The 57,868-nt window shown below is 31.8% G+C and overlaps 6 protein-coding genes across 7 annotated transcripts; 3 read left to right on the top strand and 3 right to left on the bottom strand.

Moving 5' to 3' along the window:
• Window positions 1–2,972: 2,972 nt before the first annotated feature.
• LOC112712306 (UPF0725 protein At1g23960) lies at window positions 2,973–5,272 on the top strand. 2 transcript variants are annotated; one of them, XM_025765157.2, is made up of 4 exons: window positions 2,973–3,297; window positions 3,412–3,540; window positions 3,657–3,842; window positions 4,983–5,272. In XM_025765157.2, the coding sequence occupies exons 1-3, from the start codon at window positions 3,100–3,102 to the stop codon at window positions 3,831–3,833; spliced, it is 504 nt and encodes a 167-aa protein (XP_025620942.1). In that variant the 5' UTR covers window positions 2,973–3,099; the 3' UTR covers window positions 3,834–3,842; window positions 4,983–5,272. The 2 variants fall into 2 exon arrangements, with proteins under 2 accessions (XP_025620942.1, XP_025620941.1); XM_025765156.2 differs by lacking the exon at window positions 4,983–5,272 and having other exon boundaries at window positions 2,977–3,297; window positions 3,657–4,218.
• A 6,555-nt stretch (window positions 5,273–11,827) lies between these two features.
• On the bottom strand, window positions 11,828–13,232 carry LOC112709575 (uncharacterized). The gene is made up of 4 exons (XM_025761460.1): window positions 13,088–13,232; window positions 12,558–12,921; window positions 12,276–12,394; window positions 11,828–12,195 (listed from the first exon to the last, which is right to left on the bottom strand). Exons 1-4 carry the CDS (start codon window positions 13,230–13,232, stop codon window positions 11,828–11,830), a joined length of 996 nt encoding a protein of 331 aa, XP_025617245.1.
• A 22,520-nt stretch (window positions 13,233–35,752) lies between these two features.
• LOC112713105 (uncharacterized) lies at window positions 35,753–38,990 on the bottom strand. Its single transcript, XM_025765853.3, has 2 exons — window positions 36,119–38,990; window positions 35,753–36,032 (listed from the first exon to the last, which is right to left on the bottom strand). The coding sequence occupies exons 1-2, from the start codon at window positions 36,869–36,871 to the stop codon at window positions 35,967–35,969; spliced, it is 819 nt and encodes a 272-aa protein (XP_025621638.1). The 5' UTR covers window positions 36,872–38,990; the 3' UTR covers window positions 35,753–35,966.
• Window positions 38,991–39,885: 895 nt separating this feature from the next.
• On the bottom strand, window positions 39,886–41,861 carry LOC112712308 (prefoldin subunit 5). The gene is made up of 4 exons (XM_025765159.3): window positions 41,413–41,861; window positions 40,459–40,536; window positions 40,135–40,229; window positions 39,886–40,012 (listed from the first exon to the last, which is right to left on the bottom strand). Exons 1-3 carry the CDS (start codon window positions 41,716–41,718, stop codon window positions 40,143–40,145), a joined length of 471 nt encoding a protein of 156 aa, XP_025620944.1. The 5' UTR covers window positions 41,719–41,861; the 3' UTR covers window positions 39,886–40,012; window positions 40,135–40,142.
• A 4,275-nt stretch (window positions 41,862–46,136) lies between these two features.
• On the top strand, window positions 46,137–46,998 carry LOC112709576 (uncharacterized). Its single transcript, XM_025761462.1, has 2 exons — window positions 46,137–46,772; window positions 46,933–46,998. Exons 1-2 carry the CDS (start codon window positions 46,137–46,139, stop codon window positions 46,996–46,998), a joined length of 702 nt encoding a protein of 233 aa, XP_025617247.1.
• Window positions 46,999–56,726: 9,728 nt separating this feature from the next.
• On the top strand, window positions 56,727–57,536 carry LOC140175241 (uncharacterized). Its single transcript, XM_072202198.1, has 2 exons — window positions 56,727–57,386; window positions 57,468–57,536. Exons 1-2 carry the CDS (start codon window positions 56,727–56,729, stop codon window positions 57,534–57,536), a joined length of 729 nt encoding a protein of 242 aa, XP_072058299.1.
• The last annotated feature ends 332 nt before the right edge of the window (window positions 57,537–57,868 follow it).

A 57,868-nucleotide genomic window follows, 5' to 3' on the forward strand; every position in this document is an offset into this window, starting at 1 on the left:
TATTAGATATTTATATGAACTTTATGCAATTTTTCTTCTAATTTTAGGACTCATTTAATATTAAATTAATTTAAAATTAGAGTATATTTTTATATTCATTTGTACATGTGGCACAACATATTTTACTTCTTTGACTGCCAAAATGATCATGCCACCCTCCACACAAATAAATCTCGGATTAATAATCAAATTTGTTTTTTAAAAGATAATTTATTTTTTAAATTAGTTCTCAAATAATTCTTTAGTCATATTAATCCTTAAAAGATAAAATATAAATCAAATTAGTTTTTCCGTTAGTTAGACGATGATATGGGAAGTTAATGTCACATGTCACAAGATGATTAGTTGACGTGTCAGGTCAGTGATACCTAGCACACCACGTATCAATTGACATATAAAAAAGTTATTTATAATCAAAATAGTTTCTGAAAGTAATTTTAATATTACTTTTTAGACTTTAATAAATAAAATTATCTTTATATAAAATAATAAAAATAATTAAATTATTTTAAAGTTATTTTATTATTTATATTTTAAAATTTTGTATTCTCAAATTGTAATTTTTTATAGTAAAATTTTTCTATTTAAACAAGTTTCAAATTATTATTGATTATATATTTAAAAATTTAATATTTATTCTAAATGATTTTTTTATATGTCAAATGACATGTGGCGTGTTATGTGTTACTAACCTGACACGTCAACTAATTATCTTGTGACATGTGATATATATTAACCTACTATGTCAGTATCTAACTAACGAAAGAACTAATTTGATTTATGTTTTATCTTATAAAGACTAATATGACTAAAGAATTATTTAAAGACTAATTTAAGGAATGAATGATATTTCAAAAATGAATTTGATTATTAATCCAAAATTTATTTGTGTGGATAGTTAATCTCATCACTGAAAGCTATATCCGATAAATAGCTAAAGTTCTTTATACGGCCTCCTGTGCCACAATTATAAAATTATTTAATCTCATAATACATTTTTTAAGTATATTTTATTTTTTATATTTTTAATACTAACATACCAATAATAACATTTTAAATAAAAAGAGAGAAAAAGATTTATTCACCAAAAATAATTTTTTTCTCAAAAAATTAAAATCCTTCAAGTACAAAAAAGTTTAATATTACAAAAATAATTATAACAAAATAAAATTAAAATAACAATCTAAATAAAAATATTAAAATAAATAAATTTAAATTTATAGAATAAAATCTTAAAATAATATAAATAAATAAATTTATATCAAAGTTAATATTAAAATTTCTAAATTTTGTTTTACTCATCTAATATGTGTAAGTGTTTATATTTAAAAAAACTAATTACAACTTAAAAATAACACCAACAAAAATTGTACTAAACTATATACATATATATTTTATATTTTAAATTTTAAAAATTAACAAATTTATAAAATTTGAAAAAAAATTATAAATTATTTTTTATTGAATAAATAGTTACGATTAAAAAAATAATAATTAATTAATTATTTTAATTTTATAAAGATCAAACAACGTAAAGAATTATTTTAAAGTATGTTTATTTTTTTATATTTTTAATATTAACATATCAATAATAATATTTTAAATAAAAAAGATAGAAAAAAATATTTATTTTCAACAAAAATAATTTTTTTAACAAATTAAAATCTTTCAAGTACAAAAAAAATATTATAAAATTTTTTGTAACAAAATAAAATTAAAATAACAATTTAAATACAAAATACTAAAACAAATAAATTCGAATATATAGAATGAAATATTGAAATAAATTCAAATAAATAAACTTACATTGAAGTTAATATTAAAATTCCTAAATTTTATTTTACTCATCTATTATATGTAAGTGTTGATATTTAAAAAATAATAATTGATTATCCGTCATTGACTTCTCTTAGCAAATTCATAGATCGAGACACAAGAGTCCTCTTAGCACATTCTACTTTCTCCCCTTTAATGATTGAAAATGCTTTTGAAGTTGGAAGCAAATCACCAGTGTAGTCAACATCCTAAAATTATAATTAATTATTTATTATTATTTATAAATTAGATACTACTAATGACTAATGAAGCAAAAAATAAATTATTTTTTAATAAAAAGTACACTTATAAATATTGGTTGGAACTTACCAATAGAAGTGGATCAAGTATCTCTACTTCCTTCTCTTAGCAAATTCATGAATCGAGACCCAGAAGTTCTCTTAATTGAGGAGCGTGTATTATTCCTCCCTATAGTTGATAAAAAAATTAAAAAATAATTAAATGGGGATAAACAAACAAATTTAAAATATAAATAATATAAATTTAAAATAATATAAAAAATTAGTAAAAAACTCACGTCTTCGTCGAACCAAACCATCTCAATTGAGTATGACAATTGAGAATTTTCGTAACTTGGTAGTGTTTATAACCGTATCAGTTGTATACGTATACACAAATTGTCAATGGTAGGATTGGTCTCTGCAATTTTGTGAATATCAGCCATTAGAATAAGTAGAGTAATTTTAGATTTTGGATATATGTAAAGAAAGCGATCGATGTACTTTGAATTGTGGTGTTATATATGTCTCATAACTTATATTTTTATAGTTGACTCATGACTAAATTTTTTTAAATTTAATTGACTTTAATTTAAATTTGAATTAAATTTGCAGATAAAGTAAAATAATTTAAAATTTAAAAAATAATGACTTTAGTAAAATAATTTAAAATTTAAAAATAACAATTTAAGTGAAACAACTCAAACAAATAATTTTGAATTTGAAAATAACAACTTAAGTAAATAATTATTTATAATTTATAAATATAATTTTAAAAATGTCTAGTGATGACACTTAAGCAAATAAACTCATATATGAGCTTCTCATTTTTATACTACAAAGAAAACTATAAAGATAAAGATAAAGATAAAGATATTCTGATTTTTTTTATTTATTTTTGTTTTTTGGTGAGTATATATTCTGATTATTGCGATTGGAAAATGTATGAGTAGAAAAGGGAAATCAGTTGGATTTGGATGATCGTATCGTGTAATTAGAGAAAGAGAATCAAGAGACTACGGAGCAGCACGCCAAACGGCCTTGTATGAGAGGCAGTACCTCCTCCAAAGAAGAAGAAGAAGAGAAAGTTGTTGAGGATACGGCTGCCTCTGACAAAGAAGAAGAAATGGTGGAAGAGACAAAAGATGATACTGATCCCGATGAATATGTACTGGTTGAGCCTAGACGCTTCATGACTGATGAAGAAATTCTTGAACATCGGAGGCAGGTTATTGAAAGCGACGTACGCCTCTGATCTCTCACAAGACATTTAGTGATTTAACTATTTTCTCCTTTTGTTCTCGTGTTCTGTGATATAATGATCTTGTTAGTTAGGGTTTGAATTTTTGCTTTACAGGGATTCGATGTTGAGCAGTTTGAAGGCAGGCTACCTGGTTCAATTAAGCCATATAACTTGACCGAACCAAGATGCCGTCTCTTGATAGGTTATTCCAAGCTAGCTTTGGAAGTCTACAATGAGAACAACGTAAATTGCTTCTATAATGGTTTTGATTCTAAGTTTAATCTATGTATGGTGATATTGTGTGCTTTAAATATTCTTCTAATTATATTATGCATGTGGATGTTTGCACTCTTATGCAGGAAACAAAATTTGAATTTTATGAGCTTAAGAAAGCAAATTCTCAAGGTGTTGCTGGTGTAATGTTCTACATTACTTTTGAGGCGATATCTGGCAATACAATTGGAACCTTCCGTGCTAGGGTATGGAAAAAGATAATGAAAGGTTTGCAGGTTATGTCTTGTGAGAGGCATTTGTGAGTTTGTCAGGTATAAATATTACGTGAGCTTTTTTGTTATGGTTTTGTTTGTTTAGACTAGTTAGATTAAACTAGTGAGATATAGCACATAATCCCAATCACCTTTGGATCTTAATTTGTGCCTAATGGTTTTGCCTTTTAAATATTCTGCCCAAAGTAGACATTGACTAATTCTCTATCTATCATCCATATATTGGTGAATGTTCACATCTATTGACAGAACGTGTTTAGTTTGTATGCCATTAAGATCTATAAATTAATTTTTAGTTGATGTTCCTTGATAATGTATGATTGTTGATAAATGACAAATTAGAGATGTAATGAATTCAAATATTTCATATTCTTGTTGTCCGTGTTGAATTTAAGCATTTGTCATTTGTTCCCAACTTCTGATGTTCTTATGGCACTTATTTGAATTGTAATAAAGAATATCGAGGCAACAAGCATCTCCTTTAGTTTAATTTAATTTGATTATTCCGATTTGTATTTGTTGTGCTTCTCTTCTGATGTTTTGTTTATTTTGGTTTAGCTAGATATACACACAACCCTTCAATCTTTAGTTTTTATGTCTAATCCTTAATTATTTTTCCTTCTAAGTGTTGTTGCAAGATAATTTCCAATTGTATGTCATCTATAATTCTATATATGATATATGATATATGAGCTGTGACACCTATTTGCAGATTCTATATTTTGATAATATGAAAATGAGGTTTTCTATGTCATTGCATTATTGCTTAATAACAAGGCTTTTATATTTTGATTGTGATTCCGAATAACTATTTTTACGATTGTTAAGTCACTTGCATAATTATATTACTCATATCACCTTTTGTCTTTTTTTAACCATGAAAGTTATTGCTTTTTTGCTTTACCTATTATGCTTAGATTTCACTGTAGCTTCCTGTGAGGTTCATAAGTTCATTTCTTGTCTCATTAAGATATCTTCTTCTAGTGTTATTTGATGTTCTTGTTTATAAGAATGTTGACAAATGAAAAATTATAAACATAATTATTTCAAATGTCTCATCCTTGTGGTTTGTATTAGATTTTGACTTTTGAGGTGGTTCTTGTTATTCTGCATTTCAAAATACTGAGAATTTTAAGGTTTCTAGGCTTCTCTTCTAATTTAATCTTATGTTGGTTTCAGGAAGCTTGTCCAAGTCAGTTATGTTGCATGCTGAGCAACTCAATCTAGTTATGTAAATGTTTGGTCAATTCCTATACTAAAACAAGAATAACATGTGTTGTTACTATGTTGCTCTGTAATATTTAAAATTGACATGGTTAAGCCGTCTTAAAGTTTTTGAAGGACTTTTTAAAGGCATGAGTTCCAATTCTAAAACATTAGAACTTTAGTGATAAGACAATGCGGAACTCGAAACACATTGTTTGAACGTTACATTTTCTTATCAGAGAATTTGAACTATCTTTTGTAAAGCATATTTCGTCAAATATGATATTTTCTTGCAAGGATAACTTGTATTATGGTTTCTTTTCTGTGTGGTGGTTTTGGGTATGCATTCTAGTTTAAACACTTTTTAAAATAAAGGCATGACTATTATCTTAGCTATTCCTACACTAAGCTTGACTACTTGGACACTCTAAAAGTAGTGCACATTTTTATAACAATTTCAAACTTACAAATCGAAGATTCAGCTTGAATTTAGTATTTCGAGGTGTTTATGTCCATAGTATACTGGTGGATTTTTTACTGTTCTGGCTATATAGTAATTGTCTGACATTGTTTCATTTTGGAGTAAATAGTCATTTTGGCACAGATCTTAATATTTGTTTTTGACAAAATGACTCCTGGAAAATATATTCTGTTTTGGTCATAGAGAATCTAAACAATGTGACTAATGGGTTAAAAATTTGATCTAATGAAGTTAAAAAAAAAAAACACTCTGTTTGAATTATCCAACCAAAAAATCTCATTCAGTAATTCAAAAATTTTAACCATTCATTATACCCTAATTTACCAAAACACCAGCTTCTCCAAATCCTCTGTTGTCGCCGTCGTTGCTTGGTCGTTAACCAGCTCCCATTGTTGCCATTGGGATTCTTCTCATCGTCGCTCGTTCGTCAACAAGGACCCTTATTGGCACTTAAGGATAAAAATAATCATCTGTATGCCTAGTGAATTGAACAACCAACATATTTTAATCATATCTAACTAAACCATCCACGTTATGGCTTTCCTTTAAATAAAGAATATAGGAATGAAATTTCACATGTAAGGTTCAAGAGGCATGCAACTCATGAGATCTTGCTATGAGCCACTGGGCAAGTTGTTGCGTTGCCAAGAATGGATGAACCGGCATCACAAGAAGCTTTGCTTGCCCGGGGCCAAATCCAGGCATCGCCAAGTTTGGCAGAAGAGGTTGATTAGCAGAGCTGTGAATTATGATGGGAGAGGTGGTACGGTGGTCGGGCAACGCTGCTGCGAATTGTGAGATGGAGGTCGCTGCGGTGGTCGGGGGCGTAGCTGCCAACGCGAGGAAGAGGGGCTACGGTGGTTGTCTTTGCTGCTGTAAATTGCGGAGTGGAAAAGGATTGCAATGGTCGGGCGACACTACTACGAATCGCGAAGTGAGGTGGGGCTGTGCGTTTGGTGGCGGCTACGATGCGCGAGGAGGAAGCCGCGATAGTGGACGGCGTTCGGCGGCACTGCACTTTGCGGCGGTTGAAGCTACGGCGCCGTTTTCGTTGTGGCATGGTAGGAGGAGGAAACGTGAGTTGGAGGAGGGGGAGGGTTGAGATGGAATGGAAACATCAAAATAGGGTGAACACCAACTTTTCGTTACCCTCAAAATAAGTGGTCTATAAATAAACTCTAATTAAGCAGCATATATAGAAGACTAAAATTACAATTTACAAGTACAATATCACCATGGAATATAATTTAACTAACGTACTCGTTCAATCTTGATTTATTGTATGTGCTTAAATCAAAATGCTTAAGTAGTGAGGTGGCTTTGCATGCACGATTGAAATCATTAGTTTAATTGTGAAGAAAGGAAGCCAGATAATAAGAAATAAACTCGAGATTAAAAAATGAAAAGAAAAAAGACGACGACTTATTAATAAATAAATAGAAGACAAAATTAAAAACGAATTGACAAGGCGGAGATATAATAGAGTTCATCAAATTAAACCTGAAGAAGCTGCATGAAAAATATGCAAACAAGTTCTAAAACAAAGAATGCAGTCTTAACGTTAAATTTAAGCAAACCCAACAAAACATATAGTCATATCCATCTCATAGTAGAAGTTAAACTATTAATTATTTAAACGCTTAAGATGGCAGAAGCATCAAGCTAAGAAAACGCTCGTGAGAACGATCTGGGACTCCATGGATGCCTTGAGTAGCTTTAAGTCCTGTAACACATACTTTAAAGGTTAATATAAAAAAGTTGGAAGAAATTTGAAATGGGATGAAAGTAAGAGAGATACCTCATTCTTGCCAAGTTTAACGATGGTTTCTTTCAAGACACCAACATCCTTGATATTGAAGTGGTACTACAAGAAAACAAAAGCGTGGCGAAAATTTGAAAAAAGCATAGCAATAGCTTTTCGTCACGCTTTTGAAAGGGTCATATCTACTAGCGTGTCGGTTGCTCTAACGCCACGCTTTTGCGAATTGCCACGCTTAAAAAGCATGACGATAGTAACAGATATGGTCATGCTTTTAAAGCGTGGCGATAATAAGAGATACAGCCACACTTTTAAAGCGTAGCGATAGTCTTATCAAATTAAAAAAAAAAATTCCATTTTTCTGACTTTACCTTTATTACTGTACAATATAAATTTTCAGTGCTTTTTTATTACAAAACCTATAAATATAGTATGCAATTTTTATTGCAAGACAAATCAAACAGTAATTAGCAACATATAATTTTTGCTACAATTATTTTATACATTAATACTCAAGTATAAAATAAATTTCGAGTTCAAAACTTTGATTTAATTTTCATAACCCTCATGCATTATTTTCTTCGACGTCTCTATTTTCGCCACCTTCGATAGCCACAACAGCCATCAGCTCATTAAAGTTTGCAGTCTTCCCAACTCCCAAGTAATGTTTCAATCTAAAACACCATTATCACAGGTAGCAGCCAGAAATCAATGCAGCAGATCATAAGAATTAAGACAACAAACATAATCTAAAATTAGCAAGCATAAAACAGGCACATAATTCAACTCAAATAAATCACTAAAGAAATCATGCATATATTTCTCATTAATTTTGAAATGTAATTCTCCTATCCCAGGAAAAAATGTTTTGTAGTTCAAAAACAGTAAAACAACTCTGCAAATATTGCATTTCCAAACACAATGCTATCTAATACTTCAATTAGCTTACCAACACAATGTTGTCCGTATTGAATTTAAGCACTTGTCATTTGTTCCCAACTTCTGATGTTCTTATGGCACTTATTTGAATTGTAATAAAGAATACCGAGATAACAAGCATCTCCTTTAGTTTAATTTAATTTAATATCCCGATTTGTATTTGTTGTGCTTCTCTTCTGATGTTCTGTTTATTTTGGGTCAGCTAGATATACACACAACCCTTCAATCTTTAGTTTTTATGTCTAATCCTTTGTTATTTTTCCTTCTAATTGTTGTTGCAAGATAATTACCAATATTATGTTTTATATATATATATATATATATATATATATATATATATATATATATGACGTTTTCTATGTCATTGCATTATTGCTTAATAACAAGGTTTTTATATTTTGATTGTGATTCCGAATAACTATTTATACGGTTGTTAAGTCATTTGCATAATTATATCACTCACATTACCTTTGTCATTTTTTAACCATGAAAGTTATTGCTTTTTCAGTATTTTGCTTTACCCATTATGCTTAGATTTCATTGTAGCTTCCCGTGAGGTTCATAAGTTCATTTATTGTCTCCTTAAGATATCTTTTTCTAGTGTTATTTGATGTTCTTGTTTATAAGAATGTTGACAAATGAAAAATTATAAACATAATTATTTCAAATGTCTCATCCTTGTGGTTTGTATTAGATTTTGACTTTAGAGGTGGTTCTTGTTATTCTGCATTTCAAAATAACGAAAGGAGGCTACATTTAATTAGTGTATTTTAGGGTTTAGATGTGTGCATGTGAGTGAGTATTGGGCTCTTGGGGCACACACAATTTAATCTAACTTACCCGTTGGAAGGGTGAAATATGAATCTTAATTCAGGAAGTAATAGCAGCGAGTATAAAACAGTATCAGAGGATAATATCCTCAATGTAACAGTAGCAAAAATAGAATCAGTAAAGTAAAGAAGGAGCACTACTAGAGTGTGGACATTTATTAACACTTTTTGAAATGTTAGTTATACTAATACTAATAAACTTATACTTTTAACAAAATTTGTAAAATAAATGTTAGAAAATATAATTTTTTAAAAGAAGAAAAATAAACATCAGATACAAACCTTACCAAATCACGCCTCTGAAATGGAACTACTTTCAAGTTTCAACACATCTCCTTTCAAGTTACCACTGCCTCACTTATCTAGAAAATCCCTCATAAACGACGACGTATCACTCCCTTCTAAACCCATACCTGCTAGCTACCTATAATCTAGATATATATGTGTGCTTTCTTCTCCTTGCCTCGCTTCTGTCTCTTACTTTGTTTTCTGTTCGCTAACAGCACCTCGCCACCACCCTTTATAGCCTCATTTCTTTTCAACTTTGTGAAATTATCCTTATGCCCTTCACTCCCCGCTAACATGGAAAATAACTATATCATTTTGGTCGTTAATAAATCAATGCCAAAGCCCACCATGGGCTATATTCGTCTTGTCCTACTCCACTCGTCATTACATATTCATATGCTAACCTTAATTGATTAACGTTTGACTTCCAGAAAATGAGAAGCTACATTAATACTTGCTTAGCTTATATAGTAAAATTAACTTAATTACCATTTTCTTCCCATAGTATATCCTATATTATATTCATTTATTTGATAAGCAAGTAATCCGATCCTATATAGGCTCTATCTGTAATTTGCTGGCATCAAGATGGGGAAATTATGTAAGCCAATTTGTGTCATGTTCGCAACATATACCAGATAAGTGTAAATAATAATTGTTGATGGCTGAAACCTAGTTAATATATATAAAGTGGCAGGTATATGAAAAGAATGGAAGATGAGTTTATATATATATGTGTACCGTGGCGATGCTAGCTAGATGTCATATATATCGTCTCAAAAAACTAGTTGAGCTATATATAGATAACATACATATTCTTCATGTTTATATTTGCACTGAATGCTAGACTTGCTGCTGCTGAGAGCATGGCCCATGATGTAAAGTTGGATATGACCTCTTATGTGGTAAGCTCAAATACTTCAAAGCCATTTTTATTGGCTATACTCTGTTATTTCACACTATATTAGTATATTATTGTGACAAATAAAATCTAGTCATCTTTGAATAAATAAGGAACATTATGGAGTGTTTGGGGTGTTTGCCAATTTTGCTCGGTGTTTAAGGTTTTATAATGGGTTGGTGTGTGAGTGGACATGTTGCAGTTCATCCTGGTCTTTTATCTTTAATGTGAAGCCTTTTAGTTGTTTTCTATAAAGTTTGGTAAGCTGTGTGAAACCAGCTTCTCTTTTTGTCTTTGCTGTTTTGGTTGATGGAACTATTGTAGAGTTTTTTCGCCTTTATTTCACAGGGTTAGTTATGCTTTCAATTTTTGTCTTGTACTTTATGGTTGTCTTTTGCATGTGTGTGTGCGCACGCGCCTTTATATCTTGAAGTCCTTTTCTCTTCCTTTTGAACATATAGTAGTTATTTAGGCCTTCAAACATGTATATATATATATCTATAGGGTTTAGTTTCTGATTTAATTTGAATGACTTCTGTTGTTCTTCTCCAACTGCAGTTACTAATCTTATAATTTAAGCACTTTGGACATTGAGTTTTATTGATTTTTGTATGCAGTATTCTGATTTTGTGCATTTCCCCGTTAAAATTTGTTGTTGACTGCTTATGAGAACAGAGTTAGGTGTTAAAGATTTGGCGTATTGAACATTGTGGGGTTCGAATCTTGTGAAATATTCTTGAGATTAGAGAAGCTTGAAGAGTAAATGCATGGATCGTGGGGACCAAATGGCGTTGTCTGGTTATTATATGCAGAGAGGAATGCCTGGTTCTGGATTAACCTGATTTGCACAATTCACTTAGTCGCATCCATTGTCGAATCCTAACCTCCCAATTTGAGTATTAAGTTATTTAAGTAGTTGTTTCTGGTTTTTTTGTATATCCTAGCATCTAAAAGATATTGTATTCAATGCATAGTTTTTTATTGCGGATGGCGGCTCATGGCGGTGAGTCAAAAATCCGCCATAAAGTTATAGCGGATGGCGTTGCAGAAAATGGCGAAAATGGCGAATTACCTAAAAAATACACATATGTACAAAAAAACATGCAGAAAAATTACAAATATAATAAACTATAAAATCTATCTATATAAGCAACTTTCTAGCCATAAAATATCCAATTAATATAGCAAATATAGCAGCAAATTTAGCAAATAAACATAACATCAAGTTCAAATCATAATTCAAAAGTCATAAGTAAGCTATAAAATAGAAGACACAACACATAAAAACTATAGACCATCTAGATTCTAGTTCTCATCAAATTCATCCAAATTAACACCATTATTATCATGTCTCTATGTCCCTCATCATCCTCTGTTTTGGTATCATTGAATTAAATCTCCTTTTCTTATTCTTCTTCATTTTCAGAATCTCTTCATCTTCAAATTCTGGTTCTTCTTCCACAATTACTGTCTTTCCTTTTCCTTTTTTTGAAGTCTTAGACTCACTTGGTCCACCCTCTGTCCAATCTCTTGCAGTTGAGGTTCTTTTCTTTTTCTATTTTGTTGTCTTCTAGTATTTGTTGTAGGCTCATGTCCTCCCATTGCTTCAAAAACAAGGTTTTAACTCAAAGTATTGTCATCTTGATCTTGATGAACCAAATCAGCATCATCATCCACACTATCATCTCGAAAGGTGGTAGTCCTAATTTCTCCCACTAACCACTCATTACACTCATCAATATCATTGAGTGCAATAGGATTAACTTCATCTTTAAGGTTGTACCTCTCGATGAGTTGTTGGTTATACTTTATGAAGACCAAAATCTCCATCCTTTCATGATCAAGCCTATTTCTTTTCTTAGTATGAATGTGCTCAAATATACTCCAATTGTGCTCACATCTAGAAGCACTACAAGTCAAGCTCAAAATCTTGATAGCAAGGTCTTGCATGTTTGGAGCTTCATGCCCATATGTTCGCCACCAAAATGCTATAAAATTAAAATAAATTTGTCTAAACTTTTAATCGAACTAAATTTATAAAGTTTTGTAAAATTTATAACAATCTTACCGAGTGAAATCTTTTTCTTTTGAGATTTTGCAAAATCTGATCCAAAAAGTCCATAGCCGGCCTTGTATAGTGCTTGCTCCTCCAATATCTTCTGTTGCACAGCTTGACTTGGCACCAATCTAGTGATGCACTCAAACAACCCCCTTTGTAACTTCTAAATCCAGCTCAATCCGAGGGTTGTCATAAAACAACTCGGGATTTAGAAAATGACCGGCTGCATGCAACGGACGATGAAGTTGGCAATTCCATCTGTTGTCAATGATTTTAAAAACATCATTGTACTTGCTCTCATCATTAAGAAATGTTTTCACGACACATTCCTTTGCCTTCTCCATTGCTTCATAAATATATCTCATTGGTGGCTTCTTCTCTCCATCAACAAGTCTAAGTACCCGAACAAGAGGGCCGATGATCTTAAGGGTGTACTTGACATGATTCCAAAAAGAGGGCATGATAACAATCGTTGTTGCCTCCCTCCCCTTCGCCTCATTTGACAACTTATTCTTTGCCCATTCATCTGAGGTGAACATTCTCCTCAAATTTTCTTTCTCCTCATAAAGCCTTTTCAAAGAGAGAAATGAAGTGGCAAATCGGGTGACTACATGCCTTACCAACTCCTTGCCATTTGTGAAGTGTCTCAACATTGCTAACGTGCTAGAGTGACTATAAATGAAGTTAACCATCAAGATGGCCCTTTTTTATGGTTTTTTGAATTAATGGTAATTTTCCAATGTCCTCAAGCATCAAATCCAAACAGTGGGTAGCACTAGGAGTCCAAAACAAATTTGGCCTTTTTTCCATCAGTAACTTACCGGCAAGAACATAATTACTCCAATTATCAGTTACAACTTGAACAACGTTGTGCTCACCAATTTTCTCGACAACATCATCAAGAAGCTCAAATAATTTCTCACTAGTCTTCACATAATCAGAAGCATCAATAGACTTCAAAAACATTGTCCCAACTGGAGAGTTTACAAGAAAATTAATAATGCTCCTTTGCCTTTTATCCCTCCAAGCATTTGACATAATAGAGCAACCATATTTTTCTCATTGTTCTTTATGACCCTTCAACAATCCTTTGGTGTAATCCAACTCCTCATTAAGCAGCGGAATCCTTAGAGCATGATAACTAGGAGCGGGTAAATTGGGACCAAAGCTTCCAACAGCCCACAACATTTCTTGAAAACTCTTTAACTTTACCAGGTTCAATGGAATCTCAGCTTGGTAGAACCATCGTACTATGTATCGATGAACTCTACGAATTGCTTCCTTATTACATGCTTCCTTGATGTTCTGCTGCCTCAATTTCTCTCTTTTGTTTCTTGCAATGGCAGTTTCAAGTTTTCTAACAAATAAGTCCATTGGACCTCTCATGCTAGTTGCACCCCCTCTAGCACTACTTGCACCCCCTCTAGTTGCTGCCATTGGAGCTTAATTATGAGGTTCATCAATCCCTTGAGCATCTTCCTCCGACAATCCAAACCCCAAACTCTCTAGGTTAAGTTCCTTAGCATTGACACTCTGTTCTTCGGTGCTTTCTGGGGTGGCACTTTGTCTTCCTCGTTTTTTTTTTCTGATGGTAATACTCCCATAATTCAATAATAACATCTTTTGGAATCATTTTACATCCAACAACGTTTCCAGGCTTGATCATTAAGTGCTCTTTTGCCCGTGTGATGCCTCTTTTCATAAATTTTCCACAAAAAGTACATACGGTGTCATTGGTATTTCCTTCTTCTACGGTACTAATATATTTCCAGCCTGGGTCAACTCTATTAGAACGGACAGGAGCAGTGGGAGCGGGACCAACAGGGGTAGCACCAACAGTAGGACCAGCAGAGGCAAGGGTAGGAGCATTAGAATCAAGGACTTGTTTAGAAGTGGACATTGTATACTGAATGGGAAAAAATGGAGGATGAGAAGTTTAACACTATTACTGATTATTGAGAAAGTATGGGCAGAGAAAGAATGGGCAGCAGGAAAGAGAGGAAAGAAAAAGATAGGAGCAAAGAAGAAGGGGCACGAACCAGCATTGTGAAAAGGTGATGAGCAGGCAGAGCAGCAGTGTTGAGAGAATAGAGACGGGCGGCGCGTTGGGTGGCGCATTGGGTGGCGCGACGGGCAGCTAGATGAGCGGCGGCGATGGATGGTAGCGTGGTGAAGGAATCTGGTTTGCAGAGATGAGAAAACAAAGACGAAGAGGGTTTTTTTTTTGAACAAGAGGCAGAGAGGGAGTTATGAATGAGGGGCTGAAAATTAGGGGTTAGTGGTTAGTGTGATCTGACTTAGATTTATTAAATTACCCAAACTATCCTCAATTTTTTTTTGGAAAGCCTGAAACACCCCGATATTTCCGCCATATGTATTGCGTCTCGCGATGGCGCCACCGCAATTGCGGCCGCTATGGCACCCCCCGTTATAACTCCATAGCGGCACCCAGTAAATGGCAGCAGGGTCAAAACCCACCACGCCATACCGTTATGACGCTGCCATAACCGTCATTTAAAAACACTGATTCAATGCTTGAATAAATCGTCTCTTGTTATGGATAATTAAGTGCCTCAATCATTTATATATCACGTTTTCGTTTTGTGATTCTGTTTAATAGGTTTTTTAATTGCAGTCAGATATGCTTATGTATATAAAAACTATCCAAGTTATATCTTGGTTTAATTTGTACGGAGAATATTTTGTGGATTTAAGTTAATGGTAATATTTTCTTAATGTTGTTAATAAATTTTTTTTGTAACATTTATTAGAATATTGTTTTAGAAGATCTATCAATATCTTTTGAAGTGTTAGTAGAAAAATTTATTGTAACATTTTTTAAGTGTTACATAAAATATCTATTGTAATATTTTTGAAGTATTATAAAAAATAATCTATGATAATATTTTTGTAAGTGTTATAAAAAATATTTATTATAATATTTTTTTAAATGTTACTATAAATAATCTATCATAATATTTTTTATAATATTGTTATAGAATATTTTTTGTAATACTTATACTAAATATTATTAAATATTTAGAAGAATGTTAATAAAAATTGTTAATAACATAGAGTATATTTAATGTTTATTAAAATATTATTAATATACATATATAATATTTTAGGTAAATTTTACCGTATCTTTTTTGAAATGACATGTAAATTATCTTCTGTAATGTGTCATTTTATAATTGAATACTATTTTAACTATAGTTAGATCATTTTATAATTAAAAAATTATTTAAAAAAAATAAATATATAATTTAATAAAATATTAAAAACTGCACCTCTACCTATTTCAATTCAGAATTATATTTTTCACATAAAAAAAACAAGTGTAATTGAGATTAAACCAAATACTACTCTTTCTGCTCCACACAGCATCAACTTCAAATTCTATGAATGTTTGAACAAATTTAAGTGCCAGCAAAAATGTCTGCTAATGCTAATATGACCACACTGCCACATCCATTATTAAAGTAATCGGCTAGAAGCTTTTGAAAATGGTTTAATTTTCTTCTTCTTCATGATCAGAGTCTTCGGAGGAGCCACATGCTTCTGCTTCGCCATGGAAACTCGGAGAAGGAGGAAAGATGTGAATCTACTCTTATTAAGTTAAATTAACTCAAGTTAAAAATAAGCATCCAATTATAATGTGTCACATCATGAAGGATAATTTACATATTATTCTAGGGAGGGTTGAGTAAATTTCACTAATATTTTAATATAATTTGATAAAAATTTTAAATGTTATTAGATGTCAAGTATATAGTATTAGAGTACAATCCATCGACTCTCTCTTTCAATAACCTGTGAAAGAAGAGAGAAAGAGAAGTGGAGGAGAATAAAAAGAAGAGGGAAAGAGAAGAGAAAGAGAAAGGAAAGTCAACGGAATTTTCATGATAGTCTTGGTTATGGGTAGTTTGTCATCTGTTCTTGCAAGGACGGATCTAAAAATATTATCACAGAAGGGTTAATAATATTTATATATAATATTAAGAGTAAACTATTATTTTTATCCACTAAAGTTAAAAATGCTAACATATCTACTTATAAAAAAAAGAAACTACCATTTATACCTATAAAACATGAGTTTTATATAACAAAATTATCTAAACATTAAAAAATCACATAAAAATCTCAAATTTGCATTTCATTTGTGTTTTCTGTGGCAGTTCTGTTTGCGTTTTTTTCGACAGTTCCGTCTACACTTTCTTCTGACCGTGGCAGTTTCGTGTCAGATTAGCGATAGTTCTATATGCGCTTCCTTCATACAAGCTGCAGTTCTATCTGCGTTTTCTTCCACCAGTTTTGTCTCTGCCAGTTTCGTTTGCACCCGTTTTATCAGTTTATGCAGTTTTTTTTTCTCTTTATTTCATTGTTTTAAATAAGTTTCAAACTGAAGTTGTCATTTGAGTTTGAGGGGATGTTAGAATATAATTAGGATCAATTAGTATTATTTAGTTTATCTGAATATTTATTAAAGAGATTATTTATTATTACGATTTTCTTAATATCTATAAATACCTTTATATATGGTATCATTCCAGACAATTTGAATAGATTACTTAAATACACTCAATAATACACAAATTCATTTTCAGTTTAGTCTCTTATTTTTAACACGTATGATTAAAATAATTCAATTACGGTTTCGCTACGTTACCAACAACTTCTGCCAACTCTTATTTATAATTGTGTTTCATGGAAGTGTGTTCATGGATGTGTCTAATAAAAATGTCTTTTTTATAACTGTGTTTAATAGAAGTGTCTTTATAGATATATTTTTTGAATGTGTCTCTTTATATATGTATTTAAAATATATTAATTATTAGACATATCTACGAACACACTTCCATGAAACACAAATATAAATAAGAATTGGCAGAAGTTGGCAGATAATATATTGGTACCCTATACTTTTCCATTCAATTAAGGTAACTAGAGTAAAACTAACTAAGTTTAAAATGTTGACTAACTTGCTTATTAATACATTAATTGTTAATTAATTTATTATTCAAAGAACATTATTGAATATAATATCAAGATATAAATATGTTATACAATAATATTTTATTTTTGAATGTAGGATTTTGTTGGATCACATAAAGAGGACGGAAAAAATGGGATGTGGCTTTTTCTTCAAGACTTACTAGACAATGTTGTTTAGATTATTTTTTATTAGTTTAATATTAATATTAATTAATTATAATAAAAATATTTAAAATTAATTATAAAATATATTTTTTAATTTTTAATTTTTATTTATTTAAAATTTTTAAAATAAGAGAAACTAATTTTTTAAATTGATTCTTTTTATTTTAAAAATTTTAAATAAATAAAAAAAATTAAAAAAATATTTTGTGATTAACTTTATGTACTTTTGACGTACTCCTATTATAATTAATTATTATCAATATTAAACTAATAAAAAATAACATGAATAACCGATAATCTTCTCACCCTACAAGAACTTGCAAAAAAGAAGTGTGATTGATTTGTTGGATATACAAAATCCATGCAGAAAGTCTTAACTTGGATTCAAGAAAACGGAGAGGAGGATTATCTCTTTATTTGAAGCAGACAAGCACATAATTTAATAGACAGGTATCAATTTAAAAGATTTTTTGGATTTTAAATTTTAAAACTTATACTTTAATTTCCTTATGACATTTAATAAATTTAACTTAATTATTCTATTGATGAAAAATTATTAAGCAGCTATTAACTATATATCCATACTTTCTATTGTAAATGTCCTGTGATAGCTATTAGGAGGATTTTGTTAATGAGAATAATTAAATTTCTTTTGCCGAGGGTAAGTATAATTTTGAAACAATTCAACTTGAAAAGAGTTAAAAGAATAACCTATCATTTGAGAGTTTACAGGTGGTATGAACATTTTATCTTTAGAGTACTTAAATTTTTTAGATATAAAAAAATATTTTATCATATTTTCTGTGCTTTATATTTTTGTAAGGTGAAATTTATTATAGTACAAAGAATTTAAAATTTTCGATTTAGAGTTTGAGGAAGGTCATTTTGTACTTATAATTGGAAGTGGAAGACAATTATCTGATAAAAAGTGGAGAATTATTGGATCATAAAAAATTCTTGGGGTAAATCATAGGCTAACGAAGGTTATGGTAAAATTGGCCATAAACCTTGTCTGTATTAAATTATTGTAGATGAAAATTCGATTAAACAAAGGATGTATTTATTTTTCTAAGTTTTTTTTTCTGTACTTTATAGAGTATTTGAAAGGAGAGTAAAATGATTTTGGAGTAATTATTATAAAACTTTTTTATTTTTTATTTTTTTATTCGTTATCACATAAAAGACTATTCCAAAGATTGGATGTAGCTTTTCCTTTAAGATTTACTAGATAATATTATTTAAATTATTTTTTATTAGTTTAATATTGATAGTAATTAATTATAATAAGAGTACATAAAAAGTACTTTAGGTTAACCATAAAATATATATTTTTTTATTTTTATTTATTTAAAATTTTTAAAATGAGAAGAACTAATTTCAAATGAGATTCATTTTAAAAATTTTAAATGAATAAAAACAAAAAATTTAAAAAATATTTTGTGCTTAAATTTAATTAACATACTCAGTTCATTAATATTGATAATTTATTGTATCAAAATAAAGCCAGATAATATAAATAAATAAATAAACAAAAAATTATAAATTGAAAAGGAACTGATAAAAAAAGAAAACAACAAATAATATTTCATAGAGTTCAAACTTCAAACTCTAAAAGACAAGAGTGTCCTAAAACTAGAAACATAGTCTTAACATTTTTAGCAAAACTAACAAGAAACATAAATATTTCACAACTACTACAGCAAATAAAGCTAATAAAGTAGAAATTAAAACTACTACAAATATAACTGCTTAAGATCCGAAATTATATTCATGAATCTAAGAAAATCCTTGTGAGAACCATGTCGGACTCTTCCATACAAGTCTTGAGTATCTTTAAGACCTGTAACAGACAGATACAGATAATTATGACTTATGAGGATAATTAATTAAAGGATAGAGAATAGAGATACCTCATTTGATGCCGAGTTGAACAACAGTGTCTTTCAATATCCCAACATTCTTGACATTGAACTGCTTATTAAGCATGTTGATGCTGGATATGGCGGACATGGGTTGAATGAGAAGATCATCCATGATCACATAAGTTGTTACTTCTTCACAAACCCATTATTGTTGTTATTACTCTGACTGGCCGCCGTGGCCGCCCTACCCTTGAAATAGGTGGTCATTTCCTTCGACATATAATAGGTCGTACAAGTGGGACAACGAGAGTAACACACATCTGATATAGTGTTGCAATTGCTATTGTTGCACCCGTACAGCTTTGGCGTTATCATTCCAGAAGCTGAAGGGAGGAGGCCGGAGATGGAAGGTGTAGAGCCAAGAATGGTTGGATTAAGGAGAAGATGCTTAGATAGGTTTGGTTGCATGTAAATATGGTTGAGGTTTTCAACGCTAGAGTAGAGATTGCCTAAGCAACCAACGGCATCTTCCTTGGTTAAAAGTTTGACGACGGTAGCAAGTGGCAACTGAAGCAAGGTAAAGAGGAAATCCACCACTTGCTTAGAAGCTTCTGCAAACAGCACCTTCTTACGCTTTGTGTCTATCAGAAGCTTCATACTCAAATTAGTTTTAGTGGATGTCCTAGTCGTCATGCCTCAAAGACAGACATAAATCTGAATGTTGAACAGTTGAAAGGATATATATAGAGATGGAGGGAAGTTGGAAAGGGTTTGATGCATGCTTGCATGCGCCTCGAGAGTCCACATACACCACTTACCTTTCCAATACCACTAGTACTTATCTCAACTCTTACAAAATATCTTCATGAATTGTTGTGTAATTTAATTCTACATATTTCAAAATACATACCTATATTATTAAAATTATAAAATAAAAAAGTTTTTATTAAAAATATAAAAAATTTAAGTTTTAATAAATTTATTTTATATTCATTAAATAAAAATATTTAAATTTTTTTTACTAATAATAAATTTATTATCAGAAAAGTATGAGGAGACAATGGAATACTTGTACAATGTGTACAATGGAGGTTTATGGAGTATTAGAGATATGTGATATCATGACATGATATTAGAACACTAAATTCGAAAGGTGAAGAGTTCGATCCTTGGTGAATTCCAAAATCAGTTTAATATTTTGGGAAGATGTTTATTATCCTTATTACTCAAATGGTTATTCTAGATAGTATGAGAAATCATTGTACAAATAGTCCATTGTCTCTCTAATGGAATCCTTTATTATCTATCCCAAAGGCACATGTTAGTTAAACCTAAACATAGTCATAAATACATACATATCCATATCCTTAAACATGAAACATTAATGAATATATATCTTTTATGTCTCCATATTCCACAGGAACACGCTTGTCAACACCATCCTTGACTGCAGAGAGGCCTTCAGTAGCCTTAAGCCCTGTTTAACAAAAATACTTTGGTTTAAAAAGAATACACAACAATAACCATATGAAAGAATCTTAATATGATTGAGCTAATGCATGCAAAAGTATTAGACACAGTACAACAACGATGATAAAATGAGTATGAAGAATTTATTGAATGATTATCAATTGATGAATAGAGAATGAATGAAAAACCCATTGTTTTACAATGCAGATACCTTTTACATAGTACACTTAGTTGCATTAATTAAAAGAGAGAACTAACTCACTCTAATAAATTCTGTTTTCAACACAATAACAGAATTTTTATTTATTAGCTAACTTCCTTTTCACTATTTATTTCTTTAACTCTATTATTCCCTCCCCAAAAAAATTGAATGGGACTTTAGAAGTCACTTTAAGTTTGAACTTGCATCTATATATTAAAGGGATTAATTGAATGAAAGAGCTTTGGTAAAAATATGTGTTGCTTAAATCAGTGCTAGAATAAAATATCAACACTAGATTCAATTCAAAACCTTAAAGTAATAAATCAATGAATCTTTCATCTTATAAACTCCTCATTCTTCTTTATTTTCCTTAATATGGGACTAATTTTATACAGTCTCACACTTGCAACATTAACACTGTACAGGATGGGATTGTCGAACAAATCATTGCCATGTTTAGATATTTTAACACTAGTAATCATTGGAGTAGGAACTCCTTTAGAATCAATCATGCCAACCATTTTAAGAAGGTCACTAATATATTTAGATTGAAAGAGCTGATAAGCACCAGAAGGCATCTTCTTGGCTTCAATGCCTAAGAAAAAATTTAATTCACCCAAGTCTTTTAAGTGCAAAATGTGGTGTAATTGAGTTACAATATTCTGGACGGCAATTGAATCGGTTCCAGTTATCAAAATGTCATCTACATAACCAAAATATATATACATAGTAACAGCAACATTATGTTTAACAAATAAAGAATAATTTAACCTTGTTTTCTTGAAACCAAAAGTAGCTAGAGTAGAGGACAATTTATCAAACTATGCACGTGGAGCTTGTCTTAATCCATGCAAGGATTTGTGCATTTGGCAAACCTAATCATTGTTACCTTATTGAAAATCTGGGAGCTGCTTCATAAACATCAATTCATTAAGATCACCGTTCAAGAACGCATTATTAAAGTCGAATTGGTGAATTTGCCAACCAAATTTCAAAGCAATAGTTATAACAATTCTAATTGTGGAGTGTTTGATCACAGGTGCAAAAACCTGGTCAATAGTTATAACAATTCTCAATTCTTCTTGCATAGCACTATGCGGGGTGATTGTAAGGCTTGGTTAATATTTTTAGGGATATTCCGAGTTAAATCAATGGTAGGTACAGCATTGGCAGCAAGAACACGTGGTTTAGAGATGCCAACTTTGGCTCTTGTTTGCATACAGGAGTAGGTGGAGCACTGCCAAATTGAATTTCAAGACCAGATATAGGTATATTAACCGGATGTAAAGTAGAAGGAGGCTGAGATGTATTAACAGTGTTTAGAGGAATAGGTCTTTTGAGTGAAGTGTGTGGGTAAAGAACAGATTCAATATTAATTGAAGGAGATATATCAGTGGTGATGGGAGTAAAAGGATAAGTCATAAGTAGGGGCTTGTGTAGAGGGTGTAGTTGATGGGGTTTGAGGTAATTTAACATTGCAGGGTAGAATAGTATTGAGAAAAAGAATTGTAAGATTGGTGTGAGGGAATTGTGGGGAAGGGGTGTTAGGAGGAGCATTAGCAAAAAGAGTGGAATAAGGGAATTTGGTCTCATCAAATTTAACATGATGATTTTTTCTGAGTTAGTGAGACATTTGTAGCCTTTGTGATTGGATGCATATACCCAAGAAATACTGATAATTCTGATTTAAAATCAAACTTGTTTTGAGAATAAGGCTTGAGACATGGGTAGCAAGCACAACCAAATACTTTTAGAAAGGAGTAATCTGGTTTGTGGTGATGCAGTCTTTCATATAGAGAGATGTTTTCAGTAGTAATAGAGGGCAAACGATTAATGATGAAGGTGGCTGAGAGGAAGGTATCATTCCAATGAACTAAGGGAAGAGAAGCCTTAGCTAACATAGCAAGATCAGTTTCAGTAACATGGCGATGCTTTCTTTCAACACGACCGTTTTGTTGATGCGTGTATGGACATAAAAATCTATGAGTAATTTCATGCTCAATAAGATATTGGGTGAAGGGCTTTGAAAGAAACTCCCTTCCATGATCAGTTTGGAAGGTTTTGATCTTGAAACCTGTATGCTTTTCAATCATTGCTTTAAACTGTAAGAAGGCATTAAAGATTTGAAATTTAGAATGTAAAAGATAAATGCATGTATAACGGGTATAGCCATCTACAAAAGAGACATAGTAGTTAAATCCATTATATAATGTAATAGGGGCTGGTCCCCATAAATAAGAATACATCATGTCAAGAGGAGCATGAAAGATAAATGAATCAAGATTAAAAGGCAAATAGTGCATCTTAGCCATGCAACAGAATTCACAAACACTTTTTTTATTGATAGTAGATGGTAAATTGACATTATATGTTTTCAATACAGAATGAACAATTTTGGGTGTACAATGCCCAAGTCTATTGTACCATAAAGTGTAAGAATCAAGAGAGGCAATAAAAACTTTAGGTTGTACATGAAGGAAATTTAAAACAAATTGATCTTTGTGTCTAGGTAATCTTGAGACAGCAACTCTATTAAACTCATATATGCCTTTCTTAGGAGTTCCTTGAAGAAGAATCTCCTTGGTAGCCTGGGTTTTGACAAAGCAAATGTTAGCATAGAATTCAAAGAAACAGTTATTGTCAGCACAAAATTTTTGAACACTTTTTAAATTTTGAGCAATGTCATGAGAATGTAAAAGCTGATCGAGAAGAAATTTTTGTTGAGTATCAAGATTCACCAAATAAGATTAACCAGAATGTGCTATAGAAGTACCTATACCATTACCTAGCATGATCTATTCAGCCCGTTATATTCAGAGGCAGCAATGAAGTTGCTTGGATCAGAAATCAATCATGGAGTGGCAAGGTAAGCTCTAGGTGTGTCAGGGAGCCAAATTGCCATTGTGTTGTGATTGAAGCATGTTAGTGGAAGGTTGCTGGAAATTTTGATCGAATATATGAAAGCAATTAAAAACAATATGGCCTGTCCTTCCACAGAGTTGGCAAACTGGTCTTGAATTCATATTATTAAATCTTCCACCTCTATAGAACCTTCCCCCTCTACCTCTTTTCCATTAGAATTTGTTCTTGATGATGCACGACCAAATTGTGATTGAGCTTGAGTGAAATTTGCTTGACACGATCCAAAATCTGGTTTTCTAAATTTTTCAAACATGTCCTCATGAGTCAGCAAGAGTGCTTCTGCCTCAATTAGTGTAATAGTGTCTGATTTGGTCATGACAGAAGCGATGTGATAGCATATTCTTCAGAAAGTCCATCAGTTATGGCAGTGATGTGGTTTTCTAAAGACAAAGTGTAACCTATTGCAGCTAAAGAATCTACAACCTTTCTGATTTTGTTCAGTACTCAGCAGCAGATGTACCTTTCTTCTTGATGGATTTGAGTTGTGCCTTCAATTATTGAACTTTGATCTTGGAGATTTTAGAGAAATAATCTTGAATCTTGAACCAAACTTATTGTGCAAAACTACAATCTAGCATAAGGTTATTAGGTGAGTTCTACTCAATCCTCTCTAAATCAACATGTAAATTATCCTCTATGACGTGGCACATTTTAATTGGATGTTTAATTTTAATTTGAGTTAATTTAACCCAATAAGAGTTAACATCTTAATTAAAGTAGGGTCATTTTATAATTAAATATTTTTTTAAGGTGGATGAGTGAAGAACATTTCTTCCTTTCTACTGTTCCTTCCTACTCAAATTCGTTCATGCTAAGCATCGGTTTCGCCTTTTTAATTTTTTTCATTTTAGTTATTTTAGAAAATTTATACATGTATTTGAGTGGGACGCAATTTATGCATCTTCAATGATAGATTTTCGGTTAAACAAATTTTATAGGACAGAACTAGATATTTGGGCTCTATAGGATGTAAAGACTCGCATCTTTTTAGAAGACTTTTCTACTTAGATATATTGTGAGATCGAAAGGTTATAATTCACTAGTTGCTTTTTTTTTTCTCTTTGTTTTTTTCCTTTTGTAAGACTATATTAATGATACATTTCTTTCCAAGTCTGATATAATTTCTTATTATGGTAGTTTTGGAACGGTGTGAACATGCATGACCAAACGAACAAAAAAAAGATAAAATTGAATTTTTTAAAATTTTTTTTGTGTGACTAAATTGTTTTTTAATTGTGATTGCATGTATATAGTCGGTGGAATTAATATTCGAAATGACTTTTAAAATTTATTTTAAAATTTAAATTAGCTTTTAAAAATTTTAATTATCTTAATTTAATTAATTTAAATTTTGAATTTTTAACTCATTTTAGCTCCACAAAATTTTAAATTAGAAAATGGTTGTTAATATTATATATATATATATATATATATATATATATATATATATATATATATATTGCAATTAATTGAAATTTGTGTATTCAAATAATGTATGCTTATATTATAGATAATTTTGCCAACTAATATATAAAAGTAAAAGGTTTGATGCTTTAAGGTGTGGCACCACTTCATAATGCAAGGCACTGTAATTAGTAATTAGAGAATCTTGATGTGCGTTATTAATATTAAGAACTATTAATAATAGACCTTTTCTATTATTATTATTATTATTATTATTATTATTATTATTATTATTATTATTATCTAATTGACATCAAATTAATTGGATCATTATTAATATGTGCACTAATTATTTATTAATAAAATTATTGCATATGAATAAAAATTAGAATGATATGAATGAAAATTAGAATGATATCAATTAATATAATTAGAATGATTAAAAATATTTATGATTAATAATTAATTTAATAATATATTAAATATTAATTTTATATAATTACAATAAAATATTTTTTTTAAATTAATATAATTATATATTATTTATTAAATATTAATTATAATATAATTATAATAAATTCATTTGGGAAGAAAAAAGAGTGAACTAGAAATTGATGTTTGTTGGATGTTATGTGAACTCAGTCCAATAGTAAGATTTATTGGATTTATTACTTTGGCCGCAAAACAACTTTGCTAAGTATGGGATATGGCTGAGGCATGGGATGTAGTGATAAAGATGTTTATCTCAACCCCGTTTAAATACCAAAAAAAAAAAAGATGTTTATCTCAAATGAAGCCACAACAAGTTTAAATCCTAGTGTAATTGCTAGCATAGTATGTGTTACGGTGGGTAACCGGAGATTGACTGAATGGATGGCGTTGGCTGGCCCAAATGTGTGAAGGAGGAGGTTGCCGAATGAATGTGCAATTCGGGAGGCTCCGTCCGACTTGTTTTCGTGAGTGAATGGGGGGTGGTACCTGCAAAGACACTCCGATGCCTAAGTTAGCAAAGGTGTTGGCAGGTCTAGAGAGTATTGGGCTTAGAGATACCTGAGAAGTGTCAGTGTATTTATAGTGGTGAGCCAATAACCACCGTTGGAGTAGTGCCATATCTTTAGGGTGTTAACCGTCCCATTATCTTAGGGAGGTTAAGATATGGCTTTATGAAGCGGTTAGAGAGATTTTAGGAGCGGTTACTCATTTGGATGAGTGTTTATCTGCCAGCTAATCTCATGTCCGACTTCTTTAGGGTAAGTCGTAGTGGACACCGACTTCTTATGTGAAGGTCGGTGCCTAGCTAGGCTTAATCCATCGGATTAGGCCTTTTAGTTGGACCTGGGCCCTTATCATTGGGCCAGGGTATGAACAGTGCCCCTACTTGAGCCCAAGATCTCTTTAGGGCTTGGGTTCAAGTATTTAACTCGGGTTCGTAGCCGACTTTCACGGGTTTTGAAACCGACGTGATTATCGCGACCTTTTGTTTCTGACAGTTACGTCTATTCAAGCGTCGTGTCCGTTAGGGGTGCACTTAGGGATTGATGGCTTTGGTAACGGTGCACTCTCATTAATGACTGCTTCGTTTTTACCGTTATGCCCCTTAGCATGTTTATAAATACTTTCCCTCTCTTTCCTTTTTCCGTTTCTGCAATCTTTCAAACTTCTTCTTTCTTTGTTCGTGCTGTATTTACTCATACTATATTCTCGTGCTCCGGAGACTTTTGCTTCTTCCTACCTTCATTTCCAGAAAGAGGTTAGTTTCTTTCTCCTTCTTCGCACTTTTCGTATGACTTTACTTTGTAGAGAAATAGGTTTGTAGACTTTTGCTCGGTTCCTTTTTCTCCTCTCTAGAGACCTTTGTTTTTGATTTTTCCTTTTCTTTTTTCCCTTTGTAGGTTTCCTCATTTTTAAAGAAAGAAAATGGCCTCCGTAGATTGGGTTGACGTTACTGTTCTGGGGGAGGAGCCGTTGGTTGATGCGGAGTTTATTACTCATCTTCGCACCCACCACCGGCTCTGTACCTCGGATGAGGATGAGCCTAAATATGAGTTGCTTGTTCCCGGTTCAGAGGACCGAGTTTGTCATGGGAGAGCCAACGAAACGGCTCCCCATTTCTTCTTTATGTATGAGTGCATGATCACCCGTCTGGGTGTCTTTCTGCCTTTTTCCGATTTTGAGATGTCTGTTTTGCAGCATTGTCGGGTTGCCCCTACCCAGCTTCATCCCAACTCCTGGGGTTTCTTGAAAATTTACCAATTTGTTAGCCATGCTCTGGATTTCCCGACTTCTCTGAAAATCTTTTTTCATCTTTTTCATATGACCAAGCCTTTTAGTGGGCTGAATAATAAACAACAATGGGTTTCCTTCCGAGCTATACAAGGTCGGAGGATTTTTACCCTTTTTGATGAATCTTTTCACGACTTTAAGAATTTCTTTTTCAAAGTGCAAGCTGTAGAGGGTCATCACCCCTTTTTTCTGGATGATAATTCTTTTCCACGCTTTCCTTTATACTGGCTGGAGGCCTCCCCTTGCGAAAAATATGGTCTGGATGACCTAGATGAAGTAGAGGTCGCCATCGTGGGGTTCCTCTGAGAAGTGTGGGGGAGGGCCCCATATTTGGACACTAAAAAATTTCTCCAAGGATCTCCGACCTTTGTCCAATCACAGCTAGGTAGTTTTTCTGTTAAATTTCCGACTTGTTAACTGATCATTCCGACTTGTTTGATTCTTTAGCTATTGTTTTCTTTTTCAGAAATGGCAAAGACAAATGCTCAAGAATATTTTCAGAGGGTCCAGGAGGCTAAAGCTAAGTCTCGCGCTCGTTCTGGTGGGGCCAGGGTTATCTCTTCTCCTCCTCCTCCTCGGAACGTTGGGACCCTTTCCAATCCCATGGTGATTTCCTCTTCAACTCCCTCTCAGCCGCCCTCCGTCGCCCGACCCTCTCCTGATCCCAAGAAACGCAAGACCTTAGAGTCTAGCTCTTCTGGGGAGGTTAAGGCGGATGCTCTTGCATTCGTCCGAAAGAATATCTATCCTTATGCTCGTATAGGCATGGATGATATGTCTGTTCGGGGCCACCTTACCACTATGATCGAGGAGAGCCTCAAAGTGGCGGGGGTCTGTGGCAAGCTCTTGGATATCTTTGATAGGGCTCCTCTCAGCTCTTTAGGGGCGACCTCGAGGGTCGAGGAGCTGGAAGGGAGGCTTCGTGCATATCAAGAGCATGAGGAAGAGTTGAGGAAGAAAATTGCCAAGCTAAGGGAGGAGAGAGATACCCTCCGGGAGAAAGGGAAGGCTTTGCAGGCCCAATGCAACATGGAGATGGAACTGAGGAAAACGGCACAGGCCAGCTATCAAAGCCTATTCAAGGATCTTGTGTCTGTGAAAACTGACCTGTTGAATTCTCGAAAAGCATATGAGGAGTTAGAGGACTCCATTGCCGATGGTGCCGAGGAGTCTTGGAGGATCTTCCTGGAGCAGGTCAGAGTTATTGCTCCTGACTTGGATCTTTCTCCTTTACATCCTGACAAAGTTGTCATTGATGGTGCCATCGTAGATCCTCCTGTCCCCGTAATTGTTTCTGAATCAGAGTTCAAGACTCGGGGGCAGAGGATTATTGAGTCTCCTCCTCGCTCTAAAGATGCTCCGAGTACTTCAGTTATTCCTCCGACTTCCTCTTCATCTCCTGTGGGTGCTTTTTTTCTTGGTCCCGGTGGCGCTCCTCCTGATTCTGGTGGTGGTGACCCGTCTGCTTCTGCTGTGAAAAAATGATCTTTGGCTATTTTGGGGGTCCGGCCTGTGGGCCCCCCATTTTTAAACTCTTTATTTATTTTGTTCTTGGTTGTGCAGTTTGAACAATTTCTTTTGGCCTTTTAAGGCCGTAAACAAAATATTTCCGCAAGTGCCCTTTTTGAATAAGGGTTTAAATTAACAAAATACATACCCTTTTTTGGATAAGGGTTTAAGTCACCTTATGTGTGTATGCTTTTCTAATTTTGATTTTACAAAATCCTCTTGATCTTTTTCCGAAAACCTTTCCTATTGGTTCGTCTGTTTTTCCGAGCCTTTTTGTTTAAGGACTTTTAGGCAGCCTTTAAACTTTTTCCTAGGTTTTTCGATCTCTTTTTGTTATTCCTTACGCCCAACCACGTTTTATTGGGTTTTTATGACTTAGGTTATTTTTGCGATGCGTTTTTCTCTTGCTCGGTTCTTCATTCCGACTTTTGAGTCGAAGTGTTTTCGAGCTTTTCTACTCGGAGTTTCGTTCTGACCTATGAGTCAGATTATTCCCGAGTTTTTCACGATCAACTCATATAACCTCTTTACACCGACTTGTACCTTGTCGTTTTATCCTGACGACCATCTAGGTCGGTTCTTGGGATTTTTACGTTTTGTCGAGCTTAAGTCGGCGCGTTTCGTAGAAAGACTTGGAAAAATAAAAAAGGATTTTATAAGAGATATTGTAGATGAAAAAAGATCTTCATTAATTGAGGAGGTACCTTCTTGCTGCTAAGGGTCTTAATAGCCTATTTTCCCTTAGCCTCTACTATGATGCCTCGTTAAAAATCCTTCTCCAGAAAAAACCCTTTTGGGAAAAAATCATGAAGTTGGGAAAATAGTACATCAGGGAGTAGAGTTCGCTTTTAACTGTAGTACCTTTTCATATTACAAGCATGCCACGACCTTGGTAACTCAGCGCTGTTCAGGTCGGTTACTTTATAATAACCTTTTCCTAAAACTTCATTGACTTTGTATGGTCCCTTCCAATTTGCGGCGAGCTTTCCTTCTCCTGATTTGTTGACTCCAATGTCGTTTCTGATTAAGACCAAGTCATCCGGGGCAAATGTTCTTCGAATGACTTTCTTGTTGTACCTGGTAGTCATCCTTTGTTTCAACGCCGCTTCTCTTATCTGGGCACCTTCTCGGACTTCGGGGAGCAAGTCGAGCTCCTCTTTGTGTCCCCGTACATTTCCGACCTCGTCATGGAGAATTACCCTTGGGCTTTGCTCATTGATTTCTATTGGAATCATGGCTTCTACACCATAGACTAGTCGGAAAGGTGTTTCTCCCGTGGCGGATTGGGGGGTTGTCCTATAAGCCCATAGCACCTGAGGGAGCTCTTCAGCCCAAGCTCCTTTTGCTTCCTGTAGTCTCTTTTTTAGTCCTGCCAGTATGACTTTGTTGGCTGCCTCGGCTTGCCCATTGGCTTGTGGGTGCTCTACCGAGGTGAACTGATGTTTGATTTTCATACTGGCTACTAAGCTTCTGAAGGTAGCGTCGGTGAATTGGGTTCCATTATCCGTAGTAATGGAATAAGGTATCCCATATCTTGTGATGATATTTTTGTAGAGGAATCTGCGACTTCTTTGAGCGGTGATAGTGGCTAATGGTTCTGCTTCTTTGACTTGTCCTGGCGCTTGGGGAAAAGGACCTAACAAATTCATTCCCCATTTTGCAAAAGGCCATGGAGAAGTGATACTAATGAGCTCTTCTGGTGGAGCCACGTGGAAATTTGCATGCATCTGACACGGTTGACATTTTTTCACAAATTCTGAGGCATCTTTCTGCAAGGTCGGCCAGTAGAATCCAGCTCGGATTACTTTTCTGGCTAGTGACCTTGCTCCGAGATGATTTCCGCAGATCCCACTATGTACTTCCTCCAATACCTCGACGGTTCTTGAGGTCGGTACGCATTTTAATAATGGTGTCGATATCCCCCTTCTGTAGAGGATATTTCTCACCAAGGTGTAATGTTGTGCTTCCCTTCAGATCTTTTTGGCTTCTTTTTCCTCTTTAGGGAGGATGTCAAATTTCATGTATTCGACTAAGGGATTCATCCATCCGAGGTTTAGACCGGTTACCTCAAGTACTTCTTGTTTATCTTCTGTTTTTGCTACCGAGGGCTCTTGGAGGGTTTCTTGAATCAGGCTTCTGTTGTTTCCTCCTGGTTTGGTACTTGCTAACTTGGATAGGGCATCCGCTCTGCTGTTTAGATCCCGAGTTATGTGTTTGACCTCGGTTTCTGCAAAGCGCCCAAGGTGCTCCAAAGTTTTTTCCAAGTACCTCTTCATATTAGGGTCCTTTGCCTGATATTCTCCACTTATTTGGGAGGTCACCACCTGTGAGTCGCTGTATATCATCACCTTTGTCGCACCGACTTCTTCTGCCAACTTTAGTCCGGCGATCAAGGCTTCATATTCTGCTTGATTATTTGAAGCCGGAAATTCAAATTTTAAGGAAACCTCTATTTGGGTTCCTCTTTCATCCACCAATATTATGCCTGCACCGCTCCCTGTTTTGTTGGAGGATCCGTCTACATAGAGTTCCCATGTAGTCGGCTTTTCCTCTTGTTCCCCTGCGTATTCTGCCACGAAATCGGCGAGGCACTGGGCTTTAATTGCTGTCCGAGTTTCGTATCTCAAATCGAACTCGGAGAGCTCTATTGCCCATTGAACCATTCTCCCTGCAACATCCGTCTTTTGGAGGATTTGCTTCATGGGTTGGTTTGTACGGACTCTTATTGTGTGTGCTTGAAAGTAAGGTCGTAGCCTTCGTGAGGCTATTACCAAGGAGTAGGCAAACTTTTCTAGTTTGTGGTATCTTAGTTCAGGGCCTTGTAGGACCTTACTGATGAAGTAGACTGGGTGTTGTCCGACCTCGTCTTCTTTTATTAGGGCTGACGAGACAGCCCTGTTTGCTACGGATAAGTACAGAACGAGGTCTTTCCCTGGTACTGGTCGGGTTAAGATAGGAGGTTGGCTTAAAAACTTTTTGAACTCTTGGAACGCCTCCTCGCATTCCGGAGTCCATTCGAATTGGCATCCCTTTCTTAAAAAGGAAAATAGTGGAAGGGATTTTAGTGCCGATCCTGCCAAAAATCTGGAGAGGGCTGCAAGTCGGCCATTGAGCTGCTGGACTTCTCTCAAACAAGTCAGACTTTTCATTTCTAGGATGGCTCTACATTTATCGAGATTGGCCTCAATCCCTCTTTGTGTTAGCATAAATCCTAGAAATTTTCCTGCCTCCACCGCGAAGGTGCATTTTGCGGGATTTAGTCTCATCCCATGCAGCCTTATGGTGTCAAAGACTTGTGAGAGGTCGGATAAGAGGTCGACTTCCTTCTTGGTTTTCACTAGCATGTCGTCGACGTATACTTCCATTAGGCTCCCCAAGTGAGGGGAAAACACTTTATTCATCAACCTTTGATATGTGGCTCCTGCATTCTTCAATCTGAATGGCATGACCACGTAGCAATAGTTAGCCCTGGGTGTGATGAATAATGTTTTCTCCTGGTCGGGCTCATACATCGGGATTTGATTATATCCCGAGTAGGCGTCCATGAATGACAAGTATTGGTACCCCGAGCCGGAGTCCACTAGGGTATCAATACTCGGTAGGGGATAAGGGTCCTTGGGACATGCCTTATTTAGGTCGGTATAGTCGACACACATTCTCCATTTACCATTCTGTTTTTTGACTAGCACTACATTGGCTAGCCATGTTGGGTACTTGACCTCTCTAATAAAGTCGGCTTCCAGGAGCGCCTGTACTTTCTCTTCTACTATTAGGGCTCGTTCTGTGCCGAGCTTGCGTCTTCTTTGTTGTACAGGTCGGGACCCTGGATAAACCGAGAGTTTGTGGGACATGAGCTCGGGGTCAATCCCTGGCATGTCAGAGGCCTTCCAGGCGAAGAGGTCGGAATTATCTCTTAGGAGCTCAGCCAGCCCTTGTTTTAGAGTTTCCCCTAGGTTGGTTCCTATATAAGTGTTTTTTCCTTCCTCTTTACCGATCTGTATCTCCTCGGTTTTTCCTCCCGGTTGTGGTCGCAGCTCTTCTCTGGCCCTTGTGCCGCCGAGCTCTATTGTGTGAACTTCTTTGCCCTTTCCTCTCAGATTTAGGCTTTCATTGTAGCATTTCCTTGCCAACTTTTGATCTCCCCTTACCGTTGCTATTCCCGCTGAGGTCGGGAACTTCATGCAGAGGTGGGGAGTGGATACCACCGCTCCGAGTCGATTAAGGGTAGCTCTGCCGATCAAAGCATTGTATGCTGACCCTACATCTATGACTATGAAGTCTATGCTCAGAGTCTTTGATTTTTCCCCTTTTCCAAAAGTGGTGTGGAGGGGCAAAAATCTCAGTGGTTTTATTGGCGTGTCCCCTAATCCATATAGGGTGTCGGGGTAGGCTCTTAATTCTTTCTCATCTAATCCTAGCTTGTCGAAAGCAGGCTTGAAGAGAATGTCCGCCGAGCTTCCTTGGTCTACTAGGGTTCTGTGGAGATGGACATTTGCTAGGATCATAGTTATTACCACTGGATCATCATGTCCAGGGATTATTCCTTGTCCATCTTCTTTTGTGAATGAAATGGTAGGAAGGTCGGGTGACTCTTCCCCGACCTGGTAGACTCTTTTGAGATGTCTTTTGCGAGAGGATTTGGTGAGTCCCCCTCCCGCAAATCCTCCTGAGATCATGTGGATATGTCTCTCTGGGGTCTGCGGTGGTGGGTCTCTTCTATCTATATCATCTCGCTTTCTCTTTCCGTGACTGTCCGACCTTTCTATGAGATATCTATCAAGCCGACCTTCTCTAGCCAGCTTTTCTATCACATTCTTGAGGTCGTAACAGTCGTTAGTGGAGTGACCATATATTTTATGGTACTCGCAGTAATCGCTGCGGCTCCCTCCTTTTTTATTTTTAATGGGTCTAGGGGTGGCAGTCTTTCAGTGTTGCAAATCTCTCTGTATACATCCACTATAGAAACTTTCAGGGGAGTATAAGAGTGATATTTCCTTGGCCTCTCGAGACCGAGTTCTTCCTTTTTCTTGGCTTCCCTTTCCCTCTCTTTAGTTGAGGGAGAGGGTCCAGGTCGCCAACTCAGGTCTCTTAACTTGGCGTTTCTTCCATATTGATGTACTTTTCAGCTCTTTCTTGTACATCACTTAGAGAAACGGGGTGCCTTTTAGATATGGATTGTGAGAAAGGACCTTCTCTGAGCCCATTGACTAACCCCATTATGACTGCCTCTGTGGGCAGGTCTTGGATCTCCAAACAAGCTTTGTTGAACCTTTCCATATAAGCTCGTAAAGATTCTCCGACCTCCTGTTTTACTCCCAGGAGGCTCGGTGCATGTTTCACCTTGTCTTTCTGAATTGAGAACCTCATCAAAAACTTCCTTGAGAGGTCTTCAAAGCTAGTGATCGATCTCGGGGAAAGGCTATCGAACCATTTCATCGCTGCTTTCGATAAAGTGGTCGGGAAAGCTTTGCATCGCGTAGCGTCGGAAGCATTAGCTAGGTACATCCGACTTTTGAAGTTGCTTAGGTGATGCTTTGGATCCGTGGTTCCGTCGTAGAGGTCCATATCCGGGCTTTTGAAGTTTCTCGGAACTTTTGCCCGCATTATGTCCTCGCTGAAAGGATCCTCTTCACCCAAGAGTGGCTCTTCTTGTTCGTCGCGGGAGTTGTGACTCTTGAGGGAAGATTCCAGCTTTAAGAGTTTCCTTTCTAACTCTTTTTGCCGTTCTATCTCCTCTTTTAGGTACTTTTCAGTTTCCTTTTGCCGCTCCCGCTCTTGTTCTAGATGTTCCAGGCGGCTGTGGACTAACCCCATGAGTTCAGTTACATGGGATGGTCCTTCTTTTTCTGATGCGCGCCCATCTGAGGAATTTACCTTCGGGTTTTTTTACCCCGGAGGTGGCCTCTCTATGCTGATTGTTAACTTCCTGGTGTAGGGCTAGGTCCACATCGTTATTGCCCGTGTCCAGATTCTCTTGTTCAGAATCCGTTTCCACATGACCTTCTTCGTGGGATCTGTCCGCCATCAATGGATGATCTCTCGGGTCCCCGACAACGGCGCCAATGTTACGGTGGGTAACCGGAGATTGACTGAATGGATGGCGTTGGCTGGCCCAAATGTGTGAAGGAGGAGGTTGCCGAATGAATGTGCAACTCGGGAGGCTCCGTCCGACTTGTTTTCGTGAGTGAATGGGGGGTGGTACCTGCAAAGACACTCCGATGCCTAAGTTAGCAAAGGTGTTGGCAGGTCTAGAGAGTATTGGGTTTAGAGATACCTGAGAAGTGTCAGTGTATTTATAGTGGTGAGCCAATAACCACCGTTGGAGTAGTGCCATATCTTTAGGGTGTTAACCGTCCCATTATCTTAGGGAGGTTAAGATATGGCTTTATGAAGCGGTTAGAGAGATTTTAGGGGCGGTTACTCATTTGGATGAGTGTTTATCTGCCAGCTAATCTCATGTCCGACTTCATTAGGGTAAGTCGTAGTGGACACCGACTTCTTATGTGAAGGTCGGTGCCTAGCTAGGCTTAATCCATCGGATTAGGCCTTTTAGTTGGACTTGGGCCCTTATCATTGGGCCAGGGTATGAACAGTATGTATGTGTATGACCAAGAAAAAATCATGGGTTATGCTTTCATATTTTCAGAGTTTTGGGTCAATACACTAATTATTCAAAATAAATATGATTATAAAGTATAAAGGGGAACTACAAAAGATCTCATCACCCACTCAAAATTCATGAAATTAAACGTAAAGATGCATAAATAATAAAAGACAAACACATACATCCTAAAACAAAGAACCGCAGTCTTAACATTAATTTTAAGCAAAGCCAACAAAAATCAAAGGAAATTATATATTAATTTATATGCTTAAGATCCGAATGCATCAAGCTAAGAAAACGGTTGTGAGAACCATCTCGGACTCTATGGATGCCTTGAGTAGCTTTAAGCCCTGTAACATAAAGAAAAAGAATAGATATATAGCAGTATAATTTAAAGTTGGAATAGGTTGAAATGAGATGAGTGTAAGAGAGATACCTCTTCCATGCCAAGTTGAACAACGGTTTCTTTCAAGACACCAACATCCTTGACATTGAACTGATTAAGCATGGTGATGCCAGATATGGTTGACATGGGCTGAATGAGAAGATTATCCATGATCATGTAAGTTATTACTTCTTTCACAAACCCATTATTGCTGTCATTAGATGCCGCCGTGGCCGTGGAATTCACTTCCCTCGTCATAGGCCAACCGCACGTGGCACACCTAGAATTGTACGCACTTGTTACAGTGATGCTACTGCAATTATAACCGGAACTCCTCGCGCACCTGTAGAGCGTTGGAGTTATCTCGGAGTGGTTTATAGCAGCTGATGAAGGGAGGAGGCCGGAGATAGCAGGTGCATTGATAAGAATGGTTGGATTAAGGATAAGATCCTTAGATAGGTTTGGTTGCCAGTAAACATGGTTGAGATTTTCAACGCTGGAATAAAGATTTCCCAAGGAACCAACGGCGGCTTGCTTGGTTAAAAGTTTGATGACGGTAGCAAGTGGCAACTGAAGCAAGGTGAAGAGGAAGTCCACCATATCTTTAGAGGCTTCTGCAAACAGCACTTTCTTATTCTTTGTGTCTATCAGAAGCTTCATACTCAAATTACTTGTATTAGTGGTGGGATTCGTCGTCATTCTGAGGATGAATATGAATGTGAATGATAAGGGAAACCAAGGGTTATATATATAAGAGAGATTTCTTGGTTGACGAGTGGAATGATGAAAATTGATTTCTTTCATTCTCGAAGAAAGTTAGATGAAGGTTAGTAAAGATGAGAACCAGGATTAAGAATAGTAGAGAGTTATTTCATTCTTTGTATGTAATTAGCATATTTTTAATTAATTGACTATAATTGATTATATCTTAAGTTGGTTTTTTAGTGTAATCTTATAAAAATTTACATTGATGCTTTTCATACTTATCTTTTTTCATGTGCAAGCATTATTAATGATGATTAATTTACTAGTAACTGATATTTTTTATTTAGATAATAAATTAATTTCCGTTGTTAATATTCTATATAAAAAAATTAGACAGTAATCAAAATTTATTATATTTTTATTATTATTTAATTATTAATTTAATTTTTTTAATCTGATAATTTAATAATATATTTTATATTATATTTTTAAATATTAATGATAAATTAATAATAAAAAATAATAAATTCTGTGACTTACGCTTATGCTGAATCCGATATTTCTCGATATCCGTGCAGGTGTGAATGTTGCCCCGTGCACTCTCTTAGAAGCACTAAGAACAACCCGTAATGGGTTTGTGGAAGAAGCGGTGAGTTATTTGGTGATGGATGACTTGATCATTCACCCAATTTCTACCATATCCAGTATCACCTTGCTTAATCGGTTTTTTAATTGCAGTCAGATATGCTTATGTATATAAAAACTATCCAAGTTATATCTTGGTTTAATTTGTACGGAGAATATTTTGTGGATTTAAATTAATGGTAATATTTTCTTAATGTTGTTAATAAATTTTTTTTGTAACATTTATTAGAATATTGTTTTAGAAGATCTATCAATATCTTTTGAAGTGTTAGTAAAAAAATTTATTGTAACATTTTTTAAGTGTTACATAAAATATCTATTGTAATATTTTTGAAGTATTATAAAAGATAATCTATGATAATATTTTTGTAAGTGTTATAAAAAATATTTATTATAATATTTTTTTAAATGTTACTATAAATAATCTATCATAATATTTTTTATAATATTGTTATAGAATATTTTTTTGTAATACTTATACTAAATATTATTATTAAATATTTAGAAGAATGTTAATAAAAATTGTTAATAACATAGAGTATATTTAATGTTTATTAAAATATTATTAATATACATATATAATATTTTAGATAAATTTTACCATATCTTTTTTGAAATGACATGTAAATTACCTTCTGTAATATGTCATTTTATAATTGGATACTATTTTAATTATAGTTAGATTATTTTATAATTAAAAAATTATTTAAAAAATAAATATATAATTTAATAAAATATTAAAAACTGCACCTCTACCTATTTCAATTCAGAATTATATTCTTCACATAAGAAAAAACAAGTGTAATTGAGATTAAACCAAATACTACTCTTTCTGCTCCACACAGCATCAATTTCAAATTCTATGAATGTTTGAACAAATTTAAGTACCAGCAAAAATGTCTGCTAATGCTAATATGACCACACTGCCACATGCTTCTGCTTCGCCATGGATACTCGGAGATTCAGGAGGAAAGATGTGAATCTACTCTTATTAAGTTAAATTAACTCAAGTTAAAAATAAGCATCCAATTATAATGTGTCACATCATGAAGGATAATTTACATATTATTCTAGGAGGGTTGGGTAAATTTCACCAATATTTTAATATAATTTGATAAAAATTTTAAATGTTATTAGATGTCAAGTATATAGTATTAGAGTACAATCCATCGACTCTCTCTTCCAATAACCTTTTACGTTTTACAACTAACACATAAAACCATTGTAAATTAAAGAGATCAGTTTGGACATAAATCGTGTAACTTCCCATGGTTTTTGAGTACCTATATCTATACATAATTCCACAATACATAACCTAGTTGGCTGCAACATATGAAAGACAAAAGCACTTCTGACACTCATTAAATTTTAAAAATACAAGATTCATGTACTCCTAATCATATTTACAATATTAATATGATTAAATATAATTTTTAAAAAAATAGTATAAACATAAAATTTGAGCTTATATATTTTTTATTCATAATTGAAAATTCACATTTATCATTTTTCATCTTTGTTTTAAATTTTCTCTAATAATAATAATAATAAGGAAAAGTCTAGGGGGCCAGCAGTTTTATTGAATTTTGGCCAGCATGTAACCAGCAGAGGAAGGTGAGCCATTGGATAAAATCTCACACTAATCTCACACCATCAAATCATTATTGATGGCTAGTTAATGGCTAACAATCACCAAAATTGCTGGCCCCCTAGCATTGCTCTAATAATAATAGACAAACAAATCAATATAATAAACGTACTAATAGCTCCCATCTTTTAATAGTAATAGTCTGATTCTTCAAATACCAATCACTTCTTGGTCACATTATCCTCTTATTTACTTTTATTTGATATTCCTAAAGATACGACAAACATGTAGTTCTATATTGTTTTAAGTGAAGATAGTACAACTAAGGAAGATATACAACATGCACAGAACTTTGACACATATCGAGCATCCAATGCAAAAATATTGATACGACCAAGATAGTATAACTAACCTTTTAGTCGATGTATATATATAGGTACTCAAAATCCATGGAAGGTTACCACTGTTGGTCGATATACATATATATATAGCTATTCAAAATCCGTGGAAGGTTATCACTATTTATACCCAAACTGATCTCTTCATAAACCGTGGGAGGTTACCACGGTTACGCCTCCCAATGGTCACTTCATAATCTGTGGAAGGTTATCACGGTTTATGTTTATGATGCTTCTTTCATAAACTATTGGAGCTTACCACGGTTTATGTGTTAGTTGTAAAACGTGGAAGGTTACCACGGATTATATAAAAATGAATCAGGACATGCAAGTAACTAATTCTCAATTGTTGTAATTGAGTAAACTTTTTCTCCATTTATTTTAAATAGGTAAATTGCCCACAATTTTATGTTACTACAAGACTGAGGAATGACGGAATGATAAATTGATAACAGAGCAGAGTCATTTCCTAAGCAAAGCGCTTAATAAAAAACCATTGCTAAATCCATCAATACTCTCAAAATTCCAAATTCCAATAGTAATCGTTTGACTTGATTTTCCAAACACAGTTCCGAATTCCAATCTTTCCAAGATAAATTTTGGAGGTATCTAACAAAAAGAGGAGTAATTTAATAAAAGGTTCAAACAACATATAACATCACTGACTCTAAAACCACTGATTTTGGTTTGCTATGGTACAATGACATGGAAGAAGTAATTGAAGTCTATACCTACTACTTTAGGATGATGTAGATGCTAATTGCTTCATCTTTGCCTGTAAAATAACCGCCATTTCGTCTGCGACATTTTTCTTTTTGGATGCAACCTGCAGTTTTGGATTATGCTGCTTTTCAGTTATAAATGGATAAGGCAAAACATACGATGCTAAACCTTTTTTTCATAAGAAATGTTACTTGAAACCACACTCCTAAAAAAAATCATGTTTAGAATAACCATAGAAATTACCATCAGCATCTAATCGGAAAAGCTTGCCTTAGAACAAGTAGTAAATACACATCTATCAAGTTTTAGAAGATGTGTAACAGAAAACTTACCTCAACAAGTTGATCGAAGTTTGACTTCAGTAGGTTGATTTTGCGCTCACAGTAATCTTTTCCTTCAGCCATCGTTTTCTGTTTTCAGCATGAAGGAAACAATTAATTTTTTTTTCTTTGAAAAGAAAGAGTACAACACAACAATGTAGAGCATAATTCAAGAGAAAATCAAACAAAGTAAAATAGGCTAGACCCTATAAATACAAAAAACTATTTCATCCAACACACAAACACGCACAAACCAGATAAAACAAACACCTTGAAAGTTTTCAACTCCACTATCATCTTCGACATTGCAAAGGAAACACTTACTTAACCATGAAAATATTGAACAGGATACAGAAAGGTTGTCTCTTATACTTTATTGTAAATGTGTAACTGTATAATGATTAAATGCACATATGGATACCTATCCAAGAATCGTGGTTTTTTTCCCCATATGTCACTATTGAATATCCTTGGTAGATTTTGGCAGGTAGTACAACGAATCATATCACTTGAATACAAACTAGCACGCGCAAAACATTTAAGTTTCGTTGAATATGGAAAGTTACAGATAGAACACTACAAGAACTGTACTTAGCTCATCACTGAATTACATAACCCCCTGCATATGAAACCTAATATTTAGAAATTTTTTTTGTACCTCAAAAACTCATCATAGTTCTATCACTATGTATGCAAACAAGATAAACTGCATCTCTTTGGAGTTTCTGAAAACAAACGACAGTGGCAAAATACGCTAGTGGCTTGAAAGCAGTGCCATTGCTATCATAAAAGGTTAACATCAATTTTCAAAGGAGACGCCAAAACAACACAATTCCAACGATTATTACTGAATAAAATCGAAGGACGCAATTCGGATCATAAAAGCAATCTACAAACACAGAATTCGATTAATAGGTTTTGATATAAAGCTTAGAAGCTGAAGAGAAGAGAAAGAGGGGAGCGTACCTCGATGAAGTAACCGGTGCCGACGTCGACGAGGACTTTCTGAGAATCGTCGAGGGTTCCGGGAACGTAAAGGGAGGCGGTGAGGGGGACGAGCATCTTGGAGGCGTGAGGGCGGAGGGAGAGGTCGTTGAGAGCGGAGGAAGCGATCTCGAGGCGAGTGGTGGCAGTGCGGATGTTGGTGAGGGAGTCCTGAAGGAGGTTAACTTCGAGATCCGCCTGTTCCTTCAACGCCCTCAGCTGCTCAACACTCATCCTCTCCAGTGGAATCCCTCCTCCTCCGCCTCCGCCTCCCTTTGACGACGCCATCTCCGATGATTATGTCTCACTTCAGCTCAGCTCTGACTGACTCGCGCTTTCTTTGGCAAACCCTCCCACGCGTGTGATTTCAAGTTGCAACAAAAGCCCAATACGCTACACTACTCCAAAACAAAGTCTTAATACATTCGCACAATTTGTACTTTAAACAAAGGATGTATTTATTTTTCAAGTTTTTTTTCTGTACTTTATAGAGTATTTGAAAGGAGAGTAGAATGATTTTAGAGTAATTATTATAAAACTTTTTTATTTTTTATTTTTTTATTCGTTATCACATAAAAGACTATTCCAAAGATTGGATGTAGCTTTTCCTTTAAGATTTACTAGATAATATTATTTAAATTATTTTTTATTAGTTTAATATTGATAATAATTAATTATAATAAGAGTACATAAAAAATACTTTAGGTTAACCATAAAATATATTTTTTTTATTTTTTATTTTTATTTATTTAAAATTTTTAAAATGAGAAGAACTAATTTCAAATGAGAATCATTTTAAAAATTTTAAATGAATAAAAACAAAAAATTTAAAAAATATTTTGTGTTTAAATTTAATTAACATACTCAGTTCATTAATATTGATAATTTATTGTATGTGCTTAAATCAAAATAAAGCCAGATAATATAAATAAATAAATAAACAAAAAATTATAAATTGAAAATGAACTGATAAAAAAAGAAAACAAGAGTTCAAACTTCAAACTCTAAAAGACAAGAGTGTCCTAAAACTAGAAACATAGTCTTAACATTTTGGAAGATGCTTCCACAAAGACACATAAAATATCTTTTTTTAAAGATATTTTTTAATAATTAAAATTTAATATATATAATTATTTAAATTGTGTTATTTTTGTCAAAATTAGGTTAGACAAATTAATTTGAACAAAAAATAGTGAATTAAATTTTGAATCGGTCTAAATTAATATTATTTTTTATAAAAAATGACTACAATACTCCTATTATATAAAATGACTAAAATACTCTTATTATATATATTAATTTTGAGAATCCTAAATTTTAGTCATTTTCTTTATAGGATTAGAATTTAAAATTTTTTAAATTAATATATATATAAGGGTTATTTTAGTTGTGTTTTATAATAGAGATATTGTAGTAATTTTTTATAAAAAAATATTAATTTATACTAATTCAAAATTTAATTTATTAATTTCTTTGCTAAACTGATATGTCTGATCTAATTTTAATAAAAATAATATAATTTAATTGATTATATATATTAAATTTTAATTTTTAAAAAATATCTTTAAAAAAAGACGTTTTTAACATTTTTATCTAAGACTCCCATTAATAATAATGCAAATCTTTAAAAAAATAGTCAAAACTTTCTTTATTTAGCATTTATTAATTATCGCTATAATTAATAAATATTAAATAAGGTAAGTTATGACTGTTATATAGTCATCTTTCATAACCTATATCCTATTTTAAATATAATAAAATAAAATGAATTGAGACAAAATTTTATAAATATATAATTATCTTAAATATATTAACTATTTTTTAACTTTTTGATTGTCAATAACAAAAATAAAAAAATATTTTCTTTTAATCGAAGAGTTCCACATTTTTTTGCTTTTGCTAGGAGTCCCTAATTCAAAATTTCTTTTTTCACATACAGATTTGGGTAAAACATATTATTAAAGTATTAAAATAAATATCAACCAATATTATATGAAATAAAAGTTCCAAAACTAAAAGCTTTACGTATATATCTTTCTATAAATCGAATGAATTAAATTTAAATTATATATTATAATACTAATCAATATGACTTAAATTAATAGAAAACAACATAAATTAAAATTATTTGTTTTGATTTACCAAAAAATAAAAATTCAAAATACAGATATATATTAAATGGAATTAAATTTATTTGATTTATTATATATGATATATCAATTCTAAATTAAATTTAGTTGTTTTGAATTAATACAAAACATATATATATATAATAAATCAAATTAATTAAATTTAATTTATTATTGATATAACAAAATCGAATCAAATTGATTCGATTTAGTATATATTTTTTGTATTTTAAATTTTATTTCTTAATAAATTGAAATAAATACTTTTGATTTATATTGTTCTTTACTAATTTAAATTATATATTGTATAAATATATGTACAAGGACCGTATAGATTTTTTTGATTGTTTTCGGTATAATGTATAATGTATAATTCAATTAGAAGCCATGGTGTTTCACAGGGATTTGAAGGCGCGTATTTTAGGAAGCACAATACACAAAATGCGTATTCTTCTTCGACAACACGCGTCGACTCCCTTTAAACCTTTAATCCTAATTTCACACTTTCGAGTTCCCTTTCTTTCTACTCTTTTTTTTTTTTTTTATTCTCTAATAGTTCTATAATTCCTCCTGTACGAGACTTCAATGGTGCATTTGTCAAGCCTTTTTTCCTCCAAAATAAACAAGTTATTTTAATAATAGTAATGTAATTAGTAGATTAATTATATAATTTTTTTAATATGAAGTAGAAAAAATATAATAATAATATTTATTTTATTATTTAAATTAAATAATATTTATTAATGGTGAGAAAAAAATATATAATTAGAATTTATATTTTTATTATATATTTAGATGAATGATGACGATGATGATGTTAATTAGTGATTAATATTAAATATATTTTAAATTTAAATATATTTTTTAATTTAAGTTATTTAAATCTGAAAATAAATATATTGTGAATTTAATTTATATTTTAAAAATTTAAATTTAAATAGATATTAAATATATTTTAGTTTTAATTATATATATAAATTTGAATTTAAATATATTTTGAATTTAAATATATATGTAAATTTGACGTTAAATATGTTTGAGATTCATTTATAAATTTGGTTATAATTTTAAATTAAATTTGAATTCAAAAATATATTTTGAATTTAAATTTATATCTAAATCAGACCTTAAACTGACTTTAAATATATTTTGGTTTTAATTAAATATTTAAATTTAAATTCAAAATTTAAATATATAAATAAATTACATATTTATAATTTAAAATTAAATATTTTTTGAATTTAAGTACATATTTAAATCTGACGTCAATTATATTTTGATTTTAGGTATATATTTAAATTTAAATGTAAATATATTTAAATATATGTTTATAATTTGAATTTAGATATAAATTAAACGTTTTTCGAATTTAACTATATATCTAAGTTTGAATTTGAATATGTTTATAATTTAAATATATATTTAAAGCTGGAAATATTTTTAATTGTAATTTAAATTTTTCATATGTGATTATAAAAGGAATAATAATATCACGTAAATTCTCATAAACAAAATTCATACCCTTAAATATTTGGAGAAAGATTTCACAGTTAAAATATATTTTTAAACTAATATCTTTTTTCATTTGTATACTCTTACATTCTTAAAAAAATAAAATACTCTCACACTCAATCATTTTAATACGTTTTTTCTTTTATACTACTTGAATTATAATTTTTTACTCAAAAAATAATAATACGCAGGGTCTTAAATTTACAATATGCAATTTGTATCTTTACAATTCGCTGTGTATTGACAATTATATTGTCACTTTAATATTAAATATTTTAATATTAAATAACACAGTTCGTGTTGCTTTATAAATATTAAAAAAATTTGAATTCTCCCTTGCATATTCTGTTCATGAATATTTAGACTTTAGAGTCAGAATTCACCCAAACAATTCATTCTCTGTTAATTGTAAAGACACAAAATTTTGTAAAATACCCTCATTTCCAATATTAAAGCATTACGCTAAATTTTTTACAATATCTAAAAAAATAGCCACAAATCACTCGTATCAAGATGTTTAAAATATTTTTTAATAATTAAAATTTAATATATACAATTAATTAAATTATATATTTTTGTCAAAATTAAATTAAATAAATTAATTTGACCAAATAAATAATAAATTAAATTTTAAATTTATTTAAATTAATATTTTTTTTATAAAAATAATTATAATATTCTTATTATAAAAATAACTAAAATATCCTTATTATATATATTAATTTTTAAAATTTTAAATTCTAATTTTTTTTATATAGTTAGAATTTAGAATTTTTAAAATTAATATATATATATATTAATTATTTTTTATAATAAAAATATTGTAGTTATTTTTTTAAAAAAATATTAATTTAAATTAATTTAAAATTTAATTTATTAATTTTTTGGTTAGACTGATTTATTCAATTTAATTTTAATAAAAATAGTATAATTTAATCGGTTATAATATATGTAAAATTTTAATTATTAAAAAATATTTTAAAAAAAAAGACCTTGACATCTTTACGTTAGTGTCTCCCTGTATATAAACCCTAGTTTCCCTTATCATTCACATTCACCCTCAGAATGACGACTAGTACTAGTAATTTGAGTATGAAGCTTCTGATAGACACAAAGAATAAGAAAGTGCTGTTTGCAGAAGCCTCTAAAGATGTGGTGGACTTCCTCTTCACCTTGCTTCAGTTGCCACTTGCTACCGTCATCAAACTTTTAACCAAGCAAGCCGCCGTTGGTTCCTTGGGAAATCTTTATTCCAGCGTTGAAAACCTCAAGCATATTTACTGGCAACCAAACCTATCTAAGGATCTTATTCTTAATCCAACCATTCTTATCAATTCACCTGCTATCTCCGGCCTCCTCCCTTCATCAGCTGCTATAAGCCACTCCAAGATAACTCCAAAGCTCTACAGGTGCTCGAACAGTTTGGGTTGCGGTAGCAGCACTGTAACAAGTGCGTACAATTCTAGTTGTGCCATGTGCCGTGGGCGTATGACGAGGGAAGCGAATTTCACGGCCACGGCGGCATCTAATAATGACAGCAATAATAATGGGTTTGTGAAAGAAGTAATAACATACATGATCATGGATAATCTTCTCATTCAGCCTATGTCAACCATATCAGGCATCACCATGCTTAATCAGCTCAATGTCAAGGATGTTGGTGTCTTGAAGGAAACCGTTGTTCAACTTGGCATGAAAGAGGTATCTCTCTTGCACTCATCTCATTTCAACCTATTCCAACTTTAAATTACGGAGAAGTTAATATCTGAGAACTGTTAGATAAAAATTTAGTCAAATTAGTCAAATTATTTAATGATTCGAATATCAACTTTACGTGCACCTGACTTTTAATGTGTTACAGGGCTTGAAGCTACTCAAGGCATCCATAGAGTCCGAGATGGCCCTCACAACCGTTTTCTTATCTTGATGCATTTGGGATCTTAAGCATTTAAATTAATATATAGTTTCCTTTGATTTTTGTTGCCTTTGCTTAAAATTGATGTTAAGACTGCGTTTCTTTGTTTTAGGATGTATGTGTTTGCCTTTTATTATTTATGCAGCTTTACGTTTAATTTGATGAATTTTGAGTGGTTGATGAGATTTTTTGTAGTTCCCTTAATACTTTATAATCATATTTATTTTACGTAATTTATTTTGAATAATTACTGTATTGACCCCAAAACTCTGAAAATATAAAAGCTTAACCCATGATTTTTTTTTGTCTTTTTGATCATACACACATCTCACGCATTACGCTAGGATTTGAATTTGATGTGACTTTATTTGAGGCAAACATTTTTTTTCATCCACAATATTCTTCAGTTTAATAGACTAAGTATTAATCTGTTATAAATTTAAGCAATAAGTTATTACATGCATAAAACGAAAAAATTATTCGCCAGACAGCTTCATGAGGGTATATCTAGAAAACAATAAAAATATTTCCATAAAAATGCTTAAAACATCTTTTAATAAAGACATTTACGTTTTGTATTATTATTTGGACGTATTAATGAATCGATTATTTTAAATTTCTTAACAAATTAGAATTAAATCGATTTTTTTATAACAATAACAATAAACCTATTTTTTTAGAGATTTAATTGTATTTTTAAATTTTTAGGGATTTAAATGTCTACAAAATAAAAAATCAGAAATATATTTGTCTTTTTATAAAAAGGTTTTAGATATTCAGTTTAGATTATGTAATTCGATCGGATCAAATTGGGTCTAATAATTATAATACAAATAATTGAGTTTATTATTATTGTTATAATAAACTGATTTTATTCTGATTTATTAAAAAAATAAATTATTAATCAATTTAATAAAAATGCCCAATAATAATATGACACATGTAAATATCTTTATTAAAGTGATCTCCTTCTATAAATTGATCATATCCCCCAATCAAGGTCAAGCTTTTATCTTACTTTATTATATAGATGTAGGTTTCTCCCCATTGTGATGGATATAGAAAATTCATGATAAATCTCGCTCGCAACAAAGAGGAATTTAGCCAACAACAAGTTAACAAATATTTTTAAATTATATTTTATATTAACTAATTAACATTAATTAGTGGTTATTTAAATTCTTTTTAAAAAATATAAAATTAATAATTATTAATTGTCTCTTCTTATTTATCGTTTACTATTTATTACGCACTTTAATTCTTCTTTTTTAAAAAATAAAACAAAAACACCAAAACATAAGATAAAGAATTATCTAAATCGCAAGAAAATAAAACATATAAAACATAGAAAAAAGAATCATCCAAAACTAATAAAAAGAATCATTCAAATCCTAAGAAATAAAACATACAAAATATAGGAGAAAGAATCATAAAAAACTAATAAAAAAATCATCCGCAATATAGAAAAAAATATAAAAAACTAGTTAAAAAAATTATTCAAAAATAAATAGAAGAAGGAAAAGAAGAGCCGCAGATTGGCCAACGACGATATCTTGAATGACGTTGCATGGACAGTAAAAAGACTCACGGTGGCGCATTGCGACGAGTAGAGGAGACGCTATGAAGAATCGCAAGCAGCAAGCAATAGAGAGTCAAGAGACGAAAGTGTTAAAGTAGTTGTGGTAGAATTCAGAGAAGGTAGATTCAAAGAAGAAGCCATCACCATAAAAGTAAACCAAAATTAAGAATTTGTGGATTTGAGGAAGGGAGTTTGGAAGATAGAGAAGAGTAGAGATGCATGAATTTTGTGAGATGATTATGTCTTTGGATGAGACATGAAGAGTTCCATCAAAAAAGGGTACCGCGTATGGGGAGTCGCAATGGAATTAGAATTTGTGATTTTTTATAGTGAATAGTGAGTGAAAGTAAAAATAAATTAGGATAAATTTTAATTAATACTATTAATTTTAATTAATGAAATTTTAAATTTTAAAAAATAATTTAAAATTAATAATTATTAATTAAATTATTCAATTCTTAGCTAATAGACACTTGACTCCCTGTATTTTTCCATTTAGAAACTCCTATGATGAAGCTTGTCATAATAATCCATTTGGTGCCTTGCTTGTGTACCAATTGGTCGTCATAGAAAGTATTGCCTACAACATATTCTTTCTTCTCGTCACATGAGGCAAACATCTTTATCACTGTATCACATGCTTTAGCTATATCCCATAATTAGCAAAGTTGTTTTGTGTATTGGCTAAAGTAATAAGGTCCAATTTGGGTAAATAATTTAAATAAGTTCTTTTGAAAAAAGAGTTTTAAAGTATAAGGATTTTTATTAATAGTAGAATACAATTTTTTTAAAGAAAATGGATATTAAAATAACGATAATAACAAATACTTTCCATTATTGAAGGTTGATTTTACATAACCAAATCACTAAGATTACAATCGATCAGGCAATTGATTCTTTATTTGTTCTCTAATTAGTTCCATTTTTCTAGCACTTTCAGCATTCGATTCTTCCCACGTAATATCATTAGAAACTGGTTCTTCTACTTCACCTTCACCTTCACCCATAAGATCAAAATTTTCATAGAATTCTTCAAATTGTTCATCGCTTGTGTCATTCCGTCGAATAAAATTGTGTAAAGCCATACAAGCACCAATAATTCGAACCTGTGTGTCTAAAGAAAATGATGGCATGGCACCTAAGATTTTCCATCTTGCTTTACAACATCCAAATGAGCGTTCAATTGTACACTAAGGCTAGAATGATAATAGTTGAATACTTCATTTCTTCCTCTTGCTCTGGGACCCAATCTAAAATGTGGAAGATAGTATCTGTGATCTTTATAAGGACCTAAGAACCCCATAAAACACGGATAGCCAGAATCTACTAAGTAGTACTTATCTAGCAAAAATTTAGTGCACCACAAAATCAGTTAATAAAAATAAAGAGTTTAATCTAATATAAATAATATCAGTCTCAAATATGCTAACTTTTAGGAGGAAGAGGGAAATGAAGACTTTGTCTACGCACAGCTTGATTGAAAATTTTGGTATCGTGTGCAGATCCCTCCCAACCTGCCCATACAAATGTGAAACACATGTTAAAATCATATACTGCCATCACATTTGTAGTTGTAATCCCCTTTCTACCAATGTATGGAATTTTCTTGTCGGCAGGAACAACAACAGGTATATGAGTTCCATCTATTGCACCAATGCAATTTTTAAAATATGGATAATATCTTTCATCATTTTTAATTTTCACTGGAGTATCTGTAAATTGTGGATCAGTTGGTTGAATAATATGTTGAGCAAGCTTGCAAACAGCATCCAATACACAATGAAATTGTCTAAAAATAGTTTTCCCTGAATGTTAGAATCTCTCTTCTGCATTACGTATTGAACCTGGTTGTCCAATGATATATAAAAATATACCTACTTGTTCATGAATTTCAATCCCTTTTGTTGTCTTCAGATTATAAGTACTTTATAAAACATCACAGAGATGAAGGAACACAAGCTTTTTCATCCTAAATTGCTGGTAGCAACGAATAGGATGCCCATTTAAAAGTTCATTTACCCAACTACTTCCTGTCAACCTTGAAGTTCTTCGTGGATTTTTCACAACGTACTTTAGAAAATAATCAACACAAGTTGCGATTGTTATTAAAGTCATTGTCTTCTTTTTACGTTTGGCTGCGACCTTTTGTTTGTTTTCAAATTCTTCTGACACATTTGTATTTGACATCAAACTTTCAGTTGAGCTGTTAGATATCCTGTTATACAAATATTTTAAACTAATATCAAAATAAACACTAGTTCACATATTAAATATAAAATAGCAAACAACCATAGAAAATAATAAAAAAATATAATCATAGAAATTATTTTTTGAGCAACACATAAATATATTAAAAAGAGACATTCTAACAAAAAAAACTTTAAGAACCAGACACATATGCTAAACTATGAGTCTTCAACCAATCAAGTTGTAAGGCAGAATCTTCTAGTCCCATAAAAATCTCTCTATTCGACCTTTTTGCCATTAATCTTGTAGCTATAAAGAATATATCACTCCCTACTTCTAGCCCAGGTAATTGTTTGAGAACAGCTAAACAAGTAGATATACTTGGTACGTTATTTTTATGAGCTATTTCGTTGGCCTTTTCTTCTTCAAACACATTAATTATACGTTCTAGTTGAGTTGAAAGTTGAGAGGCTCCAGACCCTTTTCTAACCTTTCTTCTCTTTTGTCTCATTGCACTAGGAGGCGTTGATTCATCATTTAACTCATCTTCTAAACCTTCTTCCTCATTACCATTATCTTCGTCATTATATCTATCGTTATAACTATCATTTATATCTTCAGAAGGTGCCCATGCACCTACACCAGTAGCTACAACATCTTCAAAAAGGAACTCCATTTCATCAAGATGTTTTGGACCTTCCTCTCTAAATTTTGCCACATCAGGATTTTCTTATGAGACGATAAAATGACAATTAAAAATCTCTCGATAAAATTGATATTTCTGAAATAGTTTTAAAAAATGCAACATACCTGAATCTTAGCATCCCACCAATCATCACTTGCTTGTATGGTCTTCTTAATAGGATCCCAACCAAGACCGGTCTCTTTTTCTTTTAGTTTAGCCCATAGTCCTCATTCTCTTTTCATAGTCTCCCACTTGTTTTTAAATTGTTTAAACTCATAATTTAAACCAGTCTCTTTCAAGAATTTTGTTTTTAAATTTGCCCAACCAACTTTGTTAAAATGTGTTCCAGGTCTATTTCCAGCCACCATCTCTTCTTTACATATTTTCATGAATATAACAGTATTTCGTTCATTCCAATTAGCTTTAAATTTTCTTCCTGAAACTTTCATGAATTTGTTGGGGAAGAACATAAAAAAAATATAAGACTAATTATAAAAATAATAGCAAGTTGTATAAAAATAAAATCACATATAAAAAAATAAAATTAAAATCACATATAAAAAAATTAAAACTGAGATTTCATAGCATACAAAATATTCAATACAAATTTAATAATAAAAATAGAATAATAAAATGATAAAAAAAAATTACCTAGAAGGAATATATGCTGGTTCAGATGGAACAGAAGATGGTGGTAAATGGTCAATACTTCCAGCAGATGAATCATTACGTGAAAATGGTGGTGGAGGGCCAACACTTCCAGTAGATGGAACATTGCGTGAGGATGATGGTGGAAGGCCAGTGCTTCTAGAAGATGGAACCTTGCGTGAAAATAGTGGTGGAGGGCCAGTATTTCCAGCAGAAACAGGAAACATTTTTCCACAGAATCAAGAACGAAAGTAAATTTTTTTTGTTTTGAAATCAATTTTTTTTCACGGAAGTGATGAAATGGCTTATCAAAAATGAGAAAGTCATCTATTTTTACTTCTCCCAAAAGTTATAAATTAACTTTTCGAGAAGTTAAAAACTCTTCTTAAAAATAGTGCCAAACACACTTATCATAACTTTTCATAATTCAAAAGTAAAAAAAAAAGTAGCTTTTATGCGTTCCCAAACCGACTCTAAATCCAATGAATCTTACTAATGGACTAAGTTCACATAACATCCAACAAAGTAGCATTAACTCCTCATTCACTTTTTTTTCCCTCCCAAATAAATTTATTATAATTATATTATAATTAGTATTTAATAAATAATAATATATAATTATATTAATTTAAAAAATATTTTTATTATAATTATATAAAATTAATATTTAATATATTATTTAATTAATTATTAATCATAAATATTTTTAATCATTCTAATTATATTAATTGATATAATTCTAATTCTCGTTCATATATAATAATTTTATTAGTAGCTAATTAATACATACGTTAATAGAGATCTATTTAATTTAATATCAATTAATAAATAATAATAATAATAATAATAATAATAATAATAATAATAATAATATAAAGAAAGTTTGTACGGTACATACATTATATTACTGTAATTCATAATATTATCATAAAATTATATTGTATGGACATAAGATTAATTAAAAATATTAATCATTTAACAAGTTATTAGGCAATATACGATAAAAATAATTAAAAAATTATTAATCAATCTCATTATAAAAAAAAATTTAATTAAATGTTAAAATAATTGTCAAATATTATTTACCTTCGATTAGTTAACAAATTTAATTTTAATTAATATATTTTATTTTTTACTCATATTTTTATTCATCAGTTATTGTATTTTTTATATTTAAAGTAATTATTAAATATAAAAGAATGAAAAATAATATTAATTGTTATCTTTTTTTTTGTAATTTAAAACTATAATTAAATTTGATATAATTGTAACAAATATCTACAATTAATAATAAGATGATATATATAATTTTAAGTTGTATAATATAATAAAAAAGAATGTAAATGTTTGTATAGTATATAATAATAATAACCCGATTTCTATTTTTATGTATTAAGATTTGAAAAAATATTTTTTAATAATTTGTGTTAAAACATATAATAATATAATAGTATATATATTGTATTAATTAATGATTTTTTTGTGAAAACATACGATAATACTATAGATATAGTGTATCAATAAAATTTCTTTACAAATATAGTTGCTTATAGTATAATATTTTATTAGAATAACATATTTTTTATATAGTATATATTATATATATTTATATATCTCCTCTTTTAATTTTCTTTTAAAAATATTGGTATATAATTGATGTAGATAATATATATATTGAGCAAGTATTTTCATTTAATTAGTCATAAAGATTAAGAAAATATAATGACATAATTTTTATCTAATTATATAATAAGTATCTCCATTAAAAATATTAACTAATTATTACCATGTATAATTAGTGTTATATATATATATATAAAATAGTGAATTTTTATAATTATTTATCGTTTAAAAAATTTATAATTTAGACATAATTTTTCTTCTATTTTTTAGTTTTTTCTATCTAATGACTACATACTAGCTACGATTCTATCAATAGTGTTATCTATAGTAGATTATGTGATGAAAAAGTTTAAAAACGTTTACAGATATCAAAGAAGAGTGTTGAGTTATTTTTTAGTGGATTTAAATTATTTATTATTTATTAAAAAACTTTGTGCATTATAATTTTTTAATAATTTGTTATTCATTTTGAGTTGATTTTGATATGTCTTTACTTGTCAGTATAACAACATATAAAAATTTGTTGATGAATTTAAATATTACCAAGTTATTTTATGGTTACACTAAGTATATATGTCTAATTTATTAAAAAAAAATAAATTACTAAAACTAATGCATAACCAAACACTCATTTACCCTCCATATCATCACAGAAAAACAGATAAAAACTGTGTTGGATCATGGCATCGTCCACATCCACAAAAGAGAGCATGAAACTTCTGGTCGACACAAAGTGCAAGTAGTGAAGCTCCTAACTGAAAAATCCATGGTGGGTTGCATTGGCAATCTCTATAAGAGCGTGGATGATCTTGGCGACACGTTCTTGCAACCAAACCTATCCAGAGATTTTTTTTTCTCCGAAGGGCAGGGTACATTTAATAAGTAGTAGCAATGGCTTTGTGAAAGAGGTTGTGACGTACATGTCAACCATTTCAAGTATCACTCTGCTTAATTAACAAGTTCAATGTGAAGGAGGTTGGTGCCTTGCAAGAGAAGGTGGTGAGCTTGGAATGAACGAGGTATGTTATCTCCTTATTATTTCTTTTGATTCATAATAAATATTTATTATTGTTTCTTGTACAGGGCTTAAGGCTACTGAAGGCCTCAATGCAGTCAAAGATGGTGTTGACAAGCGTCTTCCTCAAGAGTATGGACACATAAAGATATTCTAACTAGTTTATAGTAGTTTCATCTATGAGCCTCGCGGTTTCAAATCAAATGTTAAGAATGCCTCTATTTTATTTGTGCAGTTAATGTTTTATGTTCAACGATATGGATATATCGCTTTGTTAATATATGTATGTATTTTGAACGATGCATCCTACCCTTCTATATGATGAGATGCTCTGTTGTTAGTTATTTGACTCAATACGTGTAGTCATAACTCACAACTAGTATTTCCTATTGACTAGTGTTATTATTATGATGTGGCATTTAACATTTTCTTGTTCGAATTTACAATATTGAAAGGGTCTTTATGTAGTATTAAAATTTAGATAAACAGTTTAAAAATATAATATATTTTTATTTTATTGTTAATTATTTATTTTATTTAAAAAAATTATTAATTACTTAATATTATCCTTATTAGTATTGTAGTTGGGTCGATATACAATAAAGTATATATAATATTATAATGTAAGAGGTTTAATTATTAGAAGGACGTGAAGCAGAGTAGCAAACTACGGGAAGGACCTGAATAAAACACAGAGGGAGGAATTTGCAGTTTTACTTGGTTGGTCAATAAACAATGAAGAAATATGTATAGATTAAAAATAAAATATATTTTTTATCTTTAAAATTTGATAAAAATTTTAAAAATATTTTAAATTTTATTTTATTTTAATTTTGTTTTAAAATTTTTTTATTAGTATCAAATATATCTTTAACGACTAATTTTTTAAAAAATTTAAAATCAATTCAACAATAATTTTATGAAAATAACACTCAAAACAAACAAATTAAATATAAATTTTATGCATTATTATTAGATTGATTTTAATTTTTTAAAAATTTAACTGATAAAAATATATTTGATACAAATCAAAAATTTATGTAACAAAATTAAAACAAAATAAGTTATTAAACAACAATTGTTGAAGATATTTTGAAGAGTTGAGATAAGTAGATAACTATTAGTGGTCTTGGAAAAGTAAGTGTTGTGGACTCTCGAGGTGATGAATGGGACTTGCCATACATTAAGACCATCTCCAGTAGGGAACTTATCTCAGTCCCTATTTATGGTCCACTTGTCATAAAAAGTGACTCCACATCAGATTTTGCGTTATAACCAATAAATAGAAACTCAATGAATCTCTCTCTTCTCCATTAGAAGGAACTAACTTTGATCCCTATTGTGGTCCCACCTAATTAATTAATTAAGTAATTAAAATTAATATAATAATAATTATTTTTTAATAATATTATTTAAATTTATAAATTCAAAATAATTCGATATTATAAAATATTAAAATAAATAACTTAAATTTGATTAGTATTTTAAATTTTATAAATAAAAATAAATAATTCAACTAAAAATTATTTTATAATATATAAAAATTAAATTTATTTTTTATGTAAAATAAATTTAATTAATTATGATTTAATATAACAATATAAATAATATTTGATATTGATTTAACATAATTATTTATATTAATTATAATTTAATATAACTAATTATTAAATAATTAATATAAATAATTAATTAAATAGATATATAAGTATTTAATATATATTTAATATATTTTTTATTTTTTTTATTAACTTACCACATGGCATGATTTTATTGGTTGTTGCAAGTCCCTGCTTAGAGGGACTCTCGACCTTGATTCCCGTGAAGAGTCCTCTTTCCCTTTTCACTCCAATGGTAATTGAGTCCCCATATGTCATAAGAGGAACTCTATTTCTTAGCATTGGAGTTGCTCTAACTCTTTCCAACTTCCCTCCATCTCTATATTTATAGCCTTTCAAAAATCGTCTATTTTTACTCCATTCAGATTCAGATATCTTTGAAGCATGACGACCAAGACATCCCCGAATAATAGTTTGAGTATGAAGCTTCTGATAGACACAAAGTGTAAGAAAGTGCTGTTTGCAGAAGCTTCTAAAGATGTGGTGGACTTCCTCTTCACCTTGCTTCAGTTGCCACTTGCTACCGTCATCAAGCTTTTAACCAAGGAAGCCGTCGTTGGTTCCATGGGAAATCTTTATTCCAGCGTTGAAAACCTCAACCATGATTACTTTCAACCAAAACGATCTAAGGATCTTATCCTTAATCCCACCATTCTTGGCTCTTCACCTTCCATCTCCGGCCTCCTCCCTTCATCTGCTACAAACCACTCCAAGATAACGACAAAGCTCTACAAGTGCAATTATTGCGGCGGCACTTTTGTAACAGATGTGTACAATTCTAAATGTAGCACCGGTTCTTGTAGTGGCCGTATGACGACGGAAATATACTATTTCAAGGGTGAAGCCAGGACGGTTGATACTTCTGGTCACAGTAATAACAACAACGACAATGGGTTTGTGAAAGGAGTGATAACCTACATGATAATGGATGATCTTGTCATTGAACCCATGTCAACAATATCCAGCATCACCATGCTTAACCGCTTCAATATCAAGGATGTTGGTGTCTTGAAAGAAACCGTCGTTCAACTTGGCATTACTGAGGTATCTCAACTCTTACCGTCATCTCATTTAAAGGTAACCTATTCCAACTTTGTAATATAACCTTTAATGTGTTAAGTACAGGGCTTAAAGCTACTTAAGGCATCCATGGAATCCCAGATGGTTCTCACCAGCGTTTTCTTAGCTAGTTAGCCTGATGCCTCTGCCATCTTAAGCATTTAAATTATTAATAGTTTAATATCTACTACTGAGAAATACATTTTCAAGTCTGTTTTCTTTAGTTGCTGAGAAATATTGTTGCTGAGATACAGTACAAGGTTTATTTGCTTTAGTTGTTGAGAAATATTCACGTTATGTTTCTTGTTATTTTTGCTTAAAACGTTTAAGACCCTGTTTCTTGTTTTACTACGCGTTTGTCTTTGGAGGAATGCTAAGGCCGGTAATTTTAGTATTTTATAACTATTAATTGGTCATTAATAATATTTTTAATAGTGTGAGATTAATAAAAAATCACTCATTTTTAT

This window comes from Arachis hypogaea, chromosome 9 (assembly GCF_003086295.3).
Source record: "Arachis hypogaea cultivar Tifrunner chromosome 9, arahy.Tifrunner.gnm2.J5K5, whole genome shotgun sequence".
NCBI classification, from domain to species: Eukaryota; Viridiplantae; Streptophyta; class Magnoliopsida; order Fabales; family Fabaceae; genus Arachis; species Arachis hypogaea.

Excerpts from the sequence above, each read along its gene's own strand:
- LOC112712308 (XM_025765159.3), bottom strand. The coding sequence starts at position 41,718 with ATGGCGTCGTCAAAGGGAGGCGGAGGCGGAGGAGGAGGGATTCCACTG. Across the intron at positions 40,537-41,412 it reads GCACCGGTTACTTCATCGAG|AAAACGATGGCTGAAGGAAA; the intron begins GTACGCTCCCCT and ends TGCTGAAAACAG. Across the intron at positions 40,230-40,458 it reads ACTTCGATCAACTTGTTGAG|GTTGCATCCAAAAAGAAAAA; the intron begins GTAAGTTTTCTG and ends CCAAAACTGCAG.
- LOC112713105 (XM_025765853.3), bottom strand. The coding sequence starts at position 36,871 with ATGAAAGAAATCAATTTTCATCATTCCACTCGTCAACCAAGAAATCTC. Across the intron at positions 36,033-36,118 it reads TTCAACTTGGCATGGAAGAG|GGCTTAAAGCTACTCAAGGC; the intron begins GTATCTCTCTTA and ends TTTATGTTACAG.
- LOC112712306 (XM_025765157.2), top strand. The coding sequence starts at position 3,100 with ATGAGAGGCAGTACCTCCTCCAAAGAAGAAGAAGAAGAGAAAGTTGTT. Across the intron at positions 3,298-3,411 it reads GGCAGGTTATTGAAAGCGAC|GGATTCGATGTTGAGCAGTT; the intron begins GTACGCCTCTGA and ends TTTGCTTTACAG. Across the intron at positions 3,541-3,656 it reads AAGTCTACAATGAGAACAAC|GAAACAAAATTTGAATTTTA; the intron begins GTAAATTGCTTC and ends ACTCTTATGCAG.
- LOC112709576 (XM_025761462.1), top strand. The coding sequence starts at position 46,137 with ATGACGACTAGTACTAGTAATTTGAGTATGAAGCTTCTGATAGACACA. Across the intron at positions 46,773-46,932 it reads TTCAACTTGGCATGAAAGAG|GGCTTGAAGCTACTCAAGGC; the intron begins GTATCTCTCTTG and ends AATGTGTTACAG.
- LOC140175241 (XM_072202198.1), top strand. The coding sequence starts at position 56,727 with ATGACGACCAAGACATCCCCGAATAATAGTTTGAGTATGAAGCTTCTG. Across the intron at positions 57,387-57,467 it reads TTCAACTTGGCATTACTGAG|GGCTTAAAGCTACTTAAGGC; the intron begins GTATCTCAACTC and ends TGTTAAGTACAG.
- LOC112709575 (XM_025761460.1), bottom strand. The coding sequence starts at position 13,232 with ATGTTTTTGAAGTCTATTGATGCTTCTGATTATGTGAAGACTAGTGAG. Across the intron at positions 12,395-12,557 it reads TTTCTTAATGATGAGAGCAA|ATTGGTGCCAAGTCAAGCTG; the intron begins GTACAATGATGT and ends GTGCATCACTAG. Across the intron at positions 12,196-12,275 it reads AAAGAAAAAGATTTCACTCG|CATTTTGGTGGCGAACATAT; the intron begins GTAAGATTGTTA and ends TTAATTTTATAG.